We start from the raw sequence: 60,915 nt of genomic DNA on the forward strand, positions 1-60,915 counted from the left end.
CCTGAGGCACACCGCTGGTCACAGACATCCAGTTTGCAAAACAACCCTCTACAATCACCCTCTGTCTTCTGTCGTCAATCCATTTGGCTACCTCACCCTGGATCCCGCGAGATTTAACGTTATGCAACAACCTACCATGAGGTACCTTGTCAAAGGCCTTGTAAAAAGCCTTTCTAAAGTCCATGTGGACAACATCAACTGCACTGCCCTCATCTATCTTCTTGGTTACCCCTTCAAAAAACTCAATCAAATTTGTGAGACATGATTTTCCACTCACAAAGCTATGCTGCCTGTCCCTAATCAGCCATTGCGTCTCTAAATGCCTGTAGATCCTGTCTCTCAAAATACTTTCTGACAACTTACCCTTAGTTAGGAGATGGGAGACAGAGAGTTGGAGGAAAGGATATAGACCATAAGACATAGGATTTAGACTACAGAAAAACCCACGAAGCAGCCAATGACATCAAAAACTATACACGAGACAAGACTCTTAAAGTGACAAACCAACAACGCAACGGCAACCCCAAATATGTAACAAATATTGAGTATTGTGTCCAGTTTTGGGTTCCAGATTTGAGGAAGGATGTTGCGGCATTGGAGGCAGTTCAGAGGAGGTTCACCAGATTGATTCTGGGGATGAAAGGGTTGATGCATGAGGAAAGATTAAACAGTTTGGGCTTATATTCGCTGGAGTTTAGAAGGATGAGAGGGGATCTGATCGAGGCACGGTGGCACAGTGGTTAGCACTGCTGCTTCACAGCTCCAGGGACCTGGGTTCGATTCCCGGCTTGGGTCACTGTCTGTGCAGAGTTTGCACATTCTCCCTGTGTCTGCGTGGGTTTCCTCCGGGTGCTCCGGTTTCCCCCCACAGTCCAAAGATGTGCTGGTTAGGTTGATTGGCCATGCTAAATTGCCCCTTAGTGTCCCGGGATGTGCAGCTTAGAGGGATTAGCGGGTAAATATGTAGAGATGAGGGGATAGGGCCTGGGTGGGATTGTTGTCGGTGCAGACTCGATGGGCCGAATGGCCTCTTTCTGCACTGTAGGCTTTCTATGGTTTCTATGGTATATAAAATTCTAAAAGTGATTGATAGAGTAAACATAGACCAAACATTTCCACTTATGAAGTAATCTCGAACAAGAGGTCTAAGGTATAGGTTGAGAGGCGGTAGATTTAAAACTGAGATGAGGAGGAACTACTTCTCGCAGAGGGTGGTGAATTTCTGGAACTCCCTGCCCCGTGGCGTCTGAATCATTAAATGGTTTCAAGAAGGAGATAGATATATTTCTGATTTTAAAAACGGCTTAAAGAGATATGGGGAACAGGTGGGGAGGTGGACTTGAGACCAGGGAGAGATCAGCCATGATCTGATTGAATGGCGGAGCAGGCTTGAAGGGCTGAATTTGCCTACTCCTGCTCCTAATTCCTATGTTCCTAGCATGGTTGACTCTTAGCTAACTTCTGAAGTAGCTTTTCCAGCTGAATCAAATAGCTTATAAAATAGCAAGTCAGAATCAGTGGCAAATGTCAATCTCTTTAGCAACACCCACATCCTGAGAAAGAACTTATAAAAAATGTAAAGCCTTCATTACGATCCTACCGAGATCATAGGACACCAACTTGCATATATTTAGGCAGTCACCTCATCCGGAGCAGGTTCCATGCCTGTTTTTAAAACTGCCAACCCGTATGGAATTAAAATCCATACCAATGTAACAGAACATAATTAAGAGGAACCTGTGACCAGTGAAGATTTTCACTTTCATTTCGGTCACACTGTGGTAAGAGGTGTTCCTACACACTGTCATTGCATTTTCGGAAAAACTAATCTGCTACATACACCTGCTTGCTACAGATTTCTCCATTCTGCAAGTCTCACAGTCCCGCAGACAGACAGACTGTTTGCAGCTTTCTAATTTTAGATGAGTAGCCGCACTATTCCAACTTCCCATTTACTGCTACAATTGTATTTGCATGGCAATAGTTCAAGTACGTTGAAACCCAGAAGTTGCAAATACTATTTTTAAAGGCAAACTTCAACATTATCAAACTAATGGGGCGGCACGGTAGCACAGTGGTTAGCACTGCTGCTCCACAGCTCCAGGGTCCCGGGTTCGATTCCCGGCTTGGGTCACTGTCTGTGTGGAGTTTGCACATTCTCCTCGTGTCTGCGTGGGTTTCCTCCGGGTGCTCCGGTTTCCTTCCACAGTCCAAAGATGTGCGAGTTAGGTTGATTGGCCATGCTTAAATTGCCCCTTAGTGTCCTGAGATGCGTGGGTTAGAGGGATTAGTGGGTAAAATATGTAGGGATATGGGGGTAGGGCTTGTGGTCGGTGCAGACTCGATGGGCCGAATAGCCTCTTTCTGTACTGTAGGGCTTCTATGATTTCTATGATAAATCTGCCCTGTTGACTGTTGCAGCAAAATTGTAAATGTGTACGTTTCTATAAGCTGTTGAGAAAATTGTTCATGTTCCATGAATCTTCTCTCCACGACTGGCAGGGACGTAAGTGACTATTTTATAACTCTATATTAGTCCACATGTGAAAAATCAAACTAATGACATGTCCAGCCCAGGGGGGAACTCATTTACCAAAGTGCTGAGGTCAGCAACTCAGTGTGCTGAGATTGATAAGAGTCTACCACACTGCAATGTATTAATCTTGCACACCACCATAGAATCATAGAATCACTACAGTTCAGAAGAGGCTATTCGGCCCATCAAGTCTGCGCCGACTCTCTGACAGAGTATCTTATCCATGCCCTCATCCCACCTTATGCCTGTAATCCCATACATTTCCCATGGCTAATCCATCTAACCTACACATCTTTGGACACTATAGCGTGGCCAATCCGCCTAACCTGCACTTCTTTGGACTGTGGGAGGAAATTGGAGCACTCGGTGGAAGAACGTGCAGACTCCACACAGTCAGTCACCCAAGACCGTATCAAACCCGGGTCCCTGATGCTGTGGGGCAGCAGTGCTAACCATTGTGCTGCCACTTCTTTTCAGGAAGGCCCTCACTAAATTGAGCGCCATTCAGGCACTTAAGTGGACAGAGACAGTGATGAAGTGGCAATGTCTTCTCTGGGACCAAGGACCCTGGTGGACTGACGTCCCACATGCTGACCAATCAGAAGCTGGCAGCTATAATTGAATGGCAGCCCCACTGCGGAGGTGGTGCCTACTGCCAGTGAGTCATCCACCCAACATCATCACAGAATCCCAGGCCACAGGAGAATGATGGTGGGAGGATGTACGAAGGTGGGGAGGAGCAGCAAGGTTAGGGGTGGGAAACAGAGTTTCTTATTAAGTTGACTGCATGAAATGTCATTTCCTAATTTCATGGAAACCTATCAAAGAACTGGTTACTGCACAAAAGAAACACATATTGCCCAAAGAAAAACTGCGAAGTGGGGAAAATAATGAAGCAATTTGCTTTAATAAAGCAAAATGTTGCATAAACTCAGCAGGTCTGACAACATGTGAGGGGAGAAAGAGAGTTAACATTTTGAGTCTGACTCGAATCGTTAACGTTGTTTCTCTCCTCACACTTGCTGCCAGACCTGCTGACCAGCATTTTCTGTTTGCATTTCCAATTTCCAGCATCCGCAGTATTTCATTTTCATTCGAGCAAGTTTCTTTTTTAGCATTAATTTTGAAACTCTCTCCCACAGAGCTCAGTCCTGTCTCTGATGTGGCCATTGCAACTGAACCAGGGCAATGTGCCGCAGATGCTGACCTTGTTTTTCAAGGAGCCTGCTCCAATTTTAAAGAACTAAAGACAAGATGGGGCACGTACATTGTTCGTAATTCTTAGGCTGGAATAAGGGAACAAGATATTAATGCAAATTCTTCATGAAAATCAAACAACTCATGTTGCAGAGGGAAATTCCCTATTCAATTTCCATCTGCAAGTTACAAAGGTGAAACTAGGTCATTCATTGCTTATCGTCTGATTTGCACTGAAGCCAGTTACAAGAAAGGCTCGGCCGCACTGAGGCAATGGGAATTGCTTGGACTTTCACATGGTAAGTTTCACCAGTTTTATCAGAGGCAGGGTCAGATGCCTGTAACTCATGCAGGAAGTCTTGAAGTGAGAGGATGGGGGCTTTTATCCATTGATAACTTCCTAATCTGGTAACTCCACTACACCACAGGAAAAGGCAGCAGTGGAGGTGGTGGTGGATTGGGATTTTCAAATTGCAATACGCACGTAGGAATTAACCTTTCCAGACAGCCCGCATCTGCCTCGCTCACTGTCAGCAGACAAGCGCAGGGCAGTTTCAGTGTGCGACAGAAGCCAATAGTTGAGATGTTTTGCACATCTCTGCACTAGATTTTCAGATTGCATCAAACTAATGGGATCAGTGCAGCTTGCAATTTCCTGTACTTGCACAAACTGCCCAGTGCGATCAAAATGGAACATCCCACGTGATTCTGCACGTTCTTTCTGCGTGGGTTTTCTCCGGGTGCTCCAGCTTCATCCCACAGGTTAGATTGATTGGCTATGCTAAATCACCTCTTAGTATCAGGGGGATTAGCAGGGTAAATAAATACCTGGAGTTACGGGGATAGGGTCTGACTGGGATTGTTGATGAAGGTTTGATGAGCCAGATGGCCTCCTTCTGCCCTGGAGGGATTCTATGATTCTGTGGAATAACCAGACTGGGGTAACACTTGTCTTCCTGCAACTGAGGGATTCTGCCCTGGAGGCATTCTATGATTCTCTCATCTAATGGCATGGTGAGCACAGTGGTTAGCGCTGCTGCCTCACAGCGCCAGGGACCCGGGTTCAATTCTGGCCTCGGGTCACTGTCTGTGTGGAGTTTGCTCATTCCCCCAGTGTTTGCGTGGGTTCCCTCCGGGTGCTCCGATTTCCTCCCACACTCCAAAGATGTGCGGGTTAGGTGGATTGGCCATGTTAAATTAACCCTAGTGTCAGGGGGATTAGCAAGGTAAATATGTGGGATTGTGGTCAGTGCAGACTTGATGGGCCGGATGGCCTCCTTCGGCACTGTAGTGATTCTATGATTTAACATCACGCTTTAATTTAACTTTTACCCTATCTCCAATTCTTGTACTCCTAGCTAAAAATGTAGAAAAATTGGGGCTGGTCATTAGCTCCATTGACTTGACCATTCTCCCCATTCTTTGGAAGAAGAAAAAAGACGAGGGAATGTTTAATGAATGACAGGACACTCGGAAACTCAGAGGAACAGAGGGATCTTGGGGTAATTATTCACAGTTCCCTGAAGTCGATAGAGTACGTAAATAGAATAGTTAAGAAGGCATATGGGACAATTGCTTTCAGCAGTCATAGCATAGAGCAAAAGAACAAGGAGGTAATGTTGGAGTCATACAAAGCGTTGGTTAGGCCATAGCTGGAGTACTATGTGCAGTTCTGGTCACCCCTCATTACAGGAAGGATGTGATAGCATTAGAAGGGGCACAGAGGAGGTTCACCAGGATGTTGCCTGGGATGGAGCATTTGAGATCGAGACTAGGTAGGCTTGGATTGTTTTCTTTAGAGCAGAGAAGGCAAAGGGGGGATATGATTGAGGTGTATAAGATTATGAGAGGTATGAACAGGGTGAATAGGGAGCAGCTGTTCCCCTTGGTTGAGGGATCGATGACAAGGGGGCATAGTGTTAGGGTAAGGGGCAGGAGATTCAGGGCAGATTTGAGAAAAAAACTTTTTCACTCAGAGGGTGGTGGGAATCTGCAATACATTGCCTGGAAGCAGGGAACCATACAACATTTAAAAATATTTGAACACTTGAAATATCACAACATTCAAGGATATGGGACAAGTGCAGGAAAATGGGATTAGCGCGCCTTTAGTGGTAGTTATTGTCGTTGCAGACACGATGAGCCGAAAGGCCTTTTCAGCGCTCTGCCACTCATAGTTAGCTTTACAAATGAATGGAAAATTATCAGCTCAAACTGAATTGAAGTCATGTGATGCCCCACCTACACAACAGGTGCGATCAACAAATACCAACAGACCGCACCGCACTGTAGGGATTCTATGATTCTCTGACCTTGAAGTTCTTCCATTCCTGCTGTGACTTTAGTTGTGTTGGTAAGAGATGTGGAACAGAATGTTGCTGGACTATAAAATAAACATAAAGTTGTGAAGCAAGCGCTAAAGCAGATTAGGAACATTCAGAAGTGAACAGGTCAAAATGTGCACAATACCATTTTTCAAGATTAAGCTTTTGTTGATTTAATCAGTACTAATGGACACATTTACTATCGGCTGACGACTGGGGTTTCTTTTGCAGAGATTTTCAGGTAGCTACTTTGGATTTTGGTATTTAGTATCATAAATCAAGGGTGCAGTTCACTTCTTGGCTCGCTCTCCCGATCCGGAGAGATAATTTTCAGAAACTGGTTGGCACTCTAAAGTTAACTGTTTCACCTCTTGTTAGTCATTCGTATTCAAAAAAAGGTGTGACCGGTGGCCAATGGCACGACAGCAATATGAACAGTGAGGGCAGCAGTAATGAGAATCAAGCATGCTGGGAAATTTGGTCAAGTTTTAATTAAACGCAGATACAGGTTAGAAATCTGCAGCAAATCATGGCCTGTCCTGTGAATTATGACCTGACACTTCCTGAGTTGATCAAATAAGGATAGTCACTAGGCTATGCTGGACACCCCGGAGCTGTTGATACCATGTATGTTGAGGCTATGTAACTTACATGCTGTTTGGTATAAACATTTTGGAGTTGTTTACAAGTAACTCCATTGCCCATAACTGAACATTGTGATCAGTTTCTGGTGATATCGTTGGCCGAATGCCAGAGAATTTTCTGTAAGAACGTGAGAAGTTTAGCGTATAGAGATGTGCTTGAGTCTCTCCAGCAATGACCCGTGACCCACAATCGCAAACTTGCCCTGGAGAACATCTTCGGAGAAGGCAAAGAACCATGAGGGAAGATCTACATCGGAGAGCCGACCTGGCCAGTTTGCTCAAAACCAGGTGGTATTCGTTTTTAGTTAAAGGTTTAGAGTTAATGGGCCCTATTTTACCATTTTGATTCCAAGTGCCTGGGAGTGTTTCAGATCCGACTTTTAGACCCGTTCTGAGACGCCCCCATATGCACTCTGCCTGACAAAATATCAGTAATCCTGACTCGTGTTGGGGCTTAACCCACCCGAAACCCTGCAGCTCCGATCGGCGCCCCCAACTGCGCATGCGCAGACAAAAAAATGATAGAATGCGGCTCCCCTTCCACATCCCTCCCAGGCCGGATAATGCCTCCCCCTGGTGCCCACAGACATTGCCCCACTCCCACAACTTTACTGACCCCCTTATCTCCCCCACCCCCCGCCACCTAGACCAATTGCGGGCCCTTCCCCCCCCCCCTCCCCCTCCACTGATCTCAGGCAGAGTGGCAGCAGACCCCCCTTCCCCTCCCCCCACCGATCTCAAGCAGAGAGCCGTCAGACGCTAGGCACCTACCTCCTAACTGGAGTGCCCGAATCGGACTTTTGTAGAGCGTGTCTGTTTCACACCAATTCCGGATGAGCGAACACAGTGGTAAAGGGGGAAGTGCCGGTAAGGTTGGGCGTGCAGCGCATTGAGTCAATTTAAATTTTATGCAAATGCATTTAAATGGTCGTCGCTTTAACTCGTTTCACTTTAGCTCTCTGGCTCACGCATTGGGCCCGATTTTACCATCAAGTTGCGCCCATTTCGGGTGCGGTCCTGATCGCGGTCATTTTTGCGCCCAAAATGGGCGCAACTTGATGGTAAAATCGGGCCCAATGCGTGAGCCAGAGAGCGCTAAAGTGAAACGAGTTGAAGTGTTGCAACTGTTATGAGTTTTGGCATCTAAAGTGTTAACAAAGCAAAAGCTTGTTTGTGAATTCGAGTCAACTCCTTGTCCTTTGGTTTGTCATGCTAAAATAAATACCTGGGAAGAAGTTTAAGTTTACAATCGGATAACAAAAGCGAGATGCAGGGCCATGATTTAGTAAAGGTCATGTGATATAGTCAGACCTTGAAATCCAGTAATACCCATTATTCATTATTAAAGTTGTGAATAAAAATAAGCTAATGAGTGAGGCATATACTGTGTTACAAACCTCAAAATGCCTGACAACCACTCAACTAACCAATTCTTTCAGTGTCAGTAAGTACAGTCATTTGTGCCAACTTCAACCCAATATTGTCCAAAATTGTAGACAAACATGGATATCATGTCCAACGCAGCATGGTGGCACAGTGGTTAGCACTGCTGCCTCACAGTGTCAGGGACCCGGGTTCGATTCCCGACTTGGGTCACTGTCTGTGTGGAGTTTGCAGGTTCTTTCCGTGTCTGCGTGGGTTTCCTCCGGCTGCTCCGGTTTCACCCCACAGTCTGAAAGACGTGCTGTCTTATGCTGCCATAAGCCAACTTATGACACTAATAAAAAATAAACTTTTAACTTTAAAATCAATCGCAAGTGTTTTTGATAGGCCAAGGGGGGGGGAAGGAATTGGTCTTCATAGTTGCTTCTACAGACAATTCTAATCCAGCTACTGCATTCCAGAATGTAGGTAGGCAGAGTAAGAATAAATAAGGTTAGTTTAGTTTAATTATTAGTGTCACAAGTAGGCTTATATTAACACTGCAATGAAGTTACTGCGAAAATCCCCAAGTTGCCACACTCTGGCGCTTGTTCGAGTTACACTGAGGGAGAATTTAGCATGGCCAATGCACCTAACCAGCACATTTTTTAGACTGTCGGAGGAAACTGGAGTACTTGGAGGAAACCCACGCAGACACGGGGAGAATGTGCAAACTCCACACAGACAGTGACCCAAGCCGGGAATCGAACCCAGGTCCCTGGCACTGTGAGGCAGCAGTGCTAAATACTTCTGAAATTAAAATTTCATTGTTGACATAATATTACTTATTCAACAAAGAACAAAGAACAATACAGCACAGGAACAGGCCCTTCGGCCCTCCAAGCCTGCGCCGCTCCCCGGTCCAGGATTGAATCCTGAATCCAGGATCCCCGCCCAATTTTCCAGCCTATCTACATCCTAATATCCTATCCACCGAGCTGTCCCTCACAGCTACAATGCTTTGTTCATCACAACCTATTAACTCACCCCCACCCCCCCATTCCAGACCATGTGATCTCCAGGGAGAGGCGAAAACCCAGAGTGAAAACCCCAGGGCCAATATGGGGGAAAAAAATCTGGGAAATTCCTCTCCGACCCCCTGAGGCGATCGAAACGAGTCCAGGAGATCACACTGGCCCTGATCAGAAAATGCTTCCCAACCCTATTCATTTCCACTTCTGCTTTACGAACACCATCTGAATTCCGTGCCCCCGAGACAGGTTCCCAACTATCCGCAGTCTTGCTCTGTACTGGCACCAGCAAGATTCATTAGCATGTTTATTACAGTGTTACAAATCCAAACTGTATGTACTAAGTGAAAAAATCAGTAACATCTATCTGCTTAGCAAATCATAGACCTTTCTCAATTGCAGAGCTATCTTTACTAATCTCCTTTCTTAAATCAAAACCGTGTACAATTGAAACAGCTTCCTTATTTTCTTCGTGGCTATGAAAGTTTCTGCCCGCAGAACATTTTTTACAAATGCTGTTCAGAGCTTTGGAACAGGACACATAAGCCGGAATTTTATCACCCCGCCCACTACAGGACTAGGAGCGGGTGAGGGTTACGGTTAGGAACATGGAAAGGTCCGTTGACCTCGGGCGGGATTTTACAGTTTTGGAATGAGCGAGGCCAGAAAATCCCACCCATAAAACGTGCCATGGGATCTTTACAGTCCCTAGAGGCCATTCGCCCCATCAAGTCTACATCGACTCTCTGAAAGAGCATGTCAGGCCTACCCCCTACCCTATCCCCATAACCCCACACACTTACCATAGCTAGTCCACCTAACCAACACATCATTGTACACTAAGGGGCAAGTTATCATGGCCAATCCACCTAACCTGCGCATCTTTGGGCTGTGGGAGGAAATCGGAGCACCCGGAGGAAACCCATGCAGACACAGGGGCCAGGATTTTACCAGCTCGCCCGCCATGGGAATCAGAGCGGGTGAGGGGCAGAGCATGGGCAGGTCCTTTGACCACGGGCAGGATTTTACGGTTTTGGGACGAGCGAGGCCATAAAATCTCACCTGGGGAGAACGCGCAGATAGATACCCAAGCCGAAATCGAACCTGGCGCTGTGAGGCTGCATTGCTAACCACTGTGCTGTGTCTGCACAATGAATGGATGCATGTTTTCCATGAAGAATGAAGGGGATGAGAACATGATGAACAGCAATCCACTGGGATGATCTTGTCACTGTGGAGCGTAAAGAGGCAAAGCACCAGCAAACTGTCAAAAGACATAAATAAAGCAGACAGCCCTCAGATTCTGGTAAAAACCCATGACATTTAGAAAATCTAAAACTCGGATGCCCAAATCTAAGATATTGGGAATAATTCAGAGATGTCTCAAGTATTTCAAGGCTTCAATGACTGTACTGAGAGAATCAAAGCTGAACTAGGTTTTTGCGTTGCAGTGTTCCCTTTTCAGTGTTCTCTTCTTTTCATAAAATCATAGAATCCTACAGTGTGGAAGGAGGCCATTTGGCCCATTGTGTTGCACTGACCACAATCCCACCCAGGCCCTATCCCCGTAACCCCATGCATTTACCCTAGTTAGTCCTCTGACAATAAGGGTCAATTTAGCATGGCCAATGCTCCTAACCCACACATCTTTGGAGTGTGGGAGGAAACTGGGGCACCCGGAGGAAACCCACGCAGACACAGGGAGAATGTGCAAACTCCACACAGTGACCCAAGCAGGAATTGAACCGGGTCCGCTGTGAGGCAGCAGTGCTAACCACTGTGCCACCCCCTTTTGAAGCTCAACTTCTGCTGGAGTTCCACAGGTGATTGGAGCCTCACCCAAATAGTTCTGCATAAGAGTGGGGTGCAATGTCAACTTTGACCAGTGCACGAAACCTGGCAGTACTAGACTGAACACCTTGCCAGATTTTCCTTTAATGAACTGATCTGCTACTGCCCATCTTCAGCCAATTCTGAAGTTGAACTTCTTAAGTGCCAACAGCCTATCGAAGACATCGCAGCCCAGGACAACTGTATTTTCACCTGTTTTCCCCATTGCACTTTTCATGTGGAGGGGGTGACTTGGGGCCAGCGCTTTTTACATGTTGTAGTCTAAAGTTATGGATAGCTACAGTAGAGGCTTCAACAGTCTTCCTATCGCACAGCTGACTGGGACTCTTCCCCATCCTTAATGTCTGCCACTGACATGTATTGGGATTATAGAATACTACAGCGCAGCAGGAGGCCATTCGGCCCATCAAGTCTGCACTGACCACAATCCCACCCAGGCCCTATTCCCGTAACCCCACATACTTACCCTGCTGATCCCCTGACACTAAAGTCAATTTAGCATGGCCAATCAATCTAACCCGCACATCTTTGGACTGTGGGAGGAAACCAGAGCACCTGAAGGAAACCCACGCAGACACTGGGAGAACGTGCAAACTCCACACAGTGACCCGAGGCCGGAATTGAACCTGCGTCCCTGGCGCTGTGAGGCAGCAATGCTAATCACTGTACCACCGTGCCACTACGGATGATTTGCAGGTTGATATTAAACCCATTTGGTCGCGTTATGGACACAGCTTTCTTGGCAGTCAAATCCTGGTATGGGACTTGAACCAGGAGGCAGGTACACTAAGCACTCTGCCTCAAGACCTCTCAATCAACAGGAGCTGACTTTATTCAAAAGAAACTTGACATGTTCTCCCCATGTCTGTGTGGGTTTCCTCCGGGTGCTCCGGTTTCCTCCCACAGTCCAAAGATGTGCAGGTTAGGTGGATTGGCTATGCTAAATTGACCCTGGTCTGTTGGTTAGGTGGATTAGCTACGATGGATGTGCTGGGTTGTGGGGGTGGGACAAGGGGATGGGCCTAGTTGTGATGCTATTTGGAGGGTCGGTGCAGTCTCGAAGGGACGAACGGCCTCCTTCTGCACTGTAGGGATTCTATAAGAAAGTGCTGGAAATATACAGGCGCAGTTTCCTCAAGCCTCCTTACCTGCTTGAACACCTTCCTCATCTACTATTTGGAAACATTGGAAATGTATTTTCCACTAGAAGATGGTATATTACATAAGATTGAGGCAGCAGTAGACAGAAAACATCTATGGGTAGATTTACGTGAATGTATCTGATAGTGCGACCAAAAGTTGTGAAATTTCACCTAGACCACGACTGAGCTTTGAGATTTCACCTGGAGTTCTATAGCTTTAAAGTAGAGAAAGTAGAATACTTGTTTTTAAACTTTTGTTTATTGATTTAATTGAAAATCTTGATTACAGTGACTGAAGTGCAACAATTTAGTGATTTTTCCCTCGCCCCAGTCCCTTATTAGTCCACTTGCACACCGAATGCACACAAGGAAATCATATCTCTGCGGTTACAAAGTGCATATTACACAGAGTAGCTCTGCGTCAGTAAGGCAACTTGAGCACACGGCTGAAAAGAAATCATGACTGAAACTGTTCTAGAAATCAAGGTATTTGAAATGACGATCGATCAGTAACGAAGTGTCTGAAGCGTGGGGCGGTGGAGAAAAAAAGAAATTCCTTTCACAGCAAATTAAACAGAAATCAAATGTAATGTGTTCAGTTATTCTCAATCCCTGAAGTCCCAAGCGGGATGAGGAGGGAACTTTTCGAAACATTGTAGTTTGGTCTTTTTTAAGCCCTCAGTAGGCACACTTTGTCCATTGCTTGAAGGATGCTGTAAATGGAGACAGGATGGGTTATTCAAATGGCCTACGTACCCACTTTCAAAACACAACTTATTGCTGGATTATCAATAAAATGAAAGATACCAAAATCTCAGTCTGCTTTCACTGGACTGAATCCAAAATATAGCTGGGGGCAGGGAGGAGTCCTCAATAACATGATCGAATGACGGAGCAGATTCGATGGGCTGAATGGCCTAATTCTGCTCCTATATCTTATAACAGTGTTATAAAACACTCACATGGTGCCACTCCTCCCATCCAGACTGGAGATGGTGCTTGCCATCGTAAGGTTTACAACTTTATCGCCAGGTCCTTCCTTTTATTTGTTTTACGTTCAGTCAATATGTTGTGTAGTGTTCATGAAAGGTATAATAGAGACAAAGGGCGGAATAATATAGGAGGGGCGGGTGGCACACATCTCCGGAAACCATGCCAGCCTGAAGCCGACCGGTTCCTCGCCGGCTGTTCCCGCGGCAATAAAGCACAGCGGAGCTCATTAATGAGGGCTGAATGGGACTGCCAACCCCCCACCGGATTGGTCAGCAGTGCCACCAGTCTCGGCAACTCCAGGCGAGCTCGAGTGGCCGCTGCCAGGACTGCAGCTAAAGGGAGGAGGCTAAAGCCTAGGATCCATAGAGCAGCTTGTCTAGGGTCTTGGGCTGGGAGGGTTTAGGAGCATGAGGGAGAGGGGCAATGGGGGAGGGTGGAGATTAAGAGAGGGAGTGGATAGGACGGAAAGGAGTCTACAGCTTGCCCTGCATTTGGAAAGTACACTCCCCACCAGCCCCCCCGCCAAGCAGAGCGACCCACCAACTTCCTTCCTGCCCTTTAACCATTTGAGCTAAAATCAGGCTTTCTGCTCCTGCCAGCTGCCCATGCCAAACATATTGAGGTGTGGGCAGCATATTATTAGCCTAATTGACCCTTAATTTGTCATTTTAATATGGTAAGCCGGCTGCCCATTTTGGCACCTGCCCACCCGCCACATTATGGGGTGATCTCGTGGGTGAGCAGACGGGTGGTGGGATGCGTATCCACCCCATTTTATGTGCCTCCCCCACCTTGTGGTAAACACAGGTGCACGTAAAATTCAGGCCCGAGTTTTACACATTTCTCCTACCACTCAAAGAATATGTTCTGTTAAATTGAAAACACAAACATTACCTTTTTATTGAGAAGCCTTCTTCACAAAGATTGACTAAAGCATAAAGTTGTCTCAGTGCATATTCATACTAAAGAAAAAACAGCAACATTACAAATAGATGTGAGCAGTTCTTTACTATTACTTTTGCATTGGGAATTAAGTTAGAACAAAGTTTCAGCACAATTCCAGTTTAAGGGTTCCAAGTCCAATTTTAACACGCTCATTAATAAATGATATGCAAGAATCCTCCCTGACTATAAGCTTTTCACAACATGTAAATAAATCAATTATATGTTCACTAGCTACACTAGCAGGGAGGCGATGGCCCAATGGTATTATCGCTAGACTATTACTCCAGAAACTCAGCTAATCATAGAATCCTACAGTGCAGAAGGAAGCCATTTGGCCCATCGAGTCTGCACTGACCACAATCCCACCCAGACCCTATCCCCGTAACCCCATGCATTTACCCTAGCTAGCCCCCCTGACACTAAGGGGCGATTTAGTATGGCCAATCTATCTAACCCACACATCTTTGGAGTGTGGGAGGAAACTGGAGCACTTGAAGGAAACCCACGCAGACATGGGGAGAATGTGCAAACTCCACATAGTTAGTGACCCAAGCCGGGAATCAAACCCGGGTCCCTGGCGCTGTGAGGCAGCAGTGCTAACCACTGTGCCACCGTGCCACATACTGCCACTGTTCTGCGGACACAGATTCAAATCCTATCAAGGGAGATGGAAGAATTTGAATTCAATAAAATAAATCTGGAATTAAGAATCTACTGATGACCATGAAATCATTGTCGATTGTCAGGATAACCCATCTGGTTCACTAATGTCCTTTAGGGAAGGAAATCTGCTGTGCTTACCTGGTCTGGCCTACATGTGACTCCAGAGCCACAGCAATGTGGTTGACTCTCAACTGCCCTCTGAAATGGCCTTACAAGCCATTCAGTTCATGGGCAACTAGGGATGGGCAATAAATAAGGGTGGCACGGTGGCTAGCACTGCTGCCTCACAATGCCAGGAACCCAGATTTAATTCCTGGCTTGGGTTACTGTTCTGTGTGAAGTTTGCACATTCTCCCCATGTCAGCGTGGGTTTCCTCCGGGTGCTCCGGTTTCCTCCCACAGTCTGAAAGACATGCTGGTTAGGTGCATTGGCCATGCTAAAATTTTCCCTCAGTGTACCCGAACTGGCGCTGGAGTGTGGCGACTAGGGGATTATCACAGTAACTTCATTGCAGTGTTAATGGAAGCCTACTGGGGACGAATGAATAAACTTTGAATGGGGTCAGCATCCAAACATCATGTTGTGAATGTAAGAAATTGTAAGCAACGAGATTTGGTTTTGGAAGTGCCAATACTGTGGCCGGAATTTTACCGGCACGCCCGCCCCGATTGTGGGGGTGGGCGAGGCTCGGAGAATGGCATTCTCCATTGGCCTTGGGCAGGATCGTACGAACCTCGGGCGGACGTGCCGGTAAAATTCCGCCCTGTATAAATCAACCCTTCAAACTCGAGTTTAACTCCTGAGCAACTCATGAGTTCAATAGATAGAGTTTCAATGTACTGTAAATAGCTAGAAATTATGAATTATGAATTTCACAGTAACTTCATTACAGTGTTAATGTAAGCCTACTTATGACACTAATAAATAAACTTAAAACTTAAATGCTGGCCAGCCAGTGACGCCCATGTTCCATGAATTAATACAAAAAAGTCAATGATTCAAAAGTCAGATAGTCCGAACATGTCTTTCTATGGTGAGAGATAACTAAGCAATGGTTGCTATACCAAAGGTCAGTTTGTTCGGTTACGTATGACACAACTGAGGCTGACATAAAGGAAGTACTTTTCCTTTGTTATTTCCAATTGGTCTTGATCGCAACAACATGCTTCGGGAGAAGATGCCCTCCGGCTCCTTAACCAAGAGGTCAGTTTGTTGCTATGTTGCACAGAGTGGGGGTGGCTCGCCACCCCTTAACCCAATGTTATCCGAGTCAAATGTGTACTGCATTTCCAAACATTATCATACAATCAGCAGCAGTGATCTGTGTGAAGCTGATTGATCTCAGGCAAGGTGACGGCGGAGATGCAACAATGGGTGAGCTTTTACGGCCTCGCTCGGGCGAGACCGGAAATTCCCGCCCGAGGTCAACGGAGAATTCCATTGTCGGACCCTCGCCCGCTCCGATTCCGTGGCAGCAACGTGGTAAGGTCCCGGCCAATCTCTCAACAATCAGCAACGCACATCTAGGTTCCTCACTATCTGCAAGTGAGGGAAAGGATGAGAGCCGGGATGGAATGCTTCCGATTTCTATCCTGGGAATTCTACTGACCATGATGTGGACCACGCCGACCTCCTCAGAAGACAAGCACGGGACACGGCAGAGAAAGTACCCTTCGTTGTCCAGTACTTCCCTGGAGCGGAGAAGCTACGACATCTTCTCCGGAGCCTTCAACATGTCATTGATGAAGATGAACATCTCGCCAAGGCCATCCCCACACCCCCACTTCTTGCCTTCAAACAACCGCACAACCTCAAACAGACTATTGTCCGCAGCAAACTACCCAGCCTTCAGGAGAACAGTGACCACGACAGCACACAACCCTGCCACAGCAACCCTGCAAGACGTGCCAGATCATTGACACGGATGCCATCATCTCACGTGAGAACACCATCCACCAGGTACATGGTACAAACTCTTGCAACTCGGCCAACGTTGTCTACCTGATACACTGCAGGAAAGAATGTCCCGAGGCATGGTACATTGGGGAAACCATGCAGACGCTACGACAACGGATGAATGAACACCGCTCGACAATCACCAGGCAAGAGTGTTCTCTTCCTGTTGGGGAACACTTCAGCGGTCACAGGCATTCGGCCTCTGATCTTCAGGCAAGCGTTCTCCAAGGCGGCCTTCACGACACATGACAGCGCAGAGTCGCTGAGCAGAAACTGATAGCCAAGTTCTGCACACATGAGGATGGCCTCAACCGGGATCTTGGGTTCGTCTCACACTGTCTGTAACCCCCACGATTTGCAAAATCTCACTAACTGTCCTGGCTGGAGACAATACACATCTCTTTAACCTGTGCTTAACCCTCTCTCCACTCACATTGTCTGTACCTTTAAGACTTGATTACCTGTAAAGACTCGCATTCCAACCATTATTTTGTAAATTGAGTTTGTGTCTTTATATGCCCTATTTGCGAACAGAACTCCCACTTACCTGATGAAGGAGCAGCGCTCCGAAAGCTAGTGGCTTGTGCTACCAAATAAACCTGTTGGACTTTAACCTGGTGTTGTGAGACTTCTTACTGCAATTCTACTGACAGCATAGATGGCTGACAATGACAAGAGTAGCCTGTGCTGTGGTGACTCCCATCATCAAACAGCAAGCCCGTGCCCAGCCTCAGACAGGGTAGAAATCCTTCTGTTTGAAGTACAGAGAGATGGCGCTAGAACTGCCACAGCACAGTGATGAAAGTTAGAAATATACAGTAGAAGAGTGTCTCCTACATTTGAAAAGTTTCTCCCAATTTGTGTGCATTTGTTTTAAGCTGTGCTACCCATCTTTCTGTAAAAGCTAAAAAAAAAACTGGCTTGACTTCCACAAGCTATTTTTTATCTTATATTTTATTTATTAGTGTCACAAGTAGGCTTACATTAACACTGCAATGAAGTTACTGTGAAAATCCCCTAGTCGCCACACTCCGGTACCTGTTCGGGTACACTGAGGAAGAATTTAGCATGGCCAATGCACCTAACCAGCACGTCTTTCGGACTGTGGGAGCAAAACGGAGCACCCAGAGGAAACACATGCAGACGCGGGGAGAACGTGCAGACTGCGCATGGACAGTGACTCAAGACAGGAATCGAACCCAGGTCCCTGGCACTGTGAGTCAGCAGTGCTAACCACTGTGCCGCAAATGGAATCTTCATTTTTCTGTCACTATTTATAACATAAATTCTGATGGATCCATTTTGTTGGCCACTCGAAATCTGGTACGTGCCTGGTGATCCGACAAAGACGCAGCAATTTTAAAAGCTAGTTTTTAAATGAAGTAAGTTCAATAATTACCAGTGGTGAGTGCCAGTTAAAGCAGCGAGTTTTGAAGTGGTAGTTTGCAGCTTGGTAACAGGCATGATTGCGGATACGACTTCGGGAGTTTAGAATCTTTGCTGTATGCACCCCAGATTCTGTGACAATGGACACAATCTTTTGCATGGATTCCTGGATGAGGTGCTTATTCTACCAAAGAAGAGATACACCGGTCAACATTGAAAAATCCATATCACATAAAAACCCCAAAATGTCCAATTAGATTTATGAAAGGGATATGGGAAGCTGCATTCACTTACTTTCTTGCTGCGAGGCTTATCTATCCAGAGACGTCATTAAAAATGATAGAATCATAGAATCCCTACAGTACAGAAGGAGGCCATTCGGCCCATCTTGCCTGCACCAACAACAATCCCACCCAGGCCCTATCCCCGTAACCCCATGCATTTACCCTAGCTAGTCCTCCTGACACGAAGGGACAATTTAGCACGGCCAATCCATCTAATCCACACATCTTTGGAATGTGGGAGGAGACCAGAGCACCTGGAGGAAACCCACGCAGACACAGGGAGAACGTGCAGACTCCACACAGACAGTGACCCAAGCCGGGAATCGAATCCGGGTCCCTGGCGCTGTGAGGCAGCAATGCTAACCACTGTGCCACCGTGCCACCTATTCTACCTCAAAAATGTCATTGTAGAGTAAGAATGCATATCACCACGATTACTTCAAGTTAAAAAATAGTATTTGAGCAAGAGTTCTTGGCTAATGTTTATAATAGCCACCAAATTTAACATGTTCAAAAACAACAGGATTGCCTCTCAACTGTTTTGAAAAGGCCCGATGACCCATTCAGGTGTATCAAGTCTTGACTAAGAATAAAACACATTAATCTGATGACTAAACAAATTTATTTTCAATGGTCAGTAGAATTTGTCCAGTGCATCTGCTGGTTCATTTGCTTTTGACTCATGACAACAACTAATCTTCATCTTATCCAGTTCTCACACACCTATTAATGCTTTAGAAATAAAACATGGAACCAGACTATGGTACAGGATACCTCATACTAGTTAAAGCCAATTTGGTACTTTTGACATGTCGTACATACTGTCATGTAGGAACCATGGAAACCTTTTTGTAGAAAGCAAACCCCCACAAACAGTAATGTGATAATGACAAGTTACTCTGATTTTTTGGGGGAGATTTCAGTGAGGCCAGATTAGCGCGTCCAGCCCCCAGCACGTCTCCCAGTGCTGGAAATAGGCGTGGACGTGTATCAGGCACGCAAAGGAGCATGCGGTCCCAGGCCCGCTAGCCTCTCCCCCCCGTCAAGAGTGGTTCACTCCAGCGGGGTTTACAGTAGCTCACTACTTTCGGGGAGCTCGTAGCCCGGCCCCGCTGGAGTGAAGGGGGAGAAATCAGGGCCCCCCCAGAGGGTCGGGCACCGGGGGGGGGGAGGGGGTTGCCCCCTGGGTATTGGCACCCTGGCAGTGCCAGCCTGTGCACCCTGGCACTGCCCAAGAGGGCACCTTGGCAATGCCCACCAGGCATAGGGCAATACCAAGGGTATTTATGGGGTGGGGCCTGATGGGGGCAGGGGTCCAGCTGCCACTCTACACTTTGGGATCACGAGCAGAGGGATTAAGGCCAGTAATCAGGGCTGGCCATCAGGGTGGGAGGTTTGGCTTGCTGGGGGGGGCAGGGTCGAGGATGTTAAACGGGGGATTGGGGGTGCGAGGGGGGTGGGACAGTGATCGAGGCGAGCTGGGGGCGTGGGAAGGGGCGTCGGGCTGGGCCTGGACATGCTTGGGGGGCCAGCGATTGAGCTGGCCAGCAACTGGGAGGCCGGCAGACAGAGGCCACTACGCATGCGCCGATCTCGGCACTGACAGATCGGCGCATGCACAATGGCCCGCTCAGCGCTGTGCTGCCAATCTCTCCAGCGGGAATAGGCCCCACCCACTGATCATTCGTGCAATTCATGCTGGTGCACTCTGCAGTGCACAGAGTGTGGGAGATTGATTTTAGAACTCCCACAGGAAAATCCAGCGTGATTTACTCCAGTTTTTTTTTCATGTGAATTCGACACTTAAGATTTTTTTGGAAGAAACGCTCCCTGAGATCTGCTCAAAGTGGAAACTGGATGAGTGGCTATGGAAGATGTTTTGGGAGTATGAGTTGGTATGGGAATGGGGGGGGGGGGTTGTGGGCGCAGCGGTGTGAGAGTGAAAGTTCGAGGACCTAACATTCACCATTACAACTGGGCTGATAGCCCAGTAACAGAGCCAGGCGTTTAGCCCGCTGCCTTGCCATCCGTCCATCTCCATTGCTGCCTCAGGTGGTGTTGGGGACACCTCCATCCCACATCGTCTCCCCAGAATGAAAATATGGTGGGCAAGCAGTCTTTTTCAAAAGATCATGAGTGCTGAGTCAGAAAGTTTCCCCGTCTCGACCCACCCAGCTCCTCCACGGAAATCCGGACCCCAATGTCAGGGTAAATTCTATTACAGAGCAAGCAGGTTGATATAGATGTATGTTATCAATACAGAACTTATACAGTCGTATAATTGAATTTTTGCAGAGTCTGGAGTTAAAAGGATACGCATAGAATTATCACTGGATGTGGTTCAGTTCAGACAAAATGAGTTTGAATTGATTATTCAACGTCTCAACCATTTTCCCAGAACCTTAATTCCAGAGAGGAAGGAAATGAGAATTTCTCTTTGGATGACGCCAGTGTTCTACTCACCTCCAGATGTGCATTGATTTCCAGCAGGAGTTTCTGAGCCTTCTCAATGCTGTTTGCGGAGATATACTTCCGTTTAAGAATTTCAAGAGGAACATCTGGACTTGGCACTGCATCCACAATATCTGGCAGAGGCTGTCTTGGGTTGAGGGCAGCCTTCCTAGAGCCCTGGAATGCATTCAGTTTCATATGGGACAGTGTCTGAGGGGTGCAAAAGCAAAATGTGAAAAGATTGCTCTCTTTAGTATTACCTTTAGTGTGCAGCTTTCAATAGTGTGAGCCCTGTTTCGTGCCAACTATCTTGTCTCGGAGTTGCCGGGTGTGGGTGTGCTCAGGCCCCATTCCAGAACTTGAGCACATAATCCAGGCTGGGATATTCTGCCCCCTTCCCACCCTCCCCGGGGCATGTTTTCTAGTAATGGAGACAGATCGCTATTGGCCACTGGTGGGAAGCCTACGCCATCTTGTATGGCTCGGCCACCCCCCCCCATTCCGCTTGGAATCGCCTTTGGAAGGATTGGAAGATCACGCCAGTGGGAAAAGGCTGGAACATCGTGCCACTAGTCTCATTTACCAATGCAGTATTGAGTAACCACTGCACTGTTGAGTATTCCATCTTCTGCCTAAACCATGGCTCCACCTGCTTCTAAGAAATGTGCTGGCACGATTCAAAAGGAAATCAGGAGAATTCTCCCGGTGTCCTGGCATGGTTGCTTATTCCTCAGCCATTACCAGTGGTCATTATTTGTGAGACTCTCGCGTTCAAACTGCTTTCTGCGCATTTGCCTGTGTCGTAACATTTCAATAGTCACTTATCATTTGCAAGAAAGTGAAAGGTACTACTTAAATACTGACGCCAAAAATCACCGATCTCATCCGCGGCTGAGATTCTCCAGTCCCGCTGCAGTGAATGAAGTTTCGGCTGAGCACCAAATGCTCCATTCTCACCAGCAGCGGGGCGGGAACGGACGGGATCGGAGAATCCAGGATCTTTATTTTAAAATAGTGATGAGATGGTATTTTTCAATGTTGATGTAACACTGGAAATCCAGTTTATCCTTTCTGCCTCTGGATGAAATTGTCCACCGCAATTCTCCACAATTATTTCAGGACAGAGTCGGCAAGGGATGCCGCATGCATTGGTGCAGCACTCGTTAGTGATAAACTTTGTGAAGAAAAGATCACATCCAAATCAACTGGCTATTTTAAAACTAACTGAATTAATTTTAATTTTAGGGCTTCACATAAACACTCTTTATCTGGGGGGCTTTCCAAAAGGCAGTCAAGTACCTGTGTCGTAACATTTCAATAGTCACTTATCATTTTGCAGAGGCAAAAACAAAACATCGTTTTCCTTTCAGTCAACTCAAATTTAAAAGCGGGGACTGTAAAAAAAAAAGAGCACCAAAATGTCACAAGTTTGAAAACACCAAACATGCAACACTAAAGTAATCTACAACCATCAGATCTCCATTGGTGAACCAAACTGTTACTTTTGGCTTTCACAGACTGAGAAATACAGAGATCCAATGACAGGGCTGGGCTGGGCTGTTCTACTCACTTCCTCTTTCAGATGTTCTAAAAGGGAATTAAAATGTTAAACTTGGCAAAGAAACTCATTCCTCATGAATGTCAATCCTCAAGACAAAGGGTGGGATTTTCCAACCCCCTCTGCGGTATACTTCCCAGCAGCAGAGGCGGTTCGCCACTGGCCAGCAGCGGGATCTTGTGGTCCCGCTGATGATGGTGTCGTTTTGTGTGACCTGTGCCCTCCGCCACCATTGGGTTGGGCGTTGGCAGGGGGTGGGTGGGTGGGCAGGGGTCGCCATCAACAGGACCGGGAGATCTGGCAGTGGCACGGGGTGGCACAGTGGTTAGCACTGTTATCTCGGGTTTGATTCCCAACTCGGGTCACTGTCTGTGCAGAGTCTGCACATTCCCCCCGTGCCTGCATGGGTTCCCTCCGGGTGCTCCGGTTTCCTCCCACACTCCAAAAATGTGCGGGTTAGGTGGATTAGCCATGCTAAAACGTTCTTAGTGTCAGGGGATTAGCAGGGTGGGGTTACAGGAATAGGGCCTGGGTGGGATTGTGATCGGTGTAGATTCGATGGGCCAAATGGCCTCCTTCTGCACTGTCAGGGTTCTATCCCACCTGAAGGAAGGGTCAGAAATTTCTGCCAAAACATTCCATCTCTAGTCCTTTCCCGGACACTAGATTTGAGATTCTACATTAGACGAGGTAACCAAATGCAGGTTGCCCACGTTCGCTGAGGATACAAAGCTAGAAGTGAAAGGAAGCTGAGAGAGGGGCATACAAAGCCTGCAGCAGGATCTAAACCAGTGAAGTTAATTAACAGGGCAAAGAGGGGGATAAGAAAATAATTTGGTAGGAAGAATGGAAATGAAGAACTTTTTTGTTTAAAAAAGGGTGACAGAACAGTAAATTTCAGGATTCAGAGAGATGCAGGTGCTGGACACAAATCACAGAATGTTAACATGCAGACCCAGCAAGCAATCAGAAAGCCACTGGTATGCTCACGTCTATTGCAATGGGGTTATAGCATGTGATCATTGCAATCATTTGGTCTTTAGTGAGACTGCACCTTAGGTACTGTTTACAGATTTATTCTCGTTGACCAAGGAAGGGCAGATTTGTTCCAGAGGAGATGCAACGAAGATTTGCTAGACTGAATCCTGGGACGTGAGGGCTGACCTAAGCGGAGAGCTCGAGTCCAATGGAAACATACACTCTGGAATCAAGAGTGAGAGAGGACCTCATTATAATATAAGATTTTTAAAAGGTTTGACAGGAAAGATGTTGAGAAGAGTTTCTCCAATTGGAAAATCTAGAACTAGGAAACATAGAGAGGAATTTTCCAGAGTATCGGCAAAAGCCGATTAGACGGGAAAAGTGGCATTGAAGTTGCTGGCATCAACGCTGCCATATTGTTGGGGCAGAGGAAAAGACATAAAGGGATGGGTCCCACGACTTAACTCTGATTGAGCCCATCCTGTCAGCAACTGAGTTATCTGAAGATCAGCCCCAATGCATGAGCATTCAGTTGGGTTTCTCTACTCTAGTTGCTGGTGGATGTTCAGTCATTCAGTGGATCCAAGACTGAGATTAGTAGATTTTTGGAAGCAAAGGGGATGAAGTTGATGTAAAAGTTCAGCCAGGGTTTTACTGAACGGCGAAGCAAGCTCAGGATGCGGTAACATTAATCGTGCTTCTATTCCGAGTTGCTTTCACATCCCTTCAGAGCAAATAAAAAAAGAGCATAGTGGTTTCTGCTAACCTTCTCTTCCTAATGTTATTGAGTGATTGTAACAATAAAGTCAAATCCTTACCAGATTTCCATATTCTTGCACGTGGCTTGTGTTGGTCCTCCTTTTCACAATTCGGAATTGTTTATGTAGCGATTCTTTTTTCAGGTCCTCCTAGAAGGAAAGGAATACAAATAGGAATCTTCAATAGCACACCACTACACCTGGCGGCACGGTGGCACAGTGGTTAGCACTGCTGCCTCACAGCGCCAGGGACCCAGGTTCAATTCTGGCCTCGGGTCACTGTCTGTGTGGAGTTTGCACATTCTCCCCGTGTCTGCGTGGGTTTCCTCCGGGTGCTCCGGTTTCCTCCCACAAGCGAAAGATGGCCATGCTAAATTGACCCTAGTGTCAGGGGGATTAGTAGAGTAAATGTGTGGGGTGATGGGAATAGGGCCTGGGTAGGATTGCGGTCGGTGCAGACTCGATGGGCCGAGTGGCCTCCTTCTACACTGTAGGGATTCTATAGTGCTGATATCCGGCAGAAGATCTGATTTCAAACAGATCCAAGGCAATTTATGTGGTGCAAATTATGACATTCTACAAAAAAATCAGCAAGTTTCTCGCAAGTTGTCCATGAAATTAATATGGGTAATTCTTTAACGAGTGTACATTTGACTGCTTTCTTAACCTTTTGAATGAAGGCAATTTAACAATGGAAATATTTTCCTTTGCAGAATGTTATTTAGCATTCCTGCGATTGAAAGAACATACATTCCTTCACAAACACCCACTTTCAATTATAACAGAAGCTCTTGTCTACCGAATGATCTTGGGATAAAGCCTTGTATTAGTCTAAGCAAAGAATAACCTAACACCATGGCCAAAACTGGCTGACTCTTCCCGCCAGCAGGATCTTCCAGTCCCGCTGTTGGAGACTCAGCGCCGCGGGTTCCCCAGCGGCAGAAGGTGTGAGGAGCAGGGAAAGCCATCAGGAGCGGCAGGACCAGAAGATCCTGCCACCAGCCAATAGTGGGCCGTCTATACAAAATATGCTGCATTGGTGGGGAAGAGGGTTCAGAAAATCCCTCCACTATAGTTGTTCGCATTAGGTGCTGCTGTAAAATGGCCAGGATTTTCCAGCAGTTCACTCCCCACCACCGTGGCGCTCAGCCAAATCTCCGTTCACTGCAGCGGGACCAGAAAATCCAGCCGGCGCGAACAGCCGGAAAATTCCGCCCAATATGTGCAAAGTCAGATTGTGAAGATTTAATTATCTGGAAATGTTCGCTGACCACTGGGTTTGTCCTTTCCATTACGGCAGGACATTAACGCCGGAATTTTACTGCCCCGCCCGCCACAGAATCGGAGGGGGCGAAGGGCGGGCAACAGAAATGTCCATTGACTTGGGACGAGATTTTCCAGTCTCGCTTGAGTGGAGCCGTAAAATCCCGTCCCGGAAATCTTAAGCCGGTAAACACGCCAGTTAAGGTTTGGGGCAGTGATGTGTACGCTTATACCAATCCAACTTCAGCAATGACTACGAGGAGAGAGATTTTCAAATGTTAAGAATGAATTGCACTGCAAGCAAAATTGTTGTTTTGATGTACTCCTACATACCTGGTCAGAGTCTTCCATCCACACAACACTGTACACATCACCCAAGTAGGTGTCTCTTTCCTGGTCATAGTAACAGGCGTATGATGACTCGTTTTCATTGGCAGCAGTGGTGGCAAAAACTGCAATCAGAAACGTAGGGTTTAATAGATTCTAGAATAGTCCTGGCGGATTGGATGTCAGCAAATGAGCACCACTATTGATGCATGGCACATTGTGAAAAGATCCAGATTCCAGAGACCTCCTGTTTTTGCACAGCGGATTTGAGGCACAGTATTGTATTTACAAAGAAATGTCAATTCATAATGAAGCTCTTTTTGGCATTCTGATATTTGAGTTTTATTGCTCCCACTCAACTTTAAACTGTTAGAATTTTCATACCATTAATGTCCGTCGGCAGGTCTAACATCATTGATCCAGACTCACAAGCTTCAATGTAAAACACCATCTGTGGAAACAGTGTAACAGGTCATCAAATCTCAGCCATAGCATACAATTGTTATTGCATCCTTAAAATTCTGCTCTGGAACACTGAAAGGGCACCAAAACCTCTGCTGAATTTGGAAATAACACAAATTAGCAGTTACATAGCAGTTGTAGAACTTAACCAAAACCATAGAAGAACGATTAAACACCACTCCCAATTGAAAGGGTTGTGAACATAGCCCATTCCATCACGCAACCAACCTCCCATCCATTGACTCTGTCTACACTTCCCGCTGCCTCGGAAAAGCAGCCAGCATAATCAAGGACCCAACAGACCCTGGACATGTTCTCTTCCACCTTCTTCCGTCAGGAAAAAGATACAAAAATCTGAGATTAAAAGTACCAACCGACTCAAGAACAGCTTCTTCCCTGCTGCCATCAGACTTTTGAATGGACCTACCATATATTAAGCTGATCTTTCTCTGCACCCTAGCTGTGATTGTAACACTACATTCTTCACTCTCTCCTTTCCTTCTCCCCTATGTATTTCACTGGAAAGATGGAGACTGAGGGGAGACCTGGTAGAGGTCTATAAAATTATGAGAGGCATAGACAGGGTGGATAGTCAGAGCCTTTTTCCAAGGGTGGAAGTGTCAATTGCAAGGGGGCACAAGTTCAAGGTGAGAGGGGGAAAGTTTAAGGGGATGTGCAGGGGATGTTTTTCACGCAGAGAGTGGTGGGTGCCTGAAATGTGCTGCCAGAGGAGGTGATGGAAATAGGAACATTAGCAACATGTAAGAGGCATCTGGATGGGTGCATGAATAGGGAGTGAATAGAGGGATATGGACCAAGTAAGGGCAGAAGGTTGTTTTTGTTCTTTAGTTAGGGCATCATGGTCAGCACAGGCTTGGATGGTCGAAGGGCCTGTCCTTGTGCTGTACTTTTATTTGTTCTTTCGTTCTTCGTACTCTATGAACGGTATGTTTTGTCTGTATATTGCACAAGAAACAATACTTTTCATTGTATCCCAATACATGTGACAATAATAAATCAAATTTTAAAAAAATCAAATCAAAATCAAAATGTCATCGGGGAAAGCCGGTTTCTAAAATGATCAACTGCCAATAACATGCAGTGTGCTGCTACATCAAGAGATAGTGGCCAAAATCTTCCACCCTCATTCATGGCTGGGATTTTCCAGTGCTGCTGCAAGTGCATGGAGTTTTGGCCGGAATGCCAAATTCACCGTTCTCACTGGCAACGGATCCGGCACAGACGAAACTGGAGAATCCCACCCAGCGATTTCTATTGCAGTTTTTGTAAGTCATATTAAAGAAAAATCCGATTTTCTGAATAATGTGGGCTCAGAGTGGTATAGTTAAAATTCAACCAATGCTTTGTAGACTGGATTGAGCCAGTCATAGACTGTTAGTAGAAGAGCTAAGTGATTGAAAGCTATTTGATTTACTAGAACACTTTTAGGCATTGGTTAATAAATTACCGAAACAACTATTAGATCTTCATATTTCATCTGTTTTCTTAAGTAGTGACAAGCAAAAAAAAACCTAAATGCGTCAAACTCTATTGCTTAGCTTTTGCCCAATTCCATTTACTTTGATGCTACTTGGCCTTTCTTTCTTCTTCAGATGTGCTGATCTAACCAGAGATACAGTTGACGCACGAGAAATAAAATTTATGCCGTGAGTTTGAGCTTGCAGGAAACACAGATGCTGCTTTCCAAATACCACAACCCCCTAGTTTAAAATTAAAATGTCCTCATCTGCTAGCAGAAGTTTATACTTTACATAAAACACGGCAAAACAGAAAATAGTCTGATCTGTCTTCTTTAGGGATAAAGAGCTCATAAGGAAGGAGATATAGGGCAGCAAAATGGACAAAGTCGTGAGACCAAGAGATACTTGGTTGTTCAAACTCAGAAGTTATTTGACTCCATTTTTTGGCTCAGATCCAACAGGCTAAAGTTGTGTCAACAGAAAAGCACCCATGCAAAAAGAGTTTACAAAAAATCTGAGCGTCGCATGTAAGGCAACCAATTTCTGCACGGCTGCTTGCTCATCTGCAGCGAGCAGTTTACATTCCATTCCGAAGTCAAAACACAGGTTTCACGCAGACTGCCAAGTCTATTCCTGTCTTCAGGCAGAGAACTAAAACTTTGAAGGTAAGACTACAGCTGACCAACGCTCATGCCACTCAATTCTACAACTATTACTGCGACATCACGTGAGCAGTTTTAACATTCTCACCCTCACACTCAGACCCCTCCATATGACCTTGCATCTTCAAATCTCTGTAACTTCCTCCAAATCCAACAACCCTCCAAGATCGCTCCGCTCTTCCAATTTTGGTCTTTAGCACAGCACGGATTTTAATCACTCCACCATTGGCCCAAGTCTTAAACTCTTGTCATTCTCTCGCCCCGCCCCACCTTAAGATAATCGTCTAAAATCTACCTTAATCATCTGTCCTATGATCTCCTTCTGCAGCTTGGCATCAGATTTAGTTTGACAACATTCCAGTGAGGTGTCTGGGGATCTTATATTCACTAAAGATGCTGTGTGAAAGCAAATTGCTGCTTACACACAATTCCAGTCTAGTATCTCTTTAATCTACATAATTGCTGACTTCAGGTTTGAATAGAAAGAAAAGTGGACCAAAATACAAGAGATCAAACATCTTAATTGTTAACTAAAGACCCATCACAAACACCTGTCCTTATTCTTTGCTTACTCCATCTTTCCCCAAAAATTCTTTACTATTTGGAACAAGCATTAACGACGCCAACATTGCTTCAAATTTCGGACTAAACACTTACAGAATTATTTTTTTAAAAACAACACTGTTTCTGCTAAACCAATAGTAAATCAAAAGTCCTTTCCTACACAAAATAGTGCTCCTATAGTTATAATTTTACTGTGAAAAATCTCCCTTTATTGCTTTCAGAGTGAAAAGCATTGGCATTATATTAATTCAATGAATCCTGCTTTGGGATGAAGAGTGAATTTGGGAACATTTAGTTCGAATTGATCTCCTTCAGTAGATGAATATATGGGATGTCCAGCCCTCAATGGGTCAAGTTACAATTAAATTCAACAATATATAAGCTAACAATTCACAGTTAGCAGGCTAAGTACATTGTGCAGCCTCAATAGATGCCACACACAGTACCCAAAAGCTCACAGTGCATAAACATCAAATATAATAAAACAGACGATCATAGCGGCCTGCAGACAAGTTCTGATGCTTTTCCTAAAAAAAAGAGTCGGGGTGCGATCTTACCGCCCGTTCATGCCACATTCCCGCTGCAGTGAAGACTTGGTGACAAGTCAAATCTCCGTTCACTGCAGCGGGATGGAAAACTCCCACTAGCATGAACAGTCGGAAAATTCCTGCCTAGGTTTCTCTTTCTTTCCTGCCTTTCCCGTAGTAAAGAGAATTAAATACCAGGCAGTCCCGAGACTCATCTCAACACTCACAGTTTCTTTCAAGCTTTAGTGAAACAAACTTTTAATCCCAATTCTATCCTTGCTCACCCACCATCTCCTCCCCACATCCTGGAAGTACTTAAGGCTCTACCATACCTTAGCGTATTTCTGATGTTTGTACATGTATCGAATGGTATTCTGCAGGTCACTGACTTGAAGCTGAAAAGCAAACCACACTTTATTCAACACTGTTGTAGAAGAAAGTAATCAAGCTTCTAAAAGCGTAAGAGTCAAAACGAGAACTGTTCCGATTTACACTACGGGTGGAAGTTTATGGCCCCATCATAGCAGCCGGAAAATGCGGCGAGCCATTCAAATTGACTTCAGCAGAACTGGAAAATCCCATTGTTGGGAGGGGCTATAAAATTCCACTCTAAGAGTATGATAATGTACTTTGATAAAATATTTTATAAGGACTGGATTCCCGAACACAGCTAGACACACCTTTCTCCAAACCAGTTTCATCTCTCAGAGAACCTTAAAACTATGACATTCCAAAGGTGGATGGGATCCACTTAGGGCACAGAAAGAACTTGCGGGGATTTGGATAACCATTAGAAAAGTGTTGCCATCAGAAAATAAAGGACATTAGTTGCCTATCTTACAAGTGCTAGGGATGTAAACAGATGATAAACACATCACAAGTGGATGACATTGAGTAATTGACACTAGTTGCGGTTTTCTGCCACGTATTTTCAGATAGCTGAAATAGCCAGTTTTCAACCCACAGACCTTTGACCACGTGGGCAGGACATTCCCTGAGTTGGTGGGATTCAGACTGCTGTACTTGCTTCCATTTATTTCTCTCTCTCTCGCTGCTCTGCCTCATCACTAAGACACTGTCGGCGTCACGGTGGCTAGCACTGCTGCCTCACAGCGCCAGGGACCCGGGTTCAATTCCAGCCTCGGGTCACTGTCTGTGCGGAGTCTGCACGTTCTCCCCGTGTCTGCATGGGTTTCCTCCGGGTGCTCCAGTTTCCTCCCACAGTCCAAAGATGTGCGGGTTAGGTTGATTGGCCATGCTAAATTTACCTTTGGTATCAGGGGAATAGCAGGATAAATATGTGAGGTTACGGGAATAGGGCCTGGGTGGGATTGTGGTCGGTGCAGACTCAATGGGCTGAATGGCCTCCCTCCATCTGTCGGGATTCTATGATTCTTCTATGATTCAGTGCAACTCAAAGAGTGGGGCAGCTCGACGGACAAGTTGTCACTATTCTGAACAATTGGTAACAAGCTTCTCCCCAGTCACTGATATCAAAGCTGCCATGTTCCAGGACAGCGTTTTGGAAATGCTTTCTTTTACTGATAGCAGTATTATTACTTAAATGGAAAAAAAAAGACTAGGGCGCGATCTTAACCACCGCCGTTCACGCCTTGCCTCCGCTGCAGCAAGGTCGGAGAATTTGGCACCCAGCCAAATCTCCATTCACTGCAGCAGGATGGGAAAATCCCACTGGCGTGAATGGCCATAACATTCCAGCCAATAAATTACAAACTTTTTTCCACATGTGAAGGTGGAGGACAGGTTAAATTAACTCTGCCCCCCTGCCAAAATAAAGGGCATTAGACCATGTAAAAATATTTGTTTATCTCAAATGACACATCCAGAATAGGAAGACAATGAGACTTGAAGTTAAGGAATTAAGTCCTACAGTGCAGGAGGAGGCCATTCGGCCCGTTGAGTCTACACCGACCACAATCCCACCCAGGCCCTTATCCCCAAAACCCAATGCATTTACCCCAGCTAGCCCCCCTGACACTAAGGGGCAATTTATCATGGCCAATCCACCTAACCCGCACATCTTTGGACTGTGGGAGGAAACTGGAGCACCCGGAAGAAACCCACGCAGACACGGGGAGAATATGCAAACTCCGCACAAGCCGGGAATCGAAGCTGTGAGGCAACAGTGCCAACCACCGTACCGCCCTATCAACAAAAAGTGTAACTAAATATAGGTAAGAGGAAAGGCACAATCAACGCATAAACATTAAAGAACAACTTCAGTAGTGGCAAGATAGTCCTGTAAATCTAGCTGCACAACGCATTGCTAGTTTGGGGATTTTGTTACTGTTAAAAAGATGCATGTTCCATACTGATCTTCAGATCAAAACCATGAACCATTTCTTCTATTCAAGAAAGATACACTATAAATTCTTACAATTCAACTGCACTTGTAGCACGTTCGACACTGGAGATGGTGAAAAAGAGCTGTAACAGATAATTGTGCCTAAATGGAAGTGATGAGTGATGCTTTCAGGAGAGGTTACTCACATCGCTGTTGGGAAATGCCAAGATTCCATCGGCTCCGTGATCAGCAAAATAAACAAATACATGATCTTTAGGGCCACTGTCAAAACAAAGTTCGAGATATCTATCAGAACAGAACTGTTGTAAAGTGATTCAAAACTAAAGGACAAGACAAAGAGTTGTAAACTAGAAATCCATTTTCCTGTTTGCATGGCGGCTTTTCAAGCTTTGCAGTTTGAACAATTTATTAACATTAAAGGCACAAAATTGTATAAATAGATACTATTGAAAAGTTGGTGCTATAATTAGTGAAATGATGTTCCACGAGCGACTCAAAATGGCTTTCAATTCAGTAAACTAAAGCATTTACAAGGAGTTGTCAAACTAGCTGCGTCCATGGCAAGGAAATCTGTAGCTCTGAAATATAACAAGGCCCAAATAAATATACATTAAATGATTCAAATCACTGGGCAAATACATTATGGTAAAGGGTTTGAGAGAGAAAGAAAGAGTGAGAGAGAGAGAGAAAGAGACAAAACACCAGAATCGCATATTTGGCGTATATATAGAAATTCTTGGTTGAATTCAGTTTACTGTCATTTCCCACTAAAAAACTTGGCCTATTTTTATTTTAACATAATACAAACTACATGTTTAAGTTTCAAAAGTACAGAATGTTATCCATGTCAATGTATTTCTTTTTTAATCATAAAATATCTTTAGTGGTGTGTTCAAAGGATTACGGGAGGTGGACCTGGCAGCACAAAGCGGAAGTAATCAATCGGCCACCCCGTTATAAACCAAATATTTTTCCTCATCATTGAATCAGTGGAAGGGATGTTGGATGGAATGTACATAAGCGACCAATTCACTCTTGCCATCATTGTCCCCATCAACGTCGAATTTCACCCCCATTGTAGCTATTATAAAATGGATAACATTCAGTTAATATAGCAGGGATTCCCAGTGGGTGTGATTTCTGGTGCATTATTTAATGCACTTGGAAAAGTAACAGCCATAGAAATTTTACCCAAGTATATAGTCCATTAAAATGCATCCAAATTTTGCAGGAGCTAATTTGCCAATGTTAGAATAGTATTCAGCTGCTTAATTTTGCTCTAAATGACATACAGAATAAGCATGATTCAGGTAACATAATGCTGGTTGGGTGAAAGAAATGTAATGTTCATGAACATACGTCACTATATTTATACACATCCACAGAAATCACTTACTCATTTTTAATTGATAGAGGATCTCTGTTATAAAAAGACATTTTCACCAGTAACTTCAGCAGTTATCAAATGAAACCCCCCAAAAAAGCAGAATCCATATAAGCCATTACACTAATTAAGATACTATCATTTTACCTTTTTAAAACTTTGCCAGAACCTTTCCCCCTCACAGCTTCTTCATCTCCTTTCAGAACAGCCAGAAACATTTCTGGGGTCACATTCTATATACCAGGGATACAGAAAATAACAGCTTGTATCAACTGAGGTGTAAATAAAGAAAGAACTTGCATTCATATCAACATATTTAAATGATCCCATGATGTCCTGAAACCTTTCATTGTCAATCAAGTACTTTTGAGGCGTAGTCATTTTCCTTTACTCTGGAATGTGAACATCAATTGCAAGGCCAGAATTTCTTGCCCATCACCAATAGACCTTGAGAAGGTGGTGTTGAGCTACCTTCTTGAAACACTATAGTCCGTGTGGTGTAGGTACAGCCACAGTGCTGATAGGGAGAGAGTTCCAGGATTTTGACCCAGTGATAGTATAGGGACTAGGACACAGTTCCAAGTCAGGACGGTGTGTGACTTGGGAGAGGAAGAGGAATTGCAGGTGTTGGTGTTTCCGTGTGTCTACTGCCTTTGTTCTCCGAGGTGGTGGAGATCGGGGGTTTTTGGAAAGTGCGATCAAAAACCTCTCAGTAAGCTGCTGTAATGCATCTTGTAGGTGGCACACACATTGCTGCCACTGTGTGCCAGTGGTGGAAGGAGTGAACGTTTAAACTGGTGAATGGGGTGCTGATCAAATGGGTTGCTTTGTGTTTGATGGTGGCAAGCTTTTTGAGTTGGGAACTTAACTCATCCAGGCAAAGTGCAGAGTGCCAATGGGAGGGATTGTAAAATCTCTCCCCAAGTCTCTGCCTTGCTCTTGCAGCCACAGTACTTATATGGCTGGTTCATATTTAGGGATTTTAATTTAAGGAGGCTGCCAAAGGTCCCACAGTGAACAATATATAAGTGGCCACATCACCATGTAGCGATGTTGATTAATGATACATTTTAGCCAGGACATCCACCTGAGAGAGCAGACACTTGTTTAGTTTAATGTCTCATCTGAAAGACGGCATTCCAAACACTGCAGCACTCCTCCAGTTGACGTATCAGCTGAGATTAATGTACTTGATTCCAGCATGCGGGGCATACATGCCAATACTGAACGAAGACAGACACCCAAATATAGTCTGAACATGATGTGAAATGGTCACAAATAAGAAAACGTTTCCGGGTGTCTGCAGAAATCAAGCTTCAGTACACCGATGTGCTGCTCTAATACTCGCAGGAAGACAAGGTGTACGATGGTTCTTTTTATATGAATTCAATCCACATGCTAACAGCTTGTTCAACTCAGTATTAGCAAAGACCTAGTACCAAGTTATAGGATAGTGGAAGAATATTTCAATCAAATGTGCATATTCAAAGATAATTGAACCTTCCACATTTTGCATTTCCTAACATTTAGTAGATAGGGAAATGAAGATATCTCTCAAATACAACTGGTAATGTTTTGCTTGTTCATGTCACAGACTTTAGTCATGCCTGATATGGGTGTTAACAGTTAAACTCCCAGGAATAGCTCAGAGAGAGATACAATTTCACCAATTGACGGTATAGAATCATAGAATCCCCACAGTACAGAAGGAGGCCATTCGGCCCATCAAGCCTGCACTGACAACAATCCCGGATCCCCGTAACCCCAATGTATTTACCCTGCCAGTCCCCCTCATACCAAAGGGCAATTTAGCATGGCCAATCAACCTAACGCGCACATCTTTGGGCTGTGGGAGGAAATCGGAGTACCCGAAGGAAACTCACGCAGTCACGGGGAGAACATGCAAACTCCACACAGTCACCCGAGGCTGGGATTGAACCTGGATCCCTGGCGCTGTGAGGCAGCAGTGCTAACTAGTGTGCCACCGTGCAATGTAAGCTAACATTTCGATACGACCATCAAATGTTACGATTTTGTTTGTTAAAATATGAATACTCCGATTGGAGGGTTACCTCTTGTGTATAATCCTTGACTACTCCTTTATAAACATCATTTCCATTGGGTTGGTTAATAATAATACCCTTCGTAGGATTCCTGCCAGTTAAGCAAAACAAACACACAAGCTCTTCAGTTACTGGGCATTCACCAACAAAGCTTCTTTCAACTGATTCATAACATACTTACTCTTCATTCAGAGCCAAGTCATCGTACATCATGACGATAATCCGTTCGTCAGGTATACCATGCTGGTGGACTATCTGGTAGGCATGGCATATATCGGCCTATTGTTGAGGTAAAACTCTTATTAGATTAAATAAGTATAAATATATATATATATATTCTCATTATAAAGTGCTTTGAATATAAATAAAGCTACAGTAGTGAGCCCTAATGAAAATTTAAGGTCAGTTTTAGGTGTGTATGAAATAGAATGGGTAATTTTTTTATTATTCATTTTATGGAATGTGGCTGTCACTGACTGGGCCCAGCATTTATTGCCCTTCCGTAACTGCCCTCCATTTCAGAGGGCATTTAAGAGTCAACCACATTGCTGTGGATCTAGAGTCACATGTAGGCCAGACCGGGTAAGGAGGACAGATTTCCTTCCCTGAAGGACATTAGTGAACCAGATAGGTTTTTTTTTACAACAATGGTTTCACGGTCATTGTTAGACTTTTAATTCCTGATATTTTATTGAATTTAAATTTCACCATCTGCCATGGTGGGATTTGAACACGGATTTTGCCCTGGGTCCCTGGATTACTAGCCCAGTGACAATATCACTGCGCCACTGCCTCCCCAATTAGAGATATAACCCAAAGCAAACAGAAAACGATTAAATGACGCACAGAATTAAGGGTTAAACTCCAACAATCTTGCCCTCCTCACGGAAAACCATATCTGAAGAAAGTGAAGCATGGAAAGAGTGCTACGAGGCAATATGGCTGATTCCATTCACACTCTCTCCCTGTATGGCCCCCTCAAATAGCACTGACCACGCGTCAAGGCTGTCAACTGTTGGGCCGTCCAAAGTCTCCAAGAATTAAAGATTAATCCCCAATGCAATGTAGATAACAACAAGAGCAAAAATAAATCAGAGGCCTTAGCAGTACACCAAAATTAAATAATTCAGTGGATTGGGGGATGTTCTTTAAGCAGTATTAGTTGGAAGCTCTGCTTCCTCAGACATGCAGCCACCAAGTGACATGCCCCCAGCCTGTCTATTCCCAATGGCAACCAAGCTGCAGAGTGGGATCTGAGTGGTATAAAGAGGGGATCCCTCAACCAATTATACACGATGAAGGTGGGATTATCTTGGACAATGGAGGCTTTAAATTTTAATATCGATTTCGGTAAACTATGGGTAGAGGAACTGCCCCTCAAAAGCTTGTCGAATGAGAAACACTTCAAGCATGCACAATAAAGAACACTCTGGTACTATGAGTCAGGGTGATTAAAAATAGCAATGAAAAGCCAATTGTCTAAAACATTTACTCCAACTCTTGCACTGGAACATCTTGTGAGTTTGATTAACTGTCAATGTCATAGAATGGTGTTTTAGATAAGGTGCTGTAACTGAAATGCAGTTTCTGTTTTATTTAGACTCAGTTGCTAGGCAGGCAAGGCTAATTGAATTTGCTGTCAGAAATAAAACAACCTTTCTTAAAAATGCCTCGGCATGATTACTCCAAGTACTTTTCAACATTGTAAAAACATCAACATCGTAAAGGAAGTTAATAAAACTTGAATTGTGAATAATCAATTCCTTCACATTATCCACGCCGTTCTATCTAGTGCAGTACCTGATGTCTGTAGTTGTACCAGCCATTAGATCCAGCAACTAGTACCACCCAGTGTTTGCCCCCATTGTCCAGCTCTTCCAACGGAATAGTGTCGACATTAGCCAGGAAATGGCTTAGCAGCAAAAACCCTAGTGCCAGGTATTGCATCCTGTCATGAGTCAATTAACTGCCAAGGTTAAAAAGACAAGTATCATTTCATTTAACTCAAAATTATTAATGCATCACAAGCTTTTACAAAAGAAGTTCTTAACTTTGCATTTCAAGGATAACCAGCAAGGTTAACCGGCTTCTTGAGTGTTTGATTCAACTTGAACTGAAGGAAGGTGGAAAGTCAGGGCACTTGTCACATACACAATTGTGCTGAAATGTGTTTTGCCTCAAATTAAAACCTCAATAAATTCCCCGCCTCCAAAAAAAAAACCAACTGTGCAGTAAATGTGGTTTGATACAAGCATGTCAGTGAGTCAAAGTTCCTAAACTCAGAAAGTTACATGATCTCAAAACACAAGGTGAATTTTTGTTGGGTGAAGCACTTTCTTAAAACAAAGCATGGATTTTTTTGTTTTCATTTACTGTAACGTGACATTACATTAGGCTGCTTCCTGCACGGAACTCCCCCATCAACCAGTCACATTGTGCAAGCTTCAATGTTTGGGGAGACCGTCACATGGGTATACGCTGAGGTACAAAGTTTATTTATTGGTCACAAGTAGGCTTACATTAACACTGCAATGAAGTTGCTGTGAAAATCCCTGAGTTGCCACACTCCGGCGCCTGTTCGGGTACACTGAGGGAGAATGTAGCATGGCCAATGCGCCTAACCAGCACGTCTCTTGGACAGTGGGAGGAAACCGGAGCACCCGGAGGAAACCCACGCAGACATGGGGAGACCGTGCACAATGATATATTGCACAGTGATTAGCACTGCTGCCTCACAGTACCAGGGGCCCGGGTTTGATTCCCGGCTTGAGTCACTGTCTCTGTGGGGTCTACACATTCTCCTAGTGTCTGCGTGGGTTTCCTCCGGGTGCTCCGGTTTCCTCCCAAGATGTACTGGTTGGGTGCATTGGCCATGCTAAATTCTCCCTCAGTGTACCCGAACAGGCCGTGAAGGGTGGTGACTCAGGAATTTTCACAGTAACTGCATTGCGGTGTTAAGGTAAGCCTACCTATGACACTAATAAATAAACTCCAAAAAAACTTTTAAAACATTGAAGGAGATTTACAGACTGCTGAGTGGGTGCATATTCCATCTTTTGATCCATTTCAACTTCAAAACAGCGCACATCATATACAATCCTTTGGTAGAAATTTCAAAAATTCCGAGCTTGTTTCAGTTGCTGGCTTCTTTACATAATTTACATCAATTTCCACGGTTCATTGAGAGTCTAAAGTAACTCTGGCAGTAGAGATAAAGGAATTGCACCTGTTTTGACATGTGATACCCCAGACATATCTTGCTAACAGCAGGTTTTGCAAATGTCACTGATAAACTAATGGTGCAACATGTAGCGTGTAACTGATAAAATGGAAACGGTACCATTTTATAAATAAATTCAATATAATTCTAGTGGTGCTCCTATGGGCAGCACAGTAGCACAGTGGTTAGCACTGCTGCCTCACAGTGCCAGGGACCCGGGTTCGATTCCCGGCTTGGGTCGCTGTCTGTGCAGAATCTGCACATTCTCCTAGTGTCTGCGTGGGTTTCCTCCGGGTGCTCCAGTTTCCTCCCATTGTCCGAAAGACATGTTGGTTAGGCGCATTAGCCATGCTAAATTCTCCCTCAGTGTACCCGAACAGGCACCAAACTGTGGCGACTAGGGGATGTTTACAGTAACTTCATTGCAGTGTTAATGTGAGCCTACATGTGACACTAATAAAATAAACTTTAACTTTAAAAACTTTATTTGCTGTACCATTCTTTTGAAACATTTGAAATTCCGAGTTTAGTTCTGAGTTATAAGGAGAGACTGGGTAGACTGGGACTTTTTTCTCTGGAGTGTAGAAGGCTGAGGGGTGATCTTACAGAGGTCTATAAAATAATGAGGGGCACAGATCAGCTAGTCAATATCTTTTCCCAAAGGTAGGGGAGTCTAAAACTAGAGGGCATGGGTTTACGGTGAGAGGGGAGAGATACAAAAGGGTCCAGAGGAGCAATGTTTTCATACAGAGGGTGGCGAGTGTCTCGAACAAGCTGCCAGAGGTAGTAGTAAAGGCGGGTACAATTTTGTCTTTTAAAAAGCATTTAGACAGTTTCATAGGTACGATGGGTATGGAGGGATATGGGCCAAATGCGGGCAATTGGGATTAGTTTAGGGGTTTAAAAAAAAAGACGGCATGGACAAGTTGGGCCGAAGGGCCTGTTTTCCTACTGTAAACTTTTATGACTCTATGAGTATAATCCATTCACGTACCATTGTGATGATTAAGAGTTTTTTCACAATCATTCTCTGGATTTCAACTTTAGTTCTCAAGTTTTCAAACAGTATTGTTAAACAAATATACTTAATTACTTGGAAAGGGCAATCACTAACCACAGGAAGGTTAGTTTGCATTTTAATAACTTCTCAAACATAAGTCCAAAAAAAGGTCAATTGCATTTTAATGACATTGTTGAGACATAACTCAGTGGGGGGGAAGTAGTTGACAGGAGAGACAAGACCACCTGACCTCTCAATTCCGTTTTGAAAAAAATATCTATTTCGACTTTATACTTCATCGCCGGAATTTTACCGTCTTGTCATGGGGATCGAAGCGGGCGAGGGGCGGACAATGGAATCGTCTGTTGACCTCGTGCGGGATCTTATGGTTTCGGGATGAGCGAGGGCATAAAATCCTGCCCCCATGAGTCGATATTGTGTGAGCATGTCAGAATGTACACCCTCATGAAGTAATTTGTTCATATAACATGAAATGTACTTGAGAAACTAATGAGAACAGTACATGCAAATTCACAGAGAGGTGTTGCAACGGAGGCACACTTAAAAATATTTCTCTCTAAACAAACTCCATGAAAGATCAAGTAATAAGGAACGGGGTTAATATACTCTAAAAAGATATTTGGTGAAGGATAGTACTGGAACCAATCTTTACACACTTCTATGCACATTTATTTACAGAGTTACAAATGACAAGCGTGCATCTCTGAACACAATAATTCAATCTGTGTTGATTTATAGCAGTTGAAGTGAATGCCAACTACTTGTACACAATTAATAATACTGAGGAGATGCCGGCGTTGGACTGAGGTGTGCATAATAAAAAATTTCACAACACCAGGTTAAAGTCCAACAGGTTTATTTGGTATCACGAGCTTTCGGAGCACTACTCCTTCATCAGGTGAGTCACTTATGTGGGACTTCTTACTGTGCACACAATTAATAAGACTCCCTTCTCTCTTCAAATAAAAATTAGAATTTATATGTATAATCAAAATTTCAAAATAAATTAAACTGAAACTTCCATATTCTCTACAAAGTATAACATTGTGAGCCGCTGCTCCGCCAGGACACCGAACAATTTCTTGATGTATGCAATTATTTTAGTAAAACAAATCAGGCAGTTGAGGACTTCGAATCATAGAATCCCTACAGTGCAGAAGGAGGACATTCGGCCCATCGAGTCTGCACCAACCACAATCCCATCCAGGCTCTATCCCTGTAACCCCCACATATTTACCCTATTAATCCCCCTGACACTAGGGTCAGCTTATCATGTCCAATCAACCTAACTCGCACATCTTTGGACTGTGGGAGAAAACCGGAGCACCCGGAGGAAACCCACGCAGACATGGGGAGAATGTGGAAACTCCGCACAAACAGTGACCCGAGGCTGGAATAGGACCCGGGTCCCTGGCGCTGCGAGGCAGCAGTGCTAAGCCCTGTGCCATCGTGCTGCCCCTGCCTTGATCTTAAAAATGGTAAGGTTATTTCTTTGGGTCACCTACATATGTGAACTTAACTACATATTTCTCCACATTTAATTTTTAAAAATTTGTCCTCAAAAATTCTTGACTTTAAGACTGGAATGTTACCGTCCTGCCCGCCACCAGAATCGGAGTGGGCGCGGGGTGGAGCACGGGAAGGTCCGTTGACCTCGGGCGGGATTTTACAGTTTCAGGATGAGTGAGGCCATAAAATCCCACCCTAAATGTTTCATCAAATTACTTTAACTCCAACACATCAAAATTGGCATCCTGTCCAGTCCGAGTGTCCAACTAGTCTTCACAGTTGCTCTGTTGCTCCTTTAGATGTAACATCACTCCTTTATGGTGACTTAGCATAATTAACCACAATGGGAGCAGCACTCTCTAAAAACTGGACTGCATGATATGCCAAACCTACTCTGCTTTATATCCAAACCAATATTTTTAAACCACTACACCTTCTACTAATCTGGTAAGCTCAATGGGACAAGGCATGAGCACCGAGTAAATTTTTGCCTTCAGAAAGAAATTGGCTAAGAAATTGATGCACCTGATAATCACTCGGGAAAAACTCATATCTGTTCAGATACTGATATATCCAACAAAATTCGGCACCTTCATCAGTATTTATTTACAAGTTAGAGAATAGGGAGCGAGTCTACAATGAACTTGACCAATTATTGAAGTAAAAAAATCTTTCTTTTGGGAGACTTCAATGCACACGTTGGAAAAGACTTTGACACTCGAGTCAGATGGCTGTGAATCATTGTATTGGAGCTGTGAATTCAAATGGACAGCTGTTGTTAGAGCCCTATAGCAATCGCAACTTCTGTCATCACCAACATGCTCTTTCCTATGAAAGATGGATGGAAAGTGACCAGACAACACCCCTGATCTACTCACTGGCATCAACTGAACTGTCCAACGTGTGAGGAATGTCCAAATTTCCAATTCTATGTACAATGCCGATTGTGGAATTGGTCCTGCCCTTGTCCATTGTAAATGCCCCATTTCATTCAACAACAAAAAAAGCACAAACAATAAGCTTAACTTTGGAAAAGCATACAACTCTTCTAGGGTAGAAAACCGTACCTCTGCTTTGAGTAGTTCACCACAAAAATGATACCTTAGTCACGTCTGAAGCACCGAGTAACTGTTCCTTGGGCATTTGTTTGTCCATTATTGCTGTTCCAATTCAGTCTTCCACTGTAATAGGTTGATCTGCTAAATGTGTTTTCATCTTCATTCTGTCTGTCTTTAGTTCTTTCATTGTAATATTACCTACATCCAGCATTAAGGACCATCTGGCAATGTTTCCTCCACTCCTTTTATCACTGCGGAATGTCCCATCTGTTCCATGAAGGTGGAAGGTAAATAATTCTTTTGCCAGAATTTTTTTCAAGGCAGCAGACATCAGATGCAACAGAGGGAACCATTATCCTATCCACGTCAGACACCTCAGCACAATTCTGAGCAATTTAAATGCTAGTACTGATCCAGGGATCCCCAAATGTTGCCACTCTTTTATATCTAATGTATTGAAGTCCATGATTTATTCTTCCACTGAATGGCCATTTGTTTTCTGAGATCTATCAAAGTTTGACCAGGCCTCATAGGCATTTATCAAATTATCATTCATGTGGATTTAATCCAAGAATCAAAAAAAAAGGTCCAAACCTTCGTCACCATTCAACTGATGGGCACCCATCTCAGAAAATACTTCACTTACGATTTTACTTCTTCTAGAAAGTAACAACGGCCAGGTTAGATCTAATTTCCCCTTTGGTAGGAGTGTAACCTGTGTCGATATGTCCACTTCATCCTTCCACTCACCGGAGGGTAATCAAACCCCACCACTTTATACATGCTTTCTGCCATTTTCTAATCACAAGGATTTAAAACAATTTCAAATGGAAAGCTATAGTTTGCAGCCTTCACCTTTTGGGCCATCATGTTACATTCCCGAAGGTTAGGTAGTGAAGGATAGAACTGGAGCCAATCTTCACACACCGTTATAAACATTTATTTACAGAGTTACACGCTACAAGCATGCACCTCCTAACCGACATCCACTGCTTCTGTCTGTATCTATTTATTGTAACACAAGTGACCCCCAGTTAGTGTCCATCAACTATATACTATTAGACAGCAACAGCTTATATTTATGTAGTGCTTCATGGAAACATTATAAGAAAAATGACACCAAGTCACATAAGGAAATACTGGATCAGATAACCAAAAGCTTGGTCAAAGAGGTAGGTTTAAAGTGAAGAAAGTGTGGTAGGGAGGTGGGGAAGGAGTTTGTAGCCTAGGGGCAGAATTTAGCAGACCCGTTAGCCGTGGGCGCAAATCATCGCAAGAGGCCAGAAACGAGACTTGTGTCAGTGAGATTTCCCACTGCGATCTTCCCGGGCACTACCTGATGGCAAGACTATGTCCACACCCAGCAAGGGCGCGAACCTGATTTCCATCAATTTGGCACAGTAGTTAGTACTGCTGCCTCGGGTGACTGTGTGGAGTTTGCACGCTCTCTCCATGTCTGCGTGGGTTTCCTCCGGGTGCTCCAGTTTCCTCCCACAGTCCAAAAATGTGCGGGTTAGGTGGATTGGCCATGCTAAATTGCCCCTTAGTGTCAGGGGGACTAGCTAGGGTAAATGCACGGGGGTTGTGTGGATAGGGACTGGGTGGGATTGTGGTCGGTGCAGACTCAATGGGCTGAATGGCCTCCTTCTGCACTGTAGGATTCTACGAATCCATTACTATATACTTAGCGAGGATATCATCAGATCTCACTGAGTCATCCCACCCACCAGGTATGATGTCATGCAGGCGCAAATTATTACTCGTTTTTAAAAACGGGAACCAGGCGCCATGATCTTCGAGAGAGAAGAAGGAGGTGAACTTCCCTCTCCACCAAGTTCCGGCAGGGGTGTGGTGGGTGGCGGGGGGGGTGTCTCCAGGATGAAGGTCGCATCTGGGGTGTGTTGCTCTGAAGCCTGCTGCCTACTGCCTGTGTAATTTTGACATTTCATAGAGCAATGTGTCAGTCTGCTGCCTGTGTTGTTAGTGCAGTTTAATGAATGCTGAGTTTGTCAGCTGTTAGTGGATGGGGATATGGGCCACCTGTGGGTGCGGGGCTCATAAGATGAGGGGAAGGTGTGATGAGACTGAGGTAAGCAGGACTAATGGGTTGGGTGGATGAGACCGGCAAGTGAAGGATAGAACTGGAGCCAATCTTCACACACCTTTAAAAGCATTTATTTACAGAGTTATAATCAAATGCCTCGCTCCTCAGGCGTGGTGTTTTTCACATGCCTGAAGATGGCATTCCAGATCGTGCCACCGGGGCGGTCACAGGAATTGCACCAATTTTCTTGCCAGAAGTGACACTTTTAGGAAAATCCGCCCTCGATAACTAAAGCTGCAGCCATTGATGGTGGATTAAAATCAGGTAGGTACAAGAGAGCAGAAGCAGAGAAACACAGCTATTTTGGAGGGTTGTAGATCTGGAGGGGATTAGAGAGATGGGGGGGGGGGGGGCGAATTTTCCCATTCCGTCCGGCACGGGAATCGGAGCAGGCGAGGGGCGGACCATGGAAAGGTCTGCTGACCTCGGGCGGGGTTTTCCGGTTTCGGGGCAAACGCGGCTAGAAAATCCCACCCATAGAAAGGGACGAGGCAATGGAGGGATTTGAAAACAAAAGCTGAGCGACTTAAAATCAAAATGGTGCTTGACCAGAAACCAATATAAGTCTCCGTGCACAAAGGTGAGAGAAGGAACAGGGCTTGGTGCAACTTAAGACACTGGCAGCAGATTTTCAGACGAGCTGGAATTTGCAGAGGGCAGAATGTGGGGACCAGCCAGGAGTGCGTTGGAAAAGTCAAGGCTAGAAACAATGAAGATAAATATAAATGAGGGTTTCAGCACAATTGATAGACAATTAACAAGGGCTATTCAGCTTCTTGAGCTTGTTTGGCCATTCAATTAGATCGAAGCTAATCTGTAGCTCAACTACATTAATTCGGTATTTATTGATCCCCTTATTGAATATAGATTCATCAATCTCGGCTGAGAGAATTCCAGCATTTTAGCTTTTTGACGAAGTGAATAGGAGAGCCATTGTGTGTGACCGCGCTTCTTAATTTCAGTTCCTCATGAATCAGTGGTTGAAAACTATAGATCCCTTTCTCATTACAAGTCAAGTACAGGTTTCTCAATTTATTAATTTAAGGCCAAGTAAAATGAATATAACTTGAGGTAAAATAAAGTTAACACAAATGAAGTCAAGATGGGACATGGCAGGGCAACTTTCTCACATGGTATGCATGTTCTGTAGTATGTGGGGAGTCATGGATGCTACAGTGACCGAGATGGTCATATGTGCAGGAAGTGTCACCGTCTGCAGAAACATGAGCTCTGGGTTTCGGCTCAAGCGGCTATGAGAGTCAGTGCGGCACACCCACGAGGCTGAGAGCTATGTGGACAGCATGTTCAGGGAGGTGGTCACACTGAAGGCTAGGAGCATTCAGGCATAAAGGGAATGGGTGACCACCAGACAGTCCACAAGAACCAGGGAGGTAGTGCAGCACTCCCCTGAGGTCCTGCTTGTACGCTGGTTTTCCACATTGGATACTGGTGAGGGCGTTGGTTCCTTGGAGGAATGTAATCAAAGCCAAGTTGTTCTATGGACAGTTCAGCTGTATAGGAGGGGAGGAAGAAAGGGGGAAAAGCAGTTGTGATAGGGAATTTGTTAGAGAAACAGACAGGCATTTCTGTGGCCGCGGACGTGACTCCAGGATGGTATGTTGTCTCCTTAATGCTAGGGCCAAGGATGTCACGTTGGTACCAGTTACTTAGACAGGAGGATGAGATCCTGAAAGCAGAATTCAAGAAACTAGGGAGCAGATTGAAAAGCAGGACCTGTAAAGCAGTAATTTCTGGTTTATTCCCAGTCCCCCATGCTAATAAGCACAGGAGGAGCATTGAGCGATTGAACACATGGCTGGAGAACGGGTGTAGGAGGGAGGGCATCAGATTTCTGAGGCATTGAAATTGGTTCTGGGACAGGTGGGACTGTGTCTTACCAAGACCAGGGCTAACAACCTCGCTGGGAAATTTGCTAGTGCAGCTGGGTTTAAACCAGATCGGCAGAGGAGAGGGAATCTGAAAGGGAGTTTAGATTCAGGGGAAACAATACTTGTAAAGGGAAGTAGGAAAATAGAGAGCAAAAAATAGAAGGCAGAAGAAACATAGGCAGGCATCAAATAGGATCTGAATTGAGAATAATGTTAAAAAAGCAGAACTAAAGACACTCTCTCAGAATGCGCATAGTGTTCGCAAAAACGTAAATGATTTGAATGCACAAATTAAGGTAAACGGCTATGATTTAATTGCTATTACGGAGACCTGGCTACAGGGTGACCAAGACTGGAAACTGAAAATCCAAGGATATTCGGCATTTAGGAGAGATAGGCAAACGGGAAAGGAGGTGCGGTACACTGTTAATAAGGGATGAGATCATACCCGCTTTAGCCTCCCCACTGATATTTCCCAGCCCGCTGCACAACTCAAGCAGCACAGCGGGCCAGGAAAATCACGCCCTATATATTCTGGAAAGGTTCCTGTAGACTGAAAATAGTTAAATGTTACTCCACTATTTAAAAAGAGGGAAGAGGGAGAATGGAGAACTACGAGACCTGCTAGTTTGACATCAGTAGTAGGGAAAATGTTAGAATCTATTATAAAGGATGTGACAATTGGACATTGAGAAAAGAATGGTAAAATTGGCAGAGTCAACATGGATTTATGAAAGGGAAATCATTTTGACAAACTTGGAATTTTTTGAGGATATTACTTGTCGCATTGATAAAGCAGAACCAGTTGATGCGGTATATTTGGATTTTCAGAAGGCTTTTGATCAATAAAATTAGAGGCCTTGGGGTAGGGAGAAATATACTAGCATGAATTAAGAATTAATTAACAGACAGAAAGCAGAGAGTAGGAATAAATGGATCATTCATCATTCTCAGGATGACAGGCCAGGATGGCAAGGATCAGTGCTAGGTTCACAATCTATATTGATCATTTGGAGCCAACATTTCAAATCTAGATGACCCTTCGTCAGAGTTGACGAAGAGTCATCTAGGCTCGAAATGTTGACTCTATTCTCTCTCCGTGGATGCTGTCAGACCTGCTGAGATTTTCCAGCATTTTTCTGTTTTTGTTTCAGATTCCAGCATCTGCAGTACTTTGCTTTTAACTTGATTATTTGGACGTGGGGACCATTTGCAATATTTCCAAATTTGCTGATGACGCCAAACTGGGCGGAATGCAAGTTGTGAAGAGGATGCAAGGAGGTTTCACAAGGGTTTGGCTAGATTAAGTGACTGGGTTGGAACATGACTGATGGAATATAATGTGAATAAGTGTGAAGTTATTCACTTAGGTAGCAAAAAACAGAAAGGCAGAATATTTCTTAAATGGTGAGCAGTTGGGAAGTGCAGGTGTCCAAAGGAACGAGGGTGTCCTGGTTGATGCGTCACTAAAAGTTAGCATGCAGGTGCAGCTAGCAATTAGGAAGGTAAATAGTATTTGATCACAAGGGGACTTGAGTACAGGTGGAAAGAAGTCTTGTTGCAGTTGTACAGAGATTTGGTGAGACCTCACCTGGAGTATTGTGTACAATGCTGATTTGAATTGAATTATTATTGTCACATGTATTAACATACAGTGAAAAGTATTGTTTCTTGCGCGCTATACAGACAAAACATACCGTTCATAGAGAAGGAAACGAGAGAGTACAGAATGTAGTGTTACAGTCAAAGCTAGGGTGTAGAGAAAGATCAACTTAATGCAAGATAAATCCTTTCAAAGGTCTGACAGCAGCAGGGAAGAAGCTGTTCTTGAGTCGGTTGGTACATGACCTCAGACTTTTATATCTTTTTCCCGAAGGAAGAAGGTGGAAGAGAGAACGTCCGGGGTGCGTGGGGTCCTTAATTATACTGGCTGCTTTGCCGAGGCAGCGGGACGTGTAGACAGAGTCAGTGGATGGGAGGCTGGTTTGCGTGACGGATTGGGCTACATTCACACCGTTTGTAGTTCCTTGCGGTCTTGGGCAGAGCAGGAGCCATACCAAGCTGTGATACAGCGAAAAAGAATGCTTTCTATGGTGCATCTGTAAAAGTTGGTGAGAGTCGTAGCTGACATGCCAAATTTCTTTAGTCTTCTGAGAAAGTAGGCATTGGTGAGCTTTCTTTACTATTGTGTCGGCATGGGGGGACCAGGACAGGTTGTTGGTGATCTGGATACCCTTATCTAAGGAGCGATATACTTGCCACTGAAGGAGTGCAATGGAGGCTCAACAGATGAGTCCACAGATGGTGGGATTATCTTCCGAGGAGAGACTGAGGAGACTGGATTGGTATTCCTAGAGTTTTGAAGAATGAGAGGTGACCTCATCGAATCTTACAGAATTCTGACAGTTGTGACAGGGTGGGTGTAGATAAGATGTTTCCCTTGGCTGGCAATTTAAAATCTGGAGGCATAATGTCAGGCTAAGAAGTAAACTACTTAAGACTGAGATGAAGTGGAATTTCTTCACTCAGAGGGTGGTGATTCTTTGGAATTCTCTACCCCAGAGGACTGTGGAAGCTTGATCAATGAGCAAACAAAAATCAATAGAGTTCTCGAGACTAATGACATCAGTGGATATGGAGATAGCACGGGAAAGTGGTGTTAAGGTAAACAAACAGCCATGAGCTGGTTGAATGGCAGAGCGGTCTCGATGGCCTATCCTGTTTCTATAACAACTTGCATTTATATAGCATCTTATAATGATGGAGTGATTAAAATTAGAGATGCTCGAGGCGAAAATTGGAGGAGCATAGAGATAGCAAAGGAATATGGGGCTGGATGAGGTTATACAGATAGGGAGGGTCCTGACCATAGAAAGATTTGGAAACACTGTCCGGACGGGAGCCACTTTGAGTTAGTGAGGAAAGAGATTAGGGCCAAACAGGACTTGCTTGAAGTTAGGATATGGGCAGATTTTTGGATGAGCTCACATTTAAAAAGGATGATAGATCAGAGGCTTTGAAAATTTTTTTTTAATGGGCGTGGCGTCATTGGTTGGCCAGCAGTTATTGCCCAATCCTAGTTGCCCTTGTTTAGAGTCAACCACATTGCTGTGACTCTGGAGTCACATGTAGACCAGACCAGATAAGAACAGCAGATTTCCTTCCCTAATGGAGATTAGTGAACCAGATGGGTTTTTCCGACAATTGACTCATGATCTAAATTGTAGATATTTTTTATTGGATTCAAATTCCACCATCTGCCGTGACGGGATCCGAACCCAGGTCCCCAGAACATTAGCTGAGTTTCTGGATTAATAGTCGATTGATAATACCATTAGGCCATCGCCTCCTCTCTTAAATCAAGTCTAGTAACACAGGCACAGAATGTTGGTTTCAGCAGCAAATGAGCTGAGACCAGGTAAGAGATAGGCTATGAGATGGAAGACAACTGGTTGGCGATGAAGCAGATATGCAGTTGGAGGTTCATCTCGTAGTCCAAGAGGATGCCAAAGTAACAAGCAATCTGGTTCAGCCTCAGACAATGGTCAGCGAGACGGACGGAATTGGTGACTAAAGAACAGAATTTGTAGCAGGGACCAAAGACAATGGCTTTAGTCTTCCCAATTCTATTTGAAGGAGATCTCTGTTCGTCCACAGGTGCATGCCAAACAAACAGCATGACAAGTTAATGAAGAGGTTGAAGTCGAAAGTCATTGGGCGGCATGATGCCACAGTGGCTATCGCTGCTGCCTCACAGCTCCAGGGACCTGAGTTCGATTCCCGGCTTGGGTCACTGTCTGTACGGGGTCTGCGCGTTCTCCCCCGTGTCTGTGTGGGTTTCCCCCCAGGTTCTCCGGTTTCATCCCACAGTCTGAAAGACGTGCTGGCTACGTGCATTGGCCGTGCTAAATTCTTCCTCTGTACCTTAACAGGTGCCAGAGTGTGGCAAGTAGGAGATTTTCACAGTAACTTCATTGCAGTGTTAAGGTAAGCCTACTTGTGACTAATAAATAAACTTTAACTTTAAACTTTCAATTTTGCTTCAGCTTCACTTCAGTACAACCCAATCTTAAAACCCTCAACCTTCGCCAAAACAACATTTTTCCACCCTCCTAACAAAAACAAGGACCTCCCACCTTTCAGGCATTGCAAATTCTCAGTATTCCTTACTGAATGCTCCCAACTGAAGAATCGCCGCAGCTCTACGAAACACCAGGGATTTCCCCACTCCATATCTCAACCACAATCATAAACAACCCTTCAAATCACTCACTCATTGCTACCAATCTACATGACTTCCAACCAAGTCCTTCAAATCACAGGATGACTCCTCCTGTACTGCACCCTTATGGGCAGCATGGTGGCACAGTGGTCAGCATGCTGTCTCACAGCACCAGGAACCCAGGTTCAATTCCAGCCTCGGGTGACTGTCTGTGTGGAGTTTGCACCTTCTCCTCGTGTCTGCGTGGGTTCCCTCCAGGTGCTCTGGTTTCCTCCCATGGTCCAAAGATATGTGGGTTAGGTGGATTGACCATGCTAAATTGCCCCTTAGTGGCAGGGGAATTAGCAGGGAAAATAGGTGGGATTATGGGAATGGCTCCTGGGTGTGACTGTCATCGGTGCAGGCTTGATGGGCCGAATGGCCTCCTTCTGCGTTGTAGGATTCTATGATTCTATCCCTACTAAAATCCTGTAGATTTCAACAACCCTAAACCAATGCTGTACTGTCCACCACCAAATTCCCTACCTCCATTCTGCTATGTACCTTCAGTTAAAGGAAAGGTGGTAGATTAAGAAATTGAGTACCTAAGTAATGGAACATATTATGATCAAAGCCATCAATTAACGCTCTCCACAGAAAAATAGACCAAATCAGGAAGTTCAGAACTTCAACAAAAACCAGAATATCAAGAACTATTTCACTTGTTCACTCAGTATAAAAATCAGTGGTCCTGAATCCTCGCTGTTTTTTTTAGAAAAAAAGAATATCCTTCAACTTGGCAAGACTAATATCACTAGAGATTGGCTATTTTGAAGGTCCAGCTTGCATTTCCTGCCTGCCACTTTTCAAATCTCAGCACACTTTGAATGAACAGGGATAAAACAAAAAAACACAATAGATCAAAGCCAGAACATTTGTTGCCTCCTAACTGACCTCTTTATCATCACCCAGCACTTAAACTTTCTGACCTTAACTCAAGATATTTTGTACTGCACGGTATTCCAAATTGTTTGTGTCAATTTGATATTCTCTTGATCATTATTTCCTCCAGTAAGCGGATGTTGCATTCTCTGTGATCAATATTTTGATCAACTGCCCAGTCATATGATAGCAAGACTTAGATAAATAATAGAATCTCTTCCTGTAAGTACCAGAGTACCCCCCCCATGTTCACTTATATCTTCCCAAAAAAAGGATTGATAAATACTTGAGACTGAAGGTCATTTGTAAACCAACCAGCTGATTTATGTTACTTATTTTTTAGTGTCACAAGTAGGCTCACATTAACACTGCAATGAAGTTATGGTGAAAATCCCCTAGTCACCACGCTACGGCGCCTGTTCGGGTACACTGAGGGAGAATTTAGCATGGCCAGTGCACCTAACCAGCACATCTTTCAAACTGGGAGGAAAACAGAGCACCCAGAGGAAACCCACGCAGATAAGGAGAGAACGTGCAGACTCTGCACAGACAGTGACCCAAGCTGGAAATCGAACCCGGGTCGCTGGCGCTGTGAGGCAGCAGTGCCAACCACTGTTCCACTGTGCCCACTCCATGGCAACATCTTATTCAATCTCTCCTTAATTTTCTCTAAGAACAATTCCAGCTTCTCTTGTCTCTCCCTGTAACACAAGGCCCTCATCCCTGGTACAAATGTAAGAAAGAACGCTGAGGAAATTCATAGGTGTGGTGCTAAGAATTGGTGGCAATACTACAGCCGAGACCTAACTAGTGAATTGATCTGTCGATGTTTACATGTTATGAGGATTGAATCACTTGTGAGCTGATCTAATTTAACTGCACCATCTTAAAAAAGTTGGCTTAATTTACATTATGAACCAAATAGTGAAAAATCCAAAAACAGGATATTGTATAAGGCTCCTATCTTGATAAAGCAGCACATTACCTGAGTAATTTACCATTTTCCCATTCTGATCCCTTAATGGACGCTTTTAGCACCTTTCTCAGCGTTTATCATTCCCTTTGTCTATGCCATCCCTATCAATTACCACTCCCCCCCCATCCCCATTGTACAAATGTTGTCCGATTTTCCTTGTCTTCAGCTCTGACGAAGGGTCATCCAGACTCGAAACATTGGCTCAATTCTCTCCTGAAGAAGGGGCTTAAGGCTCCGAAAGCTTGTGTGGCTTTTGCTACCAAATAAACCTGTTGGACTTTAACCTGGTGTTGTTAAACTTCTTACTCAATTCTCTCCCCATAGATGCTGTCAGACCTGCTGAGATTTTCCAGCATTTTCTGTTTTCGTTTCAGATTCCAGCATTCGCAGTATTTTGCCTTTACCTGAGTAACTCTGCTGGAAACGAATTATGATCTCAGTACATGTCGCACACGTTTCCTATGTATCACACTTCAAATTTTAAAAAAGGAATAAAGAACCAAAGGCAATTGTTTTGCAACTGCCGAAGTGTAGTCTGGAGGACCGCATCAACACTTTCAAAGTCAGGATTATGACTTTCACCCTCAAGATAATAAATTGTTTGACTGAAACTGAACTTATTTCCTAAATAAATTCTGTATTTTTAAGAAAACACACAAATTCTACCTGAGTGGAATGTTGCATTCTGCATTACATGGTGTAATATATGGGCTTTATAAAAGGGCCTTAAAAGGGGCGGCATGGTGGCACAGTGGTTAGCACTGCTGCCTCACAGTGCCAGGGACCCGGGTTCAATTCTGGCCACAGGTCACTGTCTGTGTGGAGTTTGCACGTTCTCCCCATGTCTGCGTGGGTTTCTTTCGGGTGCTCTGGTTTCCCCCCACAGTCCAAAGATGTGCGAGTCAGGTTGATGTGCGAGTCACGGCTTGGCATGGCTCCTGCTCTGCCCAAGACTGCAAGAAACTACAAAGAGCCGTGAATGAAGCCCAGTCCATCATGTAAACCAGCCACCCATCCATTGACATTGTCTACACTTACCGCTGCCTTGGAAAAGCAGCCAGCATAATTAAGGACCCCACGTACCCCAGACATACTCTCTTCCACCTTCTTCCGTCAGGAGAAACTTACAAAGGTCTGAGGACATGTACCAACCGACTCAAGAACAGCTTCTTCCCTGCTGCCATCAAACTTTTGAATGGATCTACCTTGCATTAAGTTGATCTTTCTCTACACCCTAGCTATGACTGTAAAACTACATTCTGCACTCTCTCCTTTCCTCCTATATGAACGGTATGCTTTGTCTGTATAGCGCGCAAAAAACAATATTTTTCACTGTATACTAATTCATGCGACAATAATAAATCAAATCAAATCAAATCAAATTGTAATCTCTAGACAGTTCTGATGGAGCGTGAGTCTTTCAACAAAACACTAAACCTGCCACCAAAAAGGGTTTGGTGCATATTTCCAGCATTTCTCTTTCTGGTTCAAGATGTGCCCTTTATCATAGAATCACACAGTGCAGAAGAGGCCGTCCGAGTCTGCACCCACACACGAGAAACACCTGAACTCTCACCTGATCTCATCCACCAGTACTTGGCCCATAGCCTTGAATTAATCTGGAGGCAGCTGGAAAGAAGGCTTTAAAGGGTAAAATCGCCTTAGTCCCAGAGGAGCACTGGATGCTCTCCCCGTGGGGGGAAGGAGAGCTGACAAGTAACGATTTTAACCTGAGGATCATCACACCTCAGGCGAGGGGCACGGTACTGTGCTAGCAAATACAGTATTAAACATACATAATACATAAACATACAGTATGAAATGAAACTGGATCATTCAGCCCAGGCAAACCTCCAAGCATTGCGCAATGCTATTAATGTTAGGAATCACGAGTTGATTTCTCTGCATTTTTATTGAGCACCAGACCCTCTCTGGCTCATTTAGAACGAAAGGCGAAAGTGAGAAGAAAAGCCAAAGGGTTGGTTTCCTCGTGCTATTGTATCAAGAACAGACTGGTAAACACACCTATCGTCCCTTTAAAACACAACTCAGTGCCCTCTCCTCTTCCGCCTGTGTACGTTCCTGAGACCTCTGAAGCCTTTCTCAAGGTACAGAGAGGTGAAGCCCCTTTACCTACCGGAATAACTTGGGTCTCATTCACTCCTCCTGCTCCCTCGGGATCGTACGGCCGCACCGATTGTCAGTGTACGCAGCCTCTGCCTCTCTGTACTCCACTGAAAGAGGAACTCGCCACTGACTGACGTTTGGAACAACCAGTGAAACAACTCTCAGTGAAACAACTCTCAGCAAAATTCCCGGGACAGACTGCCCATCAGCTGAAACGTAAGGAAGGGAGGAGGGAATTGCACTGAGATTACAAAAAAACCTATTCTGTAAAAACTGGTGGCGTGCATTAAGATTCTTTGTTCGATACAGAGATTGAAGAAGTGTACATCTTCGGGGAGGTCGGGGGTGGGGTAGAAAAAGGATTTTTAAAAAAAGTTAGCCAATGCCATCTGGAATCGTGAGGCATGGTGGGTTATAGCTTTAAAAAGCTGCCCCATGGGAAAAAAATATTTTTGTATCACAGCTTGGTATGGCTCCTGCTCTGCCCAAGACCACAAGAAACTACAAAGGGTCGTGAACAAAGCCCAGTCCATCACACAAACCAGCCTCCTATCCATTGACTCTGTCTACACTTCCCGCTGCCTCGGAAAAGTAGCCAGCATAATTAAGGACCCCATGCACCCCGGACATTCTCTCTTCCACCTTCTTCGGTTGGGAAAAAGATACAAAAATCTGAGGTCACGCACCAGCCGACTCAAGAACAGCTTCTTCCCTGCTGCCATCAGACTTTTGAATGGACTTACCTTGCACTAAGTTGATCTTTCTCTACACCCTAGCTATGACTGTAGCACTACATTCTGCACTCTCACCTTTCCTTCTCTATGAACGGTATGCTTTGTCTGTATAGCGCGCAAGAAACAATACTTTTCACTGTATACTAATACATGTAACAATAATAAATCAAATTATTTTAAAAAGTGGGAAATTACTAGTTTGTTTTCTTCTTTTTGTGTTAATATCATACTGCATTTCATGGTTTATGGTGAATCTTTCCTCGTTATTTTCAATCAATTGCATTTACCAAAATAGATAACTATTTATAATCCCTTGTAGGCGGCATAGTGGCAAAGTGATTAACGCTGCTGCCTCACAGCGACAGGGACCTGGGTTTGATGCCCGGCTGGGCACACTGCCTGTGTGGAGTCTGCACGTTCTCCCCATGTCTGCATGGGTTTCCTCCGGGTGCTCTGGTTTACTCCCACAGTCCTAAAAGTGTACTGGTTGGGGGAATTGGCCATGCTAAAGTCTCCCTCAGTGTACCTGAACAGGCACCAGAGTGTGGTGAGTAGGGGGTTTTCACAGTAACTTCATTGTAGTGTTAATGTAGGCCTACTTGTGACACTAATAAATAAACTTTAAACTTGTCACTAAAATAGCCAGCCTTCCAGGAATTAAACATTAATCTCCTGCAGGGAACCAGAGGAGAAAAGTGAAATCACAGGGAAATATTCTCACCCCCTACCCCCTCTCAATGTAAACTGGATTATTAAAGCATTGAAGATATGAGGATTCCACCCCCATACCCATGTTTCCTGGATTAATTGACGATGTGGGGGAGGGACTGGTTTGATTCAGTGGACCAGTTGGAATCGGGAAGTGATGTCACTGAATGGCTAACCTAATCCTATTTCCTGGAAATCAGCATGAATGAAGAAAGCGTCTGAGTCATTCAGTGACTTGTTCAAACAAAAATTTATTAGAAAAAAAAATCTCCCCTGCCATTTAACTTGACCTGCAGTTTTATATTCGGGAAATAAAAGGAGGGAAGCTGCATGAAAGCAAAAACTTCATTTATAATCATATGCATCGCTGTTTCTCAAGGGTTTTCATCATTTTTGAACATGGATGTGCATGGGGAGAGAGATGTGTAATGTACAAGTATAGGGTGACACAGTGGTTAGCACTGCTGCCTCAGAGCGCCAGGGACCTGGGTTCGATTCCCAGCTTGGGTCACTGTCTGCACATTCTCTCTGTGTCTGTGTGGGTTTCCTCTGGGTGCTCCGGTTTCCTTCCACAGTCCAAAAGATGTGCTGGTTAGGTGCACTGGCCGTGCTAAATTCTCCCTCAGTGTCCTCGAACAGGCGCTGGACTGTGGCGTCTCGGGGGTTTTCACAGTAACTTCATTGCAGTGTTAATGTAAGCCTACTTGTGACTAATAAATAAACTTTAAAAAGACTAAATCACCCGTCCTTTTCAGTCTTGGCAAAAGCAGCCCTCGGTGTTTTTGAAAGACTTTCTAAACACCTTTTGATTTGTATTCCCTACTGTGACACTCCCTTTGATTTATTCTGACTGCCCCTATATTTAACGAATGAGACCTTTCCTTTTTTCCCCGTTAATCTGTTGTTTAGATTTTTTTTATGTTTTGGGATGTGGGTGTCGCTGGTTAGGCCAGATTTATTGACCATCTCTAATTGCCCTTGAGAGGGTGGTGGTGAATCACCTTCTTGAACCATTGATGGTGGCACAGTGGTTAGCATTGCTGCCTCACAGCACCAGGGACCTGAGTTCAATTCCAGCCTCGGGTCACTGTCAGTGTGGAATTTGCACATTCTTCCCGTGTCTGTGTGGGTTTCCTCCGGGTGCTCTGCTTTCCTCCCACAGTCCAAAGATGTGCGGGTTAGGTTGATTGGCCAAGCTAAATTGGCCCTAGTGTCAGGGGATTAGCAGGGTAAATATGTGGTCTTACAGGAATAGAGCTTGGGTGGGTATGTGGTTGGTGCAGACACGATGGGCCGAGTGGCCTCCTTCTGCGCTGTAGGGATTCTATGATTCTATGGATTCTATGATTCTTTGTGTTGTAGGAGCACCCACAGCGCTAATATACACCCAATTTTGCTAATGAGTTGCCTATATAAATTGAATGTAAGGATCCCACTTCTATTTCATTCATTCAGCCTAAAATTTATATGTAGCTATTTTTAAATCGTATTGTCCCCAAATCTTTTTGGTTGAAGGATCTCTTTTCAAATGGGTTAGTATTATAGGTGCCAATCTAAATTATATGACAAACAATGTTAAATGCTTTTTGACAGATCAATGAAAATATTTGATGGACAAGAATCCAGCTGTACAATGCTTACTGGCACTTTAAGCCAGTTCAGTGAATTCTGTTCTAGTCATCAACACAGCAGAAGTTAACAAGAATCAGGAGATAACCAGGTGGTTATGTGCATTGTAAATCTTAATGTCACTCCTTCATGTACGCTGTCTTCCTCACATATGGCGACTGCACTCTGCTCCTGCCTTGCACCAAACGTGTCCACCCAACCACTGCCCATTTGTTTACTCTGGATCACTTCCTGTGGTCATTCATTAATGCCCTGGAAACAAAAGCAGGCAAGCCAATTTCCTTGATACGCCCAATTTGTTTCAAAATATCTTCTCCTCTCAACGTCTTTGAACCCTTACGTCTTCAAATTTCACAGAGCATCTGGAAAGTCTACAGACTCCAACCCCAGTTTGAGAGCACATTTCCACTCCATCTGACGAAGGAGCAGCGCTCCGAAAGCTTATGGTATTTGCTACCAAATAAACCTGTTGGACTTTAACCTGGTGTTGTGAGACTTCTTGCTGTGTGGCAGCAGTGCTAACCACTGTGCCGCCATGCCACCCCTTATTCCCAAAACTCGTAATTGAACCAAAAGCAATGCCATGAGAAGTACACTAGTATTGACATATACAATATATATTTGTGTACATGGTTTATGATGCATCACTGACATCTGGTGGATTCAGGAGAGAATACATTAGCAGAATGAAAGCATTGCATTAACTTGGATGGGATTTACCAATGTATCCATTTTGTAGGGAGGTTTGAATGCAATTCAAGCAGTTATTGTATTTATTGTTCTGTTTTGTGTAACAGGTGCTGCCTTTTAGAAGTTAGTACAGAAAACCAAAGAGAATGATAAAAATCCTGCAATGAAGCCATGCAGCCCAGCCCTCCTGTGCCAGAGAGCTGTCCAATTGCCTCTGAATATACACTGGGTGGGATTTTCTGGCTGTTGCTGCCAGCGGATTTTCCAGTCCCACTGACGGAGGTTGACAACAACAGGAAATCCCGTTGACACTGGGACCAGGATATCCCGCCCAATGGCGGTCCACCTCGGCCACTGCAGAATATTCTGTGGTGGGGTGGTGGGGCGGGGGGGGGGGGGGGGGGGGGGGGGGCGCGGAGGGGGGGGGGGGTGCGGAGGGGGGGGGAGAAAATTCTGCCCATTGTGTATACTGCAATTTAGATATTGAAATCAAGGGCGGGAATTTCTCTGCCCCATTTTCATCTGGCATGAAAGCTGGTGAAGGAACCAACTGGGCTCCCCAAATGGCTTTTAAGTCATTGGGATTTCCATTCTGATTGTCCCATCTCCCCTATCAATAACATAATGAGGTTCCTGCCATGAAAGATCGGGAACCCCATTACCATACATTTCAATATCATTAACGGCTTCCCCGCTCTGTTATCCCTCCGCGTTAAGATTCTCACCCCTGATGTCAGGTCAGAAGGGTTTACAACAGCATTTGACAAATGGGAACTTGGCGAATGGTCCCCACGGGGGCTTGCGGGTAAACACAGCAGTACAGTCACCAAGTGAGAGAGGTCCATGCCCAGGCAATACCCTGGCAGTGCCAGGAACCAGGGTTTGCAGCTGGTGAGATTCAAGGGGGTGGAGTTCCCAAATGTGCATTTGGGGAGTGAGGAGGGAGGCAAGGTCGCTCTCAGGGCGGACTCTGAAAATGCCATCGTGGGATCTGTCTCCAGGATTTTTATTGCTTCCCGTTTCTGGAACCGAAGGAAAAAAAATTGCAAGACAGTTGGTTATAAGAACTAAAGTCAAAATCACATCTCTTATTCGCTGAAACTGTGCAGAATGGATGTGGTAAAGAGGTTACATTTTGAAGTTATCCCACAGACATGAAGAGTTATAAACCTCTAATGTGTTGATTGGCACTAGATGCCACAAAAATTGTGAAGCAGGATAGACCACCCAATTAGATCGTTAAACAAAAAAAAACTGACCGAAAACTCAGATCCGAATGATAATCAGGGAAATTTAAAATATATTGTGAGGTGTTCACCAGACACAGCGGGTCACCTGAACTCAAAACAAGCAGTGGATACCTTCTTTGTAATTCTACACATCGTTGACCAGAGTTATCTGGGCCTAACTTCCTTAGACCAGTTCCAGCATCAGAAGTGTGGCACAGTGGACTCACAAGGCACCCATGTCCTCTACCCATGTACAATCAGGTCACTCGCTGCAAGTTACATGAGCAAATATCCTGTGATTAAATATTCAACCTCCAAAAATACACCCAACCTGAGGTAACAACCCAACACATAAATGTCTGTGTGATGTGATCCCAAAATATTTTTGTCAAAGTTGTGCAATTATTTCTTTTAAAAAGGGAAATATTGTGACACAGTGGTAGCATCCCTACCTCTGGGCCAGAAGCTCCAACTTCAAGTCCTGCTTCAGGATTTGCTGAGCATGGAAGGTGCATTTGGAATGTGGCCAAACAGGTTGATTATCAGCCTGTAAATCCCTCCAACTTGCCAGATGGCAGGAGGTAAACGCAGGAGAGTTTCCTGGTCGGCCACACTGGAGAGGGCAACAACAAACCACCGCAGCACTTTGCCAAGCATAATCAGGGGCCAATCCAATGCAAGTCCATGGTCTCCAATGCCCTCATAGGCCATGGTAACCCGAAAGAAAAAGAGGACTTTAAATAAAAGTGACTATCATGTACATTGGCATACTGAGATACTCAGCCACAGCTTCTTGTTGGATATGTTTCTGGTGGTTCTACACATGATCTTCCACTTCCAATCATTCAAAATCCCTTTTCACCATCGCCAATATTAAAAGTTTTCCAAGAAAATGAATCAACATCTTTTTCATACCCCAATGACTTTTCTCCAGGTTTCACAAATTCGTGTCCAGGGGGTTAATCTTGAATTTTTGGGGCTTCCAGGACAATTCTACACTCAACGAAGGTAAATGCAGAAACATTTGCAAAATGTGGGCAAATCATAGAATCCCTACAGTACAGAAGGAGGCCATTCGGCCCATCGAGTCCACACTGACCACTATCGCATCCAGGCCCAATCCCTTTAACCCCATGTATTTACCCTGCTAATCCCATGACACTATGGGCAATTTGTCATGGCCGATCAACCTAACCCGCACATCTTTGGTCCATGTGATTGAGAGTCACATGTGATGTATTCAATACCCTGAGTTACCAGCCTAAAGATCAGTCTGGGGAAGAGCTGGTAATGTGTTCTCCTAAAGTATCAGCTCCACAATTTATACTTAATTCCTGAATTTTTTTTTACAATACATACACAAGAAACCACAAAGGGTCATGAACGTAACCCAGTCCATCACGCAAACCAGCCTCCCATCCATTGACTCCGTCTACACTACCTGCTGCCTTGGGAAAGCAGCCAGCATAATCAAGGACCCCACTCACCCTGGATATACTCCGCTCTACCTTCTTCCATCGGTAAAAAGATACAAAAGTCTGAAAACGCGTACCAACAGACTCAAGAATATCTTCTTCCCTGCTATCATCAGACTTTTGAATGTTCTTATCATATCTTAAGCTGTTCACTTCACCCAACCTGTGACTGTAATACTATATTCTGCACCCTTCCTCAGCCATCACAGTGGCAAATGAGCAGCACGGTGGTACAGTGGTTAGCACTGCTGCCTCACAGTGCCAGGGACCCGGGTTCAATT

At 44.6% G+C, this 60,915-nt stretch overlaps 1 protein-coding gene across 2 annotated transcripts; it reads right to left on the reverse strand.

Moving 5' to 3' along the window:
- Nucleotides 1-12,327: 12,327 nt before the first annotated feature.
- Nucleotides 12,328-54,498, reverse strand: lgmn (legumain). Of its 2 annotated transcripts, none has more exons than XM_078234249.1 (14): nucleotides 54,180-54,498; nucleotides 36,923-37,088; nucleotides 35,304-35,401; nucleotides 35,132-35,213; nucleotides 33,207-33,292; nucleotides 31,861-31,936; nucleotides 29,682-29,744; nucleotides 26,038-26,104; nucleotides 25,660-25,778; nucleotides 24,124-24,213; nucleotides 20,779-20,976; nucleotides 18,045-18,215; nucleotides 13,975-14,042; nucleotides 12,328-12,800 (listed from the first exon to the last, which is right to left on the reverse strand). In XM_078234249.1, exons 2-14 carry the CDS (start codon nucleotides 37,067-37,069, stop codon nucleotides 12,758-12,760), a joined length of 1,308 nt encoding a protein of 435 aa, XP_078090375.1. In that variant the 5' UTR covers nucleotides 37,070-37,088; nucleotides 54,180-54,498; the 3' UTR covers nucleotides 12,328-12,757. The 2 variants fall into 2 exon arrangements, with proteins under 2 accessions (XP_078090375.1, XP_078090374.1); XM_078234248.1 differs by having other exon boundaries at nucleotides 36,923-37,070; nucleotides 54,180-54,335.
- Between the last annotated feature and the right edge of the window lie 6,417 nt (nucleotides 54,499-60,915).

Source organism: Mustelus asterias, chromosome 18, assembly GCF_964213995.1.
Source record: "Mustelus asterias chromosome 18, sMusAst1.hap1.1, whole genome shotgun sequence".
In the NCBI taxonomy this organism is placed as follows: Eukaryota; Metazoa; Chordata; class Chondrichthyes; order Carcharhiniformes; family Triakidae; genus Mustelus; species Mustelus asterias.

Bases quoted from the DNA above. Each gene is read 5' to 3' on its own strand.
- lgmn (XM_078234248.1), bottom strand. From the start codon at position 54,199: ATGAGACCCAAGTTATTCCG. The intron at 35,214-35,303 runs GTAAGTATGTTA...CTTAACTGGCAG, and splicing joins GACTTGGCTCTGAATGAAGA to GAATCCTACGAAGGGTATTA. The intron at 29,745-31,860 runs GTGAGTAACCTC...TTTGCTTTTCAG, and splicing joins TGGCATTTCCCAACAGCGAT to CTTCAAGTCAGTGACCTGCA.